At 39.6% G+C, this 72,089-nt stretch overlaps 2 protein-coding genes across 2 annotated transcripts; both read left to right on the forward strand.

Moving 5' to 3' along the window:
* Positions 1 to 3,426: 3,426 nt before the first annotated feature.
* Positions 3,427 to 31,037, forward strand: LOC122111431 (cytochrome P450 2J2). The gene is made up of 9 exons (XM_042684269.1): positions 3,427 to 3,663; positions 11,736 to 11,898; positions 13,589 to 13,738; positions 14,123 to 14,283; positions 16,298 to 16,474; positions 18,414 to 18,555; positions 23,357 to 23,544; positions 26,393 to 26,531; positions 29,965 to 31,037. Exons 1-9 carry the CDS (start codon positions 3,454 to 3,456, stop codon positions 30,141 to 30,143), a joined length of 1,509 nt encoding a protein of 502 aa, XP_042540203.1. The 5' UTR covers positions 3,427 to 3,453; the 3' UTR covers positions 30,144 to 31,037.
* Positions 31,038 to 35,022: 3,985 nt separating this feature from the next.
* Positions 35,023 to 56,496, forward strand: LOC122108987 (cytochrome P450 2J1-like). Its single transcript, XM_042681110.1, is given in 9 exon segments — positions 35,023 to 35,237; positions 38,404 to 38,566; positions 43,013 to 43,162; positions 43,580 to 43,740; positions 46,605 to 46,781; positions 48,364 to 48,505; positions 51,972 to 52,159; positions 53,413 to 53,551; positions 56,290 to 56,496. Coding segments are annotated over 9 exon segments (1,509 nt in total). The 5' UTR covers positions 35,023 to 35,027; the 3' UTR covers positions 56,469 to 56,496.
* Positions 56,497 to 72,089: the final 15,593 nt, after the last annotated feature.

The following is a 72,089-nucleotide window of genomic DNA, read 5'->3' on the forward strand; positions in this document are numbered from 1 at the left end:
AACAATAAATAAAGTATTTTTTTAACTCAGCTTTGCTCTTTCTAACACTCTCATACCACTCTCACAACATGTGTAAAAAGTGCCATCTACTTTAAACAACATAGATGGGGTGAGGTGCATGAGGATTTACTTTTCTAAACTGAAAACCATGCTTTAGTGTCCGGAAGCAGCATCATTTGTTGCTGATGACATTAAGTCTCAGTAAGGGAAGAACCAGAAGTTTTTCCAGTTTTTCTGGGTGTGATTGCAAGGCTGGTATTTTCCCACTGCTGTGGGTGTGTTTGGGCTGATTCTAATTACATCCTCTTTCACTATCAACTTTCTGTTCCCGTCATCTTTCCTTACATTGCACAAGTCACCTCTTATATGAAAGGTTACACAGCATATGGCAACTTTCCCTCATCTTCCTGTTTACAATACTTTCAAGTTTTTGTTGTATCACAGCACAAAGTCTCAGATGTACCTTTCAATTGCTATAGCTACTCTTATTTCTTCTTCTGGCATTGATTCCATAAAAAGCAGAAATGCCAGAAATATGTCCCTCTATGCCTTTTACAAGTAAGTTTCACCTAATGTCTACTGCAACTATGATGAGAGGAATCTTTATAGATAGCTATGCCTCCAAAGGAACAAGTATTTTCTATGCCAAGTGATGTCTGGATGGTTATCTTTCAAAAGCCCCACAGGTTCTAAAACCTTCTCCTATCTCCACTAGCTGTAGAACTAAGAATAGAGCTCATTATTGAGTGAGTGACTCACTGGTGCTTTGTTTTTGAAATTATATTACCCTCTCAATTACAGGCTTCATTTGTAAACATATAGTCTTACGCAATCTGACAGAGAAAAGGCATTGGTGCCTTCTTTCATAGCAAAAGCAAACTTAGAATAAGACAGAGTTGTTTGTTTTTCAAGATCACCTGGGAAAAGAATTGGTGATCCAGGGCCTAGGAGTCAAGTTTTTGTATGCCTAGTAAGTATTATCAATAGTATTACCAGAAAGTAATTTACCTTCTCATATAAAGATCTTTCTACTTTAGGATTTGCTGAGCTCATATTCCACCTATGTCCATTAGATATATTATATTGCTGCATTCCAAGCAGTCTAAAACTCTTGAGTTAATAGGCCTGTGTTTTGCTCACAAGAAATAACCTTGGAAAAGTAGGTACTTCAATGATTTTCAATAGGAAAATTTAAGGGGAATATGAATCTCTGCACTTAGTAGAACTTTTCTTTAGTTATTCCACTGGTGAAGGAATTCTGAGGCGGGGGGTGGGGGGGAATCCTTAAATCCTTAAGTCTCTCTAACTTAAAGAATGTCTTTAACGGGCTGGGAAGGTGGCTCAGTGGTAGAGTGCTTGCCTTGCATGCATGAGGCCCTGGGTTCGATTCCTCAGCTCCACATAAGCAAAAAGAAAAAAGGCCAGAAGTGGCACTGTGGCTCAAGTGGTAGAGCGCCAGCCTTGAGCTGAAGAGCTGAGGGACCGCGCCCAGGCCTAGGGTTCAGGCCCCACGACCGTAACCCCCCCCCCCCCAAAAAAAGAATGTATTTAACCTTCATTTATGCAGTATATGTTCAAGAATCAAGGATGACAATCTCTTGCAATTAACATTTGAATATTTTGTGCTACCTCTTTCTGCCCTTTGTGGTTCCTGATGATATATCAGTATTCATGAATAATGAAATTCTCCTCCCTGCCTGCTTTCCAGACTTTTTTTCTTTCAGTTTTTACATATTTAATTGTGCTAGACTTCAATGCTAATGAGGATTTGTGCTATGAGGATTTTTAAATCTGAAGATTTGTACTGTCTTTCCTTTGGGGACTCTTGTGCTCTGATGGCACAAGTGTGAGATGTCTTGGTGGTGGGCCACAACTCCTGAGGCTCAATCTTTGTTTCCAATGCATCTTCATAAGGAAAAAATTATATTAAGTGGAGTAAGCCAGACCCAAAGACACATTAGCTGCATGGTTTCCCTCATTTGTTGTAACTAGAATGTGCCTACAAGTAAAACACACTGAATGGTAAAACACACAAAAAATACACTTGGACATGATAACTTATAGTGAATTCTAGACATTCACAGTGAGATTAAAGGAGGATATTCTTAGGAGAGGATCACAAAGGTTCAATAGCTATATGCACATGATCATATAAAATGAACTTCAAGAAATGGAAACGAGGGGTTTTTTGTTGTTTTGTTTTTTGCATCTTTCTGCAGTATTATACCAGCCTAGCAAGTGTGAGACCCAGTACCACAAAAAAAAAAAAAGTTGGGCACCAGTGGTTCACACCTGTAATCCTAGCTACTTAGGTGGCTGAGATCTGAGGATTACAGTTCAAAGCTAGCTCAAGCAGGAAAGTCGGTGTGACTTTCCTGTTAGAACAGGGAACCCCAGAACTCTATTCTTGGTGTCCAGTGTTCTCCCCTTGACCTTAAACAAGTTTGAGCTGAGCCAGCATTTGTATTAAGGCCCCCCAAAGGGACATGTGGGAAGTGTTAGAGACAAGAGCTCAGAGATATGAGGCTAGGTCCCCCCTCATCCGCCTCTGCAATTTTCTGAAAGATATTTACACATATAGCTTTCTAGTTCCTTCTTTAAAATGTGAGTATAAGAGCAAGCACCTCATTTGCTTTTAAGACTCAAATGTGAAAATGCGACATCCTGTGTACCATGAATGACATAGGACTCACCTGCAAAAAATGAACCATTTCAAATTACAGCCCCTTTTGGGATATTTCTGCCAACAGAACCACCACACTATTTATGATTGAACTGTTTTTTCCCCATTTCTTTGTTTCTCTTTTCTATTCATATTTTTAAATATGTGGCTGTTTATTGGGGAGGAAAGCATTTTGTAGCTCTGGCTGGTGTAGATCTGTCAATCCTCCTCCTGCTTTAGCCTCTTGAGGGCTGAGGTCGTAGTTACATGCTTGAGGAAGCCCTAACCTCTGTGTTCTTAAGACAAGACTAACAAGATTGTCTTCTGCATAACTGTCTAGGGGGATAATTTATGTAAAGAGCTACTGTCATGTTCACTAGGCCTGTTGCCGTCACTGGGTGAGAGGGTGCTTGGAAAACAGCAACTCAAATAGCTGAGATGCATGGAAATCATACACCCAGGAGTTGCCACGAGAAAGATGGACTCTCCTGTGGATCAAAACAATCTCTCTTAGCTGGCAGCCTCTTCTTCCCCCTTCCCCTCCCCACTCCTCCCTCCTTCCTTCTTCTGCAGGTTCTGTGTTTGTGTATTCTTAGTGTGGGACTCTGCAGGGAGAGGGGCGGGGCGGGGGTGGAGGGGGGCGGAGCTTGGAGGGGTGGAGAGGAGAGGGGCGTGGCAGAAGTGAGGGGCGTGGCTTCGAGAAGGGGCGTGGCGGAGGACGGGCAATCCGAGCCACAGGGACCTGCCGGGACCTTGCAGCCATTCAGACGCAGAGCGTAGACTTCACAGCTATGCTGGCGGGCCTGGGCTCCCTGGTGGCTGCCTTCTGGGCGGCTCTCCATCTGCGGACTCTCCTGCTGGGGGCCGTGGTCTTTCTGTTCCTTGCTGACTTCCTCAAGAACTGGCGACCTAAAAACTACCCGCCAGGACCCCGGCGCCTGCCCTTCCTGGGCAATATGTGTCAGGTGGACATAGAGCAGTCGCACATCCAGGCTCAGAAGGTAGGAGCTGACCAGGGTGCCTGTCCTGGCCTGCAGGGCAAGGGGCATCCGGGATCAGATGTCCTGCTGGCGACCTGGAAACCCCCTGAGCTCTCTCCCCCTACCTGGCACTGCCGTCGGTGGGCCTGCCCTTCCCAGTGCTGGAAATGAGTTCAATATAAATAGGACGTGAGGTCTTCACTCATTTAACTTGTGCTATTTTGCTAAGCAGACGGTATTGAAATGTGATTCCTTTATGTTACGATCCATCTACAGGCTACGCTGCCTGTGCACACGTAGAGACACCGACAACTTCCTCATTCCTTGGCTGCATTATCTCCCCCCCCCCCCTCCCCCATGAGTCCCTGGATCTCCGCTGTCTCCCCTGTCTCACTAAAGGAGTGATTTAAAAGTCAGTCCCGAGCTGAAACGTTCTTAGTCATTCTTACTGCCTACAAGTGGTTTTCACCTTCTTTATCAGTCCCTGGGACCCTCCTTGCTCAGCCTCTGTCCACCTCTATGAGCATCTCCAGGCCAGCACTTCCAGTCTCTCAGGACTTTGCATTCTTGTTCTCACAAACATCTGAATGGTCTCAAGAGTCCTCAGCTGACTCCCTGACACCCAGCATAGGCAGCTTAGAGAGAGAACACCATGGCTGGTGACTAAGGACATTAAATAAAACAGTGGATCATCAAGGGAAAATGGCTTAGACTTCAGGCATGGCTAGTAATTGTTTCCTCCTTCCTACTGATGCCTGGGGTGTTTTAAATACTTGCTTATTGATTCCAGAACAAAGGGACAGCATTTACACTCTAGCACAGAAACACTCAATGGTGGTACAAGTGATAGACTTAGTCATAAACTGTTAAACAAGTTGCAAGCACCAAATCTGTGTTTGTGTTAAAAAGTCAACTTTCCTGTTATCCTTATATTATTTCCAATCTCCAGTATATGATCTCTCTCTCTCTCTCTCTCTCTCTCTCTCTCTCTTTCTCTCTCCCTCCCTTCTTCTTTCTCCCTTCCTCTCTTTTTTTCTCTCTCTCACTATGTGGTCTAGGCTGTCCTCAAACTCACAATCCTTCTGCCTCTGCCTCTTGAATGATATGATTAGAGATGTGTGCTGCCACACTGGAATCCAGTATGCTTTCATTAGGATTTGGAGATATATTGCATATTAGTTCAATTATTTAAAATGCATCAAGGTCAATTTGATGATGTAAGAATTTGTCTTGCTGGATGCTGGTGGCTCATACCTGTAATCCTAGTTATTCAGGAGGCTGAGATCTGAGGATCACAGTTCAAAATCAGCCCAGGCAGGAAAGTCTATAAGACTTTTATCTCTAATTAATCACAGAAAAAGCCAGGAGTAGTGCTGTTCAAGTGGTGAAGTGCTAGCTTTGAGCAAAAGGGCTTAAGGATAGCACCCAGGCCCAGAGTTCAAGGCTCAGGATTGTCAAAAATAAATTAATTAATAAAATAAAAATGTATCTTGGTAAATATTACATATGTCTTTAAAAATGTATATTCTACTCTGCTTGAGTGGAGTATTCTGTAGATGTTAATTCCATCTCACTGGGTAATAGCACTTCTTTGATATACTCGCTGACTTCTTACTCTGTCCGTTACTGAAAAGGATATATTGAGGTTCTCCTTCTGATATGAGATGATCAGTTCTCCATTCAGTTCTTTTTCCTTTCAGTTCAGATAGCTTTTCCTTCACATGTTTGAAAAAGCCCTCTTTTTGTGGATAGTATGCATTCAAGATTAACACTTTCTTTTGACAAACCAACCCTTTAACTATTTAATGTCCCTAATTTTTCCATGGTAATTTTCTCTTTCCAAATGTGACAAATCTAGGCATGCCAAGTTTTTCTGGTTTGTATGTGAATGGCATGTCTTCATTCTTTAATTCTATTTAGCTTATATCATCTGATTTAAAATGAATAATTCTAGACATAATATGCATTGGTCATTTTTAAAATTGTTCTCATCTAAATGGTGAAATAGGTCAAGATACATTTTAGTTGTAAACTGATTTGTCAAATGGTAACTCCTTTGTATAACTTACATTTTAAAATATGTAACTTAAAATATTGCTCTCATCTATGTCTCACCTATTAAGAGATGTGAATAATACAATGAAATGTGCTTATTGATATGTAAGGGTTTTTATTTGTTTGTTTGTTCTTTTTTTGTTTCTGGTCGGTGGTGGGGCTTGAATTCTGGGCCTGGGCACTGTCCCTCAGCATTTCAGCTCAAGGCAAGTGTTCTACCACTCACTCGAGCCACAGCACCACTCTTGATGTTCTGGTGGTTAAATGGAGATTAGAGTCTCACAGACTTTCCTGCCCAGGCTGGTTTTGAACCGCAATCCTCAGATCTCAGCCTCCTGAGTAGCTAGGAATACAGACATCAGTACCTGGCATATGTAAAGATTTAAGTTCATAAACTCTATTGTTCTGTATTTTTTTTCTGTACCATTACCACTTACCATTTTCTCATAGGCTACTTTGTCACTTAAAAAATAATTCTACTTTTATTTGTCCATAGTAATTGGAACACAACTTTTTGTATCAGTTTTTCTGGAACTATGCTAAGTATTACAATGCCATATGAAGCTTACTGAACTTTTGCAAGCTCACTTCAAATGACCTACAGATATATTATAAATATATAGAACTCTTTATTATCCCCTTAATAAATGTATTAAAATATGTATTTCTAATACACTGAGACACATATTAGCAGTATTATAATTTGCTTTTGAATTCAAATGTAACTTTGAAAAACAATGAGGGAAGAATTTTTTATACTTGCTCACTTACTATATTTTCCATCACGCTTTCTACATTTCTAATGCTCCAAGTTTATAAATTCTTTTCTAATTTGAAGAACTTTCTTTAGAGATTCATCTAGTAAAGGAATTCTGAGGAGAAAAAAATATCTTAATTCTCTTTAACCTAAAGATGTCTTAATTTTACCTTCATTTCTGTGGTATAGTTTCACTAGGTTTAAGAATCTAGCTTGACAATCTCTTGTACTCAATATTGACACATTCAACATTGGAACATTTTGTGCTACTCCCTTCTGCCCTTTGTGGTTTCTGATGAAATCTCAGTTGTGATTTATATGTTTAGTTTTCATGAGTGCAGTAAGGAGATTTCGCCCTGCTGCTTTTCAGAAATTTTATTTTTATTTCAACACTGTTGAAAGTTTATGCTGTTAGGAATCTTCAGTCTGAAGAATTATACTTAGCCAGATGGCTGAGTTTCATCCATTCATTCCTCAAATACTTCTCTGTCCTTTTGGAACTCTTGGACTCTGATGGCACAAATGTGAGATGTTCTGGTATTGAGCCACAAGATCTGAGGCTCAATCTTTGTTTCCAATCCATTCACTCTGTGCTACTCAGATCAGATACTTTCTCAGTTCTGTAGATTCTTATGACAAAACTACTGTTACTGCGCTCTTCAGTGGACTTTTTATGTACCTCATTGTTGGTTTCTCTCCTAAACTTCTCCTCTGGTTCATGTGTTCATATTTTCTTTCTTTGCCCCAAATTCCTATTCTCTTATTGATTGTTTGTATAATTATTCATTGGAGCTTTTTTTTTTTTTTTTTGCAGGGGAGGTAAATGGTACTGGGGAGTAAACTCAGGGCCTGACATTGCTGGGCTTTCTTGCACCTATATCCAACTTTTTGCAGTTTAATTGGACAGAGAATCTTGAAGACTTTTCTGTTCTGGCTGCCTTCAAACTACAATCCTTCAGTTTTCAGTCTTCTGAGAACTGTAGCTGCAGTAGAATTACAGGCTTGAACCACTGACTCCAGACACTTCAAAATATCTACTATGCTAGAATTCCAAGACTGGCATTTATTCAAATATAAATTCTCCAGGTTCTTGGTCAGATGAGTAATTATGGACTACATCCGGACATACTGTATATTATATTATAAGTCTTTTACTTTAGATTTAGTGTTCATCATTAACTTGAGTAGGTAGCTTGTTGAAGTTACAAGAGCTCACTTTTGTGCGCTATTGTCCAGATGTAAGTTCATGTATAAAGCTATTCTGGAATCCTATACTTTTTCTAACAACTTCTACAGATTATTACACACTATCATCAGCACAGCTTGGGAAGAAGGAAATGGAGACAGAAAACAGGGACCTTTCAGGGTAAGGTAAACACATATTTACCATAGAAGGATAGAAATCGAAATTCTGCCCACATCTACTGGATGGTGGCAGTACACATTGTTTTTCTGAAGGAGGATGGTAGAAATCAGAATTCTGTCTCCAGACTCCTTGTGGTTTTACTAAAAGTCTGTTCCTTCTAGTTTGGCCCTGGTGGTCCACCATTGCTGTATTCTAGAAGTTCTGATCCATAGAAAGTGAAATGCAAGTAGTGAGTGAGCAGCTCTCATTAGTCTGTGATTCAGAAAGTACATATATAACCAATACCTACTTGCCACTGGCTACACCTAAAGAGGCTGGGAACTGTGCTTTTTGAAATTAGGAAGTCATGTGAACAGCTAATACTTTGGCAACGCCACCACTCAGGATAAAAATGAAACATCCTCATCCTTTCTATAATGGATGATACATTCTGTGTGTTGGAAAGAGCCAGGAGCTGTGTGCTATATCTCTGACACTTCATTTAAAAAATGACAATAATCAATAGATTATTATAAATATAAAACCCATTAATGAATATCAAGTAACTTCCAGGATACCTGGTATACTTATTACTTGTGAATATATTTTTCATCTATGCTCCTTCTTAAAAGACATGCTGCATTACAACCTGCATAACCCAGATGTTGATTTGATGCTAGCCATGATTTATGAAGTAGATTATACCTATAAGCCCACTCTATAGTCTCTGCTCCTCCACAACTTTCATTTTACTATAATCAGAGCTCCCATGCCTTTAATATCAGTAACAATGATGGGTTGAGCATTTATTATATTATCATGGTTACTTACAATAAGATAACTAAAGATGGAAACTAATGACATCTCCATTTTCTATATTTGGAAACTAAGACAAAGAAATGTTCAATAATTTGTCTCCAATTACACAAAGAGATGGAAGCAGAATCAGGTTGTATGACTTCCAAGGATATGCACACAGTCTTGGATAATCCTGTTAATATATGCAAGGTTTCTTAGAGAAGAGATCCATGACATATACTGAATCATCTAAAGATTCTGTCATTCATCAATTGTTAAGGGCCACTATTGTAATAGCTTATATTCATCTCCCTTGGTTGATTTCCTTTTTATTGGATATAACTGGTCTTAAGCATAAATATGTACACAGAAAGACATTTTGAAATGAAGTTTAATAAGAGAGGCAGAATTTTATCCTTCATTGTGCTTTCTGCTATGAATACATACTCATGGGTTCATGTGCACACCCCCCCACACACACACATGAGCAATGGGATCTGCTTACTTTATTTCAATATTTCAGATAATGATCCCTGAAATCATATTTTTAACTTTCAATTAGACTTTCATCTATCAGTATCTAGAGTAGCTTATCAATAGGGAAAAGAGTATCCTATACAAAAAATACTTAACAATGTATCTTTTTTTTTTTGTCAGTCATGGAGCTTGAACTCTGGGCCTGGGCATTGTCCCTCAGCTTTTCAGCTCAAGGCTAACACTCTACCACTTGAGCCACTGCACCCCTTCCAGTTTTCTGGTCGTTAATTGGAGATAAGAGTCTCACAGACTTTCCTGCCCAGGCTGGCTTTGAACCGTGATCCTCACATCTCAGCCTCCTGGGTAGCTAGGATTGTAGGCATGAGCCACCAGCACCTGGCTATATCATAATTTTTTAAGTACAAATAAAATTGAGTATGTATGTGTTCTATACACATACATTGCTCAATGCTAGGGTAAACTCAGAGTAACAGAGCCTTTAATCTACTGCTCGTGGGAGGGTAAATTGCTACAGTCTTTTCATCTCTTTGTCTTTATTCCGTTTTTTTCTTAAGTTTAACCACTTGTACTAAGTGAAATCTCTCTCATGCTTCATCACATGGTTTTTATGGCACAATCTTCATAAGAACTTCATAAGAACTTATTTTTCTAAACCTTCATTTTAATTTTTTTCAACACTTCATGATGTGGAGTTTCACTCGTAACATTAATTCCTCTGTCTCCTGTTGCTTTAGTTTGCCTTTCATAACTCACATTTTAATGCTTTCACTTCCTTTTTCTATTATTATTTATGATTTTAAGCTTGCTTTAGTTTCCTGAACCACCTTGTTTTTAACCCTCTATCTTCCTTACATTTTGCTTTTTTATTTTTACTTGTTTAAATTTTTTTTTTTTTTTTGGCCCATGCTAGGGCTTGAACTCTGAGCCTGGGTGCTATCCCTAAACTCCCCTTGCTCAAGGCTACCACTTGAGCCACAGTGCCACTTACCACTATTTCAGTGGTTACTTGGAGATAAGCATCTCACCATTTGGAGATAAGTGTCTCACATAGCTGGAATTACAGGTGTGAACCACCAACACCCAGCTACACTTTGCCTATTAGAAAATTGAAACAAATTTTTTAATCTCATACATCAAAAACTGTGCTCTGCCTTCGTAGATCTTCTCAGATATCTCCAGGGTCACGATCCATGTAAAGTAATTGGCTGGAAGATCCAGTGCATTTTAGGATTGCTAGGGCTCCAGGTGGTCATTTCATTTATCTATGCTGACCAGTTCTGTGAGTCTAGAAATACACTAAACAAATGACAGGTGGTAAACATGGGAGGCTGAAATTCAGTCAGACTACTGAATGCCTTCCAAGTATAATCTGACATTCTAGGTTGTATGCCTTACCTGTTAGGAGTCATTTACCTTAATCTGATATTCTCATCTGTTCTTTAGTGCATAACTAAAAATATCAAGAAATCCTGTAGGCAGAGTCGTAAAAATTCATCCAGCCTTTATGAAATGAATTGAAAATTCTACTTGATCTGAAATTTCTTAGAAGAAAGGATTTTTGCTTCTTGACCTTGCCTTGACTAGCAAGATAGGACAGCATGTGCGAGACATGAAACTAACAGAGGACTCTGAGTCAAAAAGGAAGCAGTGAATTCAGGCTTAGTCTTCTTAATGTGAGTGGAACATGGTGTGTGTGTGGCGGGGACTCATTTCCTCTGCTCTGATGGGCCCTTAGGTTCAGGAATCCAAGTGCAAGTTGGAGGTATGAGTCAATGGGAATGGAGATGAGAAGAGGACCATGGATACCTGGAGGAAGTGAGCTCTCTTGTTTGATACCATGTGTGGTTGAAACTAGATATGATCCAGAAGCATCAAAGCAGAGGAAGGATCTACTCAGGGCCGTCTCTTGGACAGACAGGCTAGAAAGAGCTATGAATACTGATCATACGCTGTCCTTCAATCCATCTTTGCATAAACGTTCATACTTGTGCATATTCTGGGGCATGCTCTTCTATTCTCTATCCTTTTTGTCTTCTCCAATCTCCTCTCACTCTCCTCTGTTCCAACATTTACACGAATTCTGAGGTCCTAGGGCCATCTCAAATTCATACCTTTTTTTCAAATCTAACTTAATACCTGGTAAATTCTGCTCCCAAATGAAAGTTTTGTCTCTTTGGCTACTTTACTTTAGCTTCAACTCATTTTCCTTTCAATTAGTTCACCTAACTCAGCTGCAGAGATTTCTCCACACCTCTTCTCCACCTTTCACTGTATTTTCCACTCCTAGCAAGTATTTCCTTGGCAAAATAGACATTTGATTGGTGCTTCATGTTCGAGACCCTGTTTATTCCACATATTTATATATCCTTATGCCTTATTCTATGAACACATGGTATACACTCCACACATACCCATCAAATATGTAAATGAATCTATTACAATGTAGACACAAATTTAAATGTGTTTTAGTGGCAAGAAGAAAAAAAACATCAGAAATACTCATATCAAACTAAAGTGCACCCTTCCCACACATATGAGCTCATACATCCCAGGATAAGATCTTCCCTTATATGTGTACCTGCCATTCCTGGACACACAGAGATGTACACACTCAATTTTGACTACTGTACTCCTTTTCAGTTGGTGAAGAAATATGGAAACATTTTAAGCCTGGATTTTGGTAACTTGAATTCAGTTCTTATAACTGGAATGCCCTTAATCAAAGAAATATTTATTCACTCGGACCAGAACTTTATAAACCGCTACGTCACAGCAGTCAGAGAACGCGTCTTTGGTGAAAATGGTAAGTTTCTTGACCACTAGAAACAGTGCTTGAAACTTTTATGGTCAAGTAACAGTGTCTCTGTGACTATCATTTCCAAACTTCTTAGAAGCCAGCCCCATTATGAAATGCCATCTGCTGAAGGAAGATGGATGGCTATGTTTCCTATGAAAGCACCCCTCAGCCGATTAGCAGGATTTTCTGCAGAGATTTGGGAGAAATCACATGTTCTTGGTTATGAAGTAACACCATCATCCAACTGTAACTAGGATAGAGTGTGTTCTCTCTCCTTTTTTCCCCTTTCCAGACCTCTTCCCGTAGGGATGCAGATATATTTCCTTCTGCTGCTCTTTTCTCTCTAGTTTCTTATGTTCTCTCTTTAGGGCTTGGAAACAGGCTTTCTCCAACCTTCCAGGTTGACTTACATACTAAAAATGATCATTAAATAAATGTACACATTTAAAAGTTGAAATCAGGGGCTGGGAGGGTGGCTCAGTGCTTGCCTCTCATGCATAAGACCCTGGGTTCAATTCCTCAGCACCACATAATCAGAAAAGGCTGGATGTGGCACTGTGGCTCAAGTGGTAGAGCGCTAGCCTTGAGCTGAAGAGCTGAGGGACGGTGCCTAGGCCCAGAGTTCAGGCCCCATGACCACCACCACCAACAACAAAAAGTTGAAATTAAAATCCCAAATCTTAGGTTGAAAAGTCTCTCTCGATTTGAAAAATAAAAATAAAAAACATTTCATTGGGAAGATAAAGGCCAAGGTAGAAATCAGAAGTGCTCTAAATGTGATGGTGACGTATGCCTGCAATCCTAGCTTCTGTACAGATGGAGGTAAGAGAATTACGAGTTTAAGTCCAGCATGGGAAAAGTTGATGAGATCCTACCTCAAAAACAACGTAAAAGCAAAAAGTAGGGGCATGGGCTACCAAACTCATGTGGTGAGTCCCTAATAGTGCCAAAAATTAAAAAGGAAAAGAGAGAGTAGGAGAATGTGACAGAATGAAAGAAAAGATGTAAGAGAGGGAAGGGGTGAGGAGGAGAGAGAAGGGGACAGGAGGGCAGGGGAGGGGAGGGAAGGGGACCGAAAGGGAGGAGAAGCAATTGAAAGTAACCTAGCACTACTTGTGCTGGGAATCAAACAACGATCTGAGCACAGCAGGATGTTCACCTCTCCCTGTGTGGCATGCTCATATGGAATATTAATCCTTCCTCCTTTCTTGAGTGACTTATGGCTTCTGGGGATAAGACCTCTCCTAAAAATCTTTCTTTGACTTCTTAAGAGTATTGATCTTCCTTGCCTGATATTCAACTTCACATAAATATCATGGGTTTGAAATAAGGGAGATTTGCATTTGAACATCTGGTTAGTTGATAGTAACTGTGTGATCTTCCAAAGGTTACTTTATTTTTTATGCCCTGATCTTTAGTTTTTCTACCACTAATGCACTCAGGGGATGGTAATATGCCTATAGAATTTTGTGTTCTGTTTCATAGGACATGAAAAATGCTTACTATAATTGACTAATATTGAAAGCCACTGACGTCACTCATGTCACCTGCAGAGGTGTTTCTCTGAAATGTTCATATGCTTTAATGTCCCTCCTGCTTTCATACACACGACTATGGAATATGACACATTAGTATCCATTTGCAATATATTTACATAAATCGTCAGAATACTACAATGCTAACTTTCATTTCCCAGGACTGATCATGTCCAATGGCCAGATTTGGAAAGAGCAGAGAAGGTTCACCCTGACAACATTAAGGAACTTTGGTTTAGGAAAGAAGAGCTTGGAACAACGCATTCAGGAGGAGGCCCAGCACCTTGTTGAGGACATAGAAAAGGAGAAAGGTAGGCATTTTTGTAGTACAGATCTACAAGATTGTGGCCCATTTGTTGTTCATTGACCTAATGCTGACAGGCTATCAAAGTCCTTGTCCAGCCATAATACTGTGCTTCAAGATAAAATAATAAACATCCAAACACAAACCTTCTGAAGGAGTGCTAGAATTAAGTACATAAAAAAGCACTAAACATACCATTGAATTTAAAATTGATCATCACTTTGACTTTCCTTGCATTGGATGATCTAGTGGTATGTCAGACACTGTTCAAAGTGTCATGTCCAGAGACTCTTCGGTGGCTCTCTGTAAGTATGTCCTCACTAGACTCTATAGAAAATAGAAACAAAATAGCGACCTACAAAGACTGATCTCTTCTCTCTTCCACAATTAGGACAGCCTTTTAACCCTCAGTTCAAAATCAACAATGCAGTTTCCAACATCATTTGCTCTATTGTGTTTGGGGAGCGTTTTGAGTACCAAGATGGCCAATTTCAGATGATGCTGAAGTTACTGGATGAGATTGTGTATTTGGAGGCCTCCATAATGGGCTTGGTAAGGAGTTTGTCTTTCCAGATGTTGAAGAAGAATATTGGGGCTGACTCTCTGATAGGTTCTTACTTCTTTTTTAGTTTTTCTTCAAGTTAAAATAAATTCACTTAAAGTTGAGATAATTTTATGTGAAACCCACCTATAGCACTTTTTAAATAAGATGAAAATGTTTACTACATACAAAGTCTGATGTTTCACTTAATATGTTTTTATGCCTCTGGGCTGGTCTAAAATGAACAACACTAATGCCATTGCTTTTGAGCCTTTTCTCTCCAAGTTCCCCCCAACATACCCATCTCCACCTCCTTCAGAGGCATCTTCTTAGCTTGAGATCATTTATCACCACATAAAGCTTTGCCATTCTTATACTCTGCTATAATAATTTTCACTAGTTTTCCTGATTAAATTCATTATACTATCATACCCTATTCTCCAATAACTTCCCAGAAGAATCATTCAATAGAGCAACCTCGAGGCTTTGGTCCTTGACTCCCAATTCTCAATGGCTTTCCAGATGTTCAAGTCTGACATTATTCTTCATTCCTGGAAGCCATCAACAGCCCCTGCAGAACCGTCACTGTTACCCTGGGCATTCCAGCCACAATGGCAATACACTGCCAGAAGTCATCTGGGTATCCACAGAATCTTCCTTCCTCTCAACTGCTCTCTTAGGGCAGGAAAAAAGGTGGAATTGTTGAACTGTAGACTAGCATAGCCAGGAGTGAAGAACCAGAAATGCAAAATAACCTTGAGAAGAAAATGTTTTCATTCTTATTTAAAAAATATTTTTATTAGTTATATTAGTTATATCAAGTAAGGGACTTTACTGAGTACTATTGTCTGCATAATTATAATTTAGGTGACTATAATTAGTAGGGCCTGAACATTGATGAAATAAGATTGGCCATATTTGATACATATTGGATCATGGCACACAGTGATTCATGACTAAATGCACTCTACATAGTTGTGCAACTTCCAAAGGTGAAGACCATTGTTTCCTCATGGGAGCAATAAAACAATTCAGTAATTGTAGATTGAGCAATTTGAGACCAAATCTTATATTGAAGATAGCAGGATTTAAAAAAAACACACCCACAAATTAATAAACATATATGTGAATGTAGTGAGAAAGCTTTAGGCACAGAACTAGTAAAAGAAAGAAGCCTAGAAAAATGGCCTAAGCACTTGGGGACAATTTCTCTCTAGAAGTGTCTCCCAAATTCCAGAAAAAGAGACCAAGAAACTGAATAGATATTTCCACAGACTCAACATTTTTAGAATTGTACAATATTGACTTGTATAAAAATTTAATCTCAAAATGCTATAGTTTATGAAATCAGAAGATTGATACTGCCAAGTTCTGATGGACAACCATCAGTTTGAAATCTTCAGATAACTTTTATGTCCATATATAACCAGGACAAGTGAATTCATGTGTCCACTTGAACAATTGGACAAGAAAAATATTTATTTCAGTTTTGCTCAGTTTTATTCATAACATCAAAACCGGAGAAACAGCTCAAATGGATCAACAAGCAGAGGCACATTTTTACAATGTCCTTAGTAGAGCATTGCATTGGAAGAATATGCAATGCACAGAGAAGAATCGGAAAACAAGCTGTAGAGATAGAAAGCTGCTATGGCTGGAATGCTCAAGGTAACAGTGATAGTTCTGCAGAGGTTGTTGATGGCTTATAGGCTAAAGAATCATGTCAGAATGCAACATAATGGAAAGTCAGTGGGGATTGGGAGTCAAGGACCGAAGCCTAGAGGTTGCTCTATTGAATGATTCCTCTGGGAAGTTATTAGAAGATAAGGTATAATGGTGCAATGAATTCAATAAGGAAAACTAATGAAAAGTGTTACAGTAGTGTGTGAGAATTGCCAGGTTTTATATGGTGCTATATGACTTCAAGCTAAGAATTGGAAGGAAGTGGAAGAAAAGACTATCTTTGAAAATAGAAAAAGTGGTGCTATATTACCCCATGATGGTTTTATTTTTTTTTTCAATTAGTTCTATGATATGTTTCCATCAATAATGAAATTCATTCCTGGACAACACCAAAAAATCTTCAGCAACTGGGAGAAACTGAAATTGTTTATTTCTCATGAGGTTGAAAAACACAAGAGAGATTTGAATCCTGATGAACCAAGAGACTTTATTGACGCTTACCTCAATGAAATGGCAAAGGTGGGCACACATATCTTTCATGGGTTCTACTCTTAAAGAAACAAAAGAAGTAGCCAGATGCTGGTGGCTTACACCTGTAATCCTAACTACTTAGGAGGCTGATATCTAAGGATAGATGTCCAAAGCCAGCCTGAGCAGGAAAATCATGAGATTCTTACCTCCAATTAGCCATTTAAAAAGCCAGTGGTCAAATTGTGGCTCAAGTGGTAGGATGCTAACCTTGAGCAAAAACCCCAGGGACAGTGTGCCCAGACCCTGAGTTTAAACTCCAGGACCAGCACAAAAATAAAAGAAGAAGAAGAAGAAGAAATAGTAAGATTTCAGTTTCCAATTGCTGCTGCAACGCTACTACCATCAGGCTGGAATAATATAACACCAATTGGTTCTTAAGTAGTTTTGGATGACTGAAGCTTCAAATGAATTCCCTTGCATTTAAATCTAGGCATTGGCTTCATTTTGGAAGCTCTTTGATGAATTTGTCCATGATTTTCCCAGACTCTACTTTTTCTTTGCCGGTGGCTCTTTTTTAGATCTCTAAGGATAGGAGTACAGTATTTTCTCTCCTCTAATCTCTATTTTTCTTTTTGCATCTTTCCTAACTGGGTTTGACCCCCTTGTTGCTGCCTTAGAAGGATGAGATTCTCATCTCACAATCCTGAAACTCATCATACATGCATAGTCCCTTTTTTGACTAAAGTAATATGCACATAAAGTAATATGCACAAATTCCAGGGATTGAAATGTAGACATTTTGGTGATCATGATTTATCCTACCACGTTGAGTAAACCTATCTGTACTATTTCAGAAGTGCAAGATAGCATAAACTCTGGGATATGAAGACAAATCAAAATAAGAGATTTTTTTTACACTTTGCAAAAGGCCCTGAGAATAAAAATTCTACCTTTTCATCCCCCATGTTTTAGCCCTTACATCTAAAGGAGCTGTTCATAAGAAAAATTAGCAATTGAGCCTCAGTGCTCATTTTTTATTGTCACTTCAGCCTGAGGCCATCTATTAGCTATCTATGCCTTCTCTCATCCCACACTTAAGACTATGAGTAAAGTTGAGCTAGATACCAGAGTTTCACATAAAGGTCTCAGTGGGACTTCAGTGTGCTCGATAGCTCCTATAGCACACACTTTTCAACGTCATCAGCAATAAACCAGAAAACAGCCAAACTGAGTTGTCTTTGAGCACAGAAGTCCCCTGGCCAATGAACATACTAAATTTGTGTCACAGTTATTGATTGTTCTGATGATGAGTTCCTCCTTCAGGAAACAAGCTGGTGAATTTCTTTCATTCTTTCTCTTTATGTGACTGACATACTAATAGAAGCATTGTTTCCTTCTGGAGGAGGAAACTTCACTTCTCATATAGTGTAGGGTGAGGGATCATTCACATTAAGAACAATGTTGACAAAAATGAGCTGTCTAGAAGAAGGTGGGTAAGATGATGGAAAATCCAAAACAATGAATCGTGGAGACAGAGAAGTTGCAACTGGGCAAGATGAATGAGGAGATAGAAAGGTTATATTGCTTCTTACTCACTATGGATATCAATACATATATATATTCATTATTTTCCAAGTGTTCTTTTTTCCATCTCACATAATGTAGCCTAATAACAGACATGCTTGATATTGGATGCCATGTTTGTCTCATTCACATCCTATTTTCCTGCCTCTCTAATGAAATTTTTCTCTCAAACTACAAGCTTAAGAATTGGTTTAGTTTTCATCCACTCGAGTGCTTGGAGCTGGCTGTGGGCCCCTAGCAGTGGGGCAGGACACAGCTCCAGTATATTGCTCCTTCTTGAGGAATACAAACTGGTTTCTCCTGCACACCTTTTCTTCCAAATTCTTGCCATAGGGTAAAAGCCCTTGTATGTTGTAGAAAATACCAATGCTCTGAATAAACCAATGCATACTGTACTTTGTAGCACCCAGACAAGAATACTACAAGTTTCCATGAGGAAAATCTCATCTGCTGTACACTGGATCTTTTCTTGGCTGGAACTGAAACAACTTCTACAACATTGCGATGGGGTCTGCTGTACATGGCCCTAAACCCAGAAATCCAAGGTGAGCAGGTAACCAGTGTACCTAGACCAGCAAAGAATGGAGCTCATGAAACACATGGCTCAGATGGGGGCCAGAGGCTAGCATGATAGCAAGGAAATGTAGGTAAAATAGCCATGAGGTGGTATACACTTGATAATGGGCACGTTCTTCAGATGATCTGTGAAGATGGTGATCAGTTCTGCAGCTACGAATTTGAGATTCCCTACCTGCAAGAACCCCAAGGTCAAAGAAGGGAAGAGTGAAATGAATTAACTTTGTAAACAGATCCCCATGAAGAGTTACACATTCATATGAAAAGCTAGTGTTGCTTTTCCTTTCATTTTAGTAGTATCTTCCCATTTCCCCCTAGATGTTGTTCAGTCCTCTTAGTCTGGTACATGATACACTCTGATATGTCTGTAAGGCTCAGAGAAAGAAGACTTCCATGGGGATCAGGCAGAAGAGCGTTCCTTAGGAGAACCAAATCACTGGCCTGTACCATTATCTCTCATGCAGAGAGAGAACTTACAGTGGGGAGAGATTATATAGGGGAAGATGAGAAGGAGTTGTAACTGGAGTGGATGAGGAAGTGACCTCAGAGCCTGGGGGACCTCCACTGCCCCCAGGTACCCCAGGTACCTGGGTTACAGGTGCTGGGCAGGGACTTCTAGGGGGGAGCACTTGTAGTCTTGCATGGAGAACAAAGTGGGAGAAGTCTTCTTGCGGTTTCACATGGAGTGAAAACAGGAGAAGGAGCCATTTTTCTGGGGTGGACCTAACAATGTCCTTTCTACCTTTGTAATGAACATCAACATCCCTTTCCCTACAGAGTGACTTTGATAAAATTATATTTCAAATTACTCCATATTGTAAACCCGTTATCTATTTTAAGAGAATCTGCTCAAATATTACCCCTCTAAGACACTTTAACACTCCTCCAGCAAATTGCTAGCTAGGAATTCATTTGCATTTTCTTCTCCAGAGATTCCCTAATGTACCCCAAGCCATGTAAATTGCATTTTATTTTTATATCTTCCCCCATAGACTATCATCCCTTCAAAGAGAACAGCCATTCCCAACATATGTCTGCTTCTGGATTCTGGATCCTTTTGAGCAAGTAGAGCTAGGGAGGGGAAAGGTCATTGTAGTGTTTTTCAAAATGTGTCAAGCAGTTTATTAATGAGGCATACAGTAGTTTAGTTTATCAAGACCAACTATTTTTCCCTAGGCTAAAAATAGAATAGAAAAGATCAGAGTGCTTCTTGGGTACTAAAGATAAATTTTTCCCATGATACCTTCTTTCATATATTGAATCATAACATAAATGTTTTTATGTATATATATTTATGTATATTCATCTTGGGTTGTTGTTTTTTTGGGGGGTCCGGTTGTGGGGCTTGAACTCTGGGCCTGGGCGCTGTCCCTCAGCTCTTCAGCTCAAAGCTAGCACTTTACCACTTGAGCCACAGCGCCACTTCCAGCTTTTTTCTTTTTGCTTATGTGGTGCTGAGGAATTGAACCCAGGGCCTCATGCATTCAAGGCAAGCTCTACCACTGAGCCATCTTCCCAGACCCTCATCTTGGGTTGTTTTTAAAATGCATTTCTACCTAAGATTTTTTTTTAACTTTAGAAGATAATGAGTTCAATACAGATTGGCTTCTGGAGCTAAGGCTCTCTATTGTGAATGGATTAAAGTATTAGGAGTTCACACTCCTGTTAACAGTAACCAACACAGTCCATGTATTAATTTACTATAAATTCATAAACAAAATATGCAATACACATGAAATGGAATTCTGACATTAAGCCCTAAATAATCAAACCCCCATTCATGGCTATAGCATGGATCAATTTTGAAGATATATACTAGTTAAATACACCAATCACATAAGAAGTATTCTTGTAATAGTCCACTGAAATGAATAATCTAGAACAGTCAGATTTACTTAGACAGAAGGTAAAATGTTAGTGGCTACATGCTAGGGAAGGAAAAAGCAAAGAATTATTTAATGGGGTTTCAGCTTTATATGACCAAAAAGTTCTGGTGATTTGTTTTGCTGAACTGTACACTAAAAATGATTAATATAAGCTAGGAATAGTAGAAGACACCTATATACCCAACATTTGGGAAGAGGACTTAATAATCAAGTATGAGCTCCTAATGACTTAATATGCCTATTTTCTACCACGAGACCCATTCACTATGAAACAAATGTGACTCATAATCTGCTTACTGAATATTTGTTTGCCTATATCCAGTATAATAACCATTTTACAGCCAAGTGATTTTTATTCTTTTCACAATTATTTTACTATCTTTATATTCATTAGAAAATAGTCTACAGCTTAATTAAAAATAGAAGAACAGCTCTTGCAGGCAGGAGCGCAGCCTGGTTGAGTAAAAGGCAAGGAAGCCTTGGAAAACACACACTGAAGTTTCCATTGTCTATAGTCTTATTTAAAAAGAAATCAGAACCCAGAGTTGAATGGACAGAATGGAAAAAGAACAACAAAATCCTGTAAGTGTTCTGGCCCAAGTGTTGTCCAGACAGAGGGAGTAGAAAGAAAGACTAAAAAGAGAACGCTGTGTTAAATACTGAGCAGGAGCCAGGCAGGGTTTTAGAGACCACTTAGTCTATATACATGGTGAAGATTCTCTCATCCTCACCCTATTTGATCACAGGATAGAGTTGGGAAATTACTTTGAGTCAGAATAATAGCAGCACAGATCATAAAACATCAACATTCTGTGGTCACCTGTCTCTGGGAATATCCTGCAAGGTTGCCTAGTGCTTGTTCACCAAGAGCTTGTTTCACCAGGAAAACTTGGCGAGCTGCAGAGAAAAGTCTGACTCAGAGACTTGGTAATTCCATTTGGAGAAAAGTGACTCTAGTTTGTTGAGAGGAGTGGAAGTATATTCATGCAAAGCTCTGAGAGAGAAGGACCAGAAGGAGAGAATCACAAAGCATTCCACTGCAGCTGTGTGTCCTTGTCCCAGAACCAGACACTCAAGAGTCTCTGGAGATTAGTCTAGCAGTCTGTTTACAATCTGCCCTAACCAGTCCAGTTCCGAAAAGTAATGACCACCAGCTCACCCCTAAAACTCACTCTCTGACTGGAGGCAAACAGCACAAAGGGAAGCAGAAGGAGCCAAACTAACTGGGGAACTGCTCCCACTGGATGCCAGCTTGCCAAATAGGTCAAGGAAAGGCAACTCTGAGCTCACATTAATGGCATGCATAGAGGATTAGAAATTCATCCCCTTTTATTATTTAAACCATTTTATCTGTTATTTCCCTTCATGTCTTTTCTTCTATCTGTCGATAGACTACTTTCGAATAGAGACTTCTTTTTTCCTATTTTTCTTTCTTTCAAACTAGCTTTCTTTCTTTCATTTGTTGTTTGTTTGTATGGGCTATGAACTCAGGGCCTCACTCTTGCTCAGCTCTTTTTCCACACAACTCGTGCTCTACCACCTGAGCCACATATTCAGCAAGATGTGTGTGTATGTGTTCCAATAAAGTTTTATTTAAAAAAACATGATAACATTAGGATTGTTGTGACACCTTTTTGTTGTTGTTAGCCGTAATGGGGGTAGAAGTTAGGGTTTGGTAACTTTCTAAGTGGGTGCCCTACCACTTGAACCATACGACCAGCCTGGATGATTTTTTTCTGTTAGTACAGAGGGGCTTGAACTCAGGGCCTGGGAGCTGTCCCCGAGCTGTCCAAAGCTAGCACTCTAGTACTTGAACTACAGCTTCACTTCTGGACTTTTGGTGGTTAATTAAAGATAAGAGTCTTGAGTTAGCTTTGAATAGTGATTCTTAGTTGTTTCTTTTTTCTTTTCTTATTGAGATTAAGTGATTACATAAATTTCACAAATTTCACAGTATTGTGGGATAGTGATATTAGTTGAAGTCACAAACACATTTTAACTTCAGCAAGACTTTTTTGCTAGTAAAATGGAGATGGAATTTCATGCACTAGTCTTCCCAGGTTGACTATGAACCACAATCCTCCAAGTCTCAGCCTTCTATGTCGCTAGGATTACAAGAGGGCATTCGGAGGTGATGTCTTTGGGATATGATTAATCCTCATAAGAGAGGATCGGTGATCTTACTGAGGTGGTATCAGATTGCTGCTTTGTTCCTTGCACATGTAAGGACACAGCAGGAGGGGTCATCTGTGAGGCAGACTGTGGGTCCTCACCAGACACCACATCTGCTGGTGCATTGAGACAGGACTTCACAAGCTCCAGAATTACACGTTTGTGCTATTTACAAGCCACTGGGTGCAAGGCATTTTGATATAGCAGCTCAAACAAGATAAGCTATTACTGTGAGCTTAGCCATGCTTATCCTTGTTACTTCATTCCTTAGCCTTCATTCCTTGTTACTTCATTTGCTTAGGAAAGTGAAAGATGTGACACTTTTTTTTAATAAGCCAATGAGTGGGTTAGGGATCATTTTGTTTATTTTCAATCTGGTCACCTTGTTTTTGAAGTACCATTAGTGAGATCTAGAAGACCACTCTAGAAAGAAAGAATAAAATTGTAAAAGAAGCCAGGTGCTGGTGGCTCACTCCTGTAATCCTAGTTACTCAGGAGGCTGAGATCTGTGGATCACAGTTCAAAGCCAGACTAGGCAGGAAAGTCTTATTTCCAATAAACCTTTGGAAAACCAGAAGTGGCATTGTGGCTCAAGTGGTAGAGCACTAGCCTTGAGCTGAAGAGCTGAGGAACAGTGCCCAGGCCCAGAGTTCAAGACCAAATGACCAAAATAAAAATTGTAAAAGTAACAGAACTTCCTATTCTCTTCCAGAGAAAGTACAGGCAGAGATTGACAGAATGGTTAGCCGGGGGAAGCAGCCAAGCTTGGCAGACCGAGAATCCCTGCCCTACACTTACGCTGTCATCCACGAGATACAGAGAATGGGGAACATAATCCCCTTGAATGTGCCCAGGGCAGTGACAACTGATACCACATTGGCCGGGTACCACCTGCCGAAGGTAACCAGGCACTACCAGGGTCAGATCCTAATTCTGTGTGAGTTCATCAAAATGAACCTGAAACTGAAAAGTGACAGGTATTTTGTGTTCCAAGAAATCACTTAAATGAGGGGTGTGATTGTTTTATCTGCTCTTGTATGCCACATGTTTAACTATTATGTGAAAAGGACAAGGGAATATTCCTGGGCCAAATATGCTTAGAGGAAGCCTGGATTTGTTTCTTTTTTCCTTTTTTTTCCATTTTCTTTCTTTAGTTTTTTTTTCTATGTGACTTCTTAGCATTGTTACTATGCTAATGTGCACTGTGACTCTCCTTTAGCAGACAGCAGTCAACCATTCATTCCATCACATTTTGCCATGTAAAACACTTTTCTTTGACAGCTAGAGCATCTCTCAGAACCAGAGAGTACTGCCAATTTCTGTGTAGGATCTTCTGCATTGGAGACCTGCTGGGTCTAATGACACACTGATGACAGTGGTTCTACTATAAAGTTGCCACGGGGAGTTTTCCAGCTCTTAAAGCAGTGCCCATGGTGGGCACTTTCTTCTCACAAAGGAAACTGGTTTAAGCTCTGTGTTATTAATTATTGGAAATGGTGAGAAAGGAGCATATACTCCTTAAGTAATCATTTTGCACTGTAGACTACTAGCCTCATATAAATTGCCTTACTTAGTTGCTTATTTGTTTGTTTTTACAAAGATTATGATTCCTATCTTATTGACCAGGAATTTGTGGCTCAGGTAAGTTAAGCTTGCATGAGAGCTCTCCACCTCAAATTCAGGGGATTAAAGATACAGAACCAGACCTGTCTATCCTTCACAAGCTAAGAACTGGGGAATGTCTACTCCAGTGGCCCACAAAAATCATTGATCTGACTCTGCCAAAGCAACCTCGGATGAGACTTGAACTAAACTAAATATAGGAGCATTGTTTCATAACAACATGAGCATCAGTGCTATCAAACATAAACATGGAAAATGGCTCTTGGCAAATAAAAGAGTTCCTGGTCCTTTCGCAAAAAACAAAACAAAACCTGTCTTACTTTAAGTTTAAAATGAATTTCCTTTCCATTTTTCTGCATTGTTCCCTATCAAATTTCCTGAAGAAGCTGTGCGTGTGTTTGTGTGTGTGTGTGTGTGTGTGTGTGTGTGTGTGTGTGTGTGTGTGTGGTTGTTGTTGTTTTGTATTTTCCCTCCTTACAATACTGCGGGAGTCCAGGACCTTGTACTTGCTAGGTAAATACTCAGTCAGTTGAGCTGCACCAAATCCTGAGCAAGATAAGATGCTAGTATGATCAAGGCCATAATGACCTTCTTATTCCACTCTTTAGCCTAACCACACTTAAGGGAAGCTAAAGACTTTACATTCCTTTAAATAACCCCACGAATGGGAATATTTCCACACTTCACAGATCCCTGACAGACACGACTCTTAAGATTTCCATAGAGAGCTCTCACAGGTGCCCTAGTGTCCTCTAGATCTCTGTAGAGAGCACGGGTTGTCTAGTATCTTTATCCAAAGTGTAAAATTGCATTATCTTCCCTTGTTTCTGATCTTCTTGGTCAGCCTGTATGGGTCTAGTTGTTTAACACCCTCTGGATGGCATTCTTTGGGACAGTCTCCAGAGCTAAAAGCAGAAGAGCAAACCCAGCAGACTGCTTGGTGACAACTTCAGCGCTAGGGAAGCCTCTGCTGCACTTCCTGTTGCCTTACTCACTGAGCCTCTTGGGCTGGAAGCTGGGGGCGGGGGTGAGTGTGTGGGGGGGAAGCAATTCTTCAGCTGCTTTTGCTTTCTTTAGTTTGTGTTTACCATTCATTTAATTCCAGTGATCCACCTCTCCTTTACAAAACTCCTACTGAAAAAATTTTGCTTCTATTTTAATAACCATTCAGGGCACTGAGAAATCTAGTTGACTATATGAAATGCAGGCTAGGAGCCATGGCTTTGACTCAACATGTTTTTCCAGTGATGGTTCAACCTGACAGTTTAATCACACTGTGATTCTGAGGACATTACTCAACCTTTAACAGCCTGAACTTCATCTCCAAAAGGCATTTAAATCCACCTCACTGGATCTATGGAGGGGTGAAATGACATTAAACATGTGGAGCTTCATATTCATAATGATGGTTATTATTTTTTGTTAATCCAACCATAGCAGGAGCTTGGACAGTAGGAAGAATGGCACAGGTGTCTCAGGTAAAGAGACATTTTTCCATTCAGAGTGGAGGGAAGACATTGCAAAATGGAAGGGAAGGCAACATAATTAAATACCATTCATAGAACTTTGTCCTCAGCATGTGAAGTAGAGGATGAGGACATAAGCGGAAGTTCTAGGAGAGCAAGGTGCCTGAACTAAGGTAGCAATGGGAAGAATCTAGGTGATGAAATCCAGAGAGATAAAAAGGAGGACCAGCCTTATGTAAAGAACGACTGCTTTACGAGGCAGTGGCAGGAAAAGCTTGACTCTGCTCACCCCAGGCAATTTGCATTCATCAATGTTTGTTTCCCTGGGCATCTGTTTCTTTCGGGAAGCTTGTGATGGTATTAGGTAAAGCATCCTCAACTCTTGGAGAAGGGATGGAGAAGCAGCCATTGTCTAACTGCAATGGGTCTCATATCACAAGCAGCATAACTGATTTTGATCACATATGGACTGACCACCTGTCACATTCTTTCTACATGGTCCTGTACAAAACAGAGAGTTTGTGGTATTGGGATCAGCTGATAGCAGATACATGTGAGGAATTCAGGATATGAGCAATCCTGGACAACAAAGCCTGAGGACCACTGCCCCTCTACTTGTATGAGTTCCAAGGTATCCAATGTTGTGCTTCCTTTTCCAGGGGACCATGATCCTAACCAATTTGACTGCACTACACAAGGACCCCAAAGAGTGGGCCACCCCAGACACCTTCAATCCAGAGCATTTTCTGGAGAACGGACAGTTTAAGAAGAAGGAATCTTTTCTCCCTTTTGGAATAGGTGAGTTGTGATGAACAGGAGTGAGGCAGTAGAGTTCTACCCACATCCTCCCCTCTTCTTCTTGCAGTCCTCTGCTTTACTTGCATATCATCCCATGACCCTGCCCAGGGAAATTTCATCTTGCTGTAGTTGGAGTCCAGCATGGCTTCCGACCAGGCTCATTTTCAAAGCTTCCTTCTTTCCTCTCATGGAGACTTTCCCCCTCTTGGGTCTGTTCTCCACCACACTTCAAACAGAAATCCAAACCCTGAATGTTGCTCACAAAGAATCTTACAGCTTTTAAGATTATATATTAAAAATAAATTTAGGTCCGAGTCCAGGACTTGAACTTGGTCCCTGATGGTTTTGCCATTGGCTGATACTACGGAGTGATGCTTCCAACCCCTAAATTTATCAACTTTAAATATTTTTAATGTTTTTTTTTAATGAGGCATTGGGGAGACTTCAAAGATAGGGGCACACTATGTGCCATTAGGACAATAGGCAGTATGTCTAATGCTGCCTCTAAATGAACCTGAACTAGATTTGGTTCAAACCTGTACTTATTTCCTGAAAGATATAACTCCTCCCCCTTCTCTTTCTTTGGTCATGGGCCTTGAACTCAGGGACTGGGCGCTGTCCCTGAGCTCTTTTTGCTCAAGGTTAGTGTTCTACCACTTTCAGCTACAGCTCCATTTCCAGTGTTTGAATAATTAATTGGAGATGGCTTCTCTGATTGGACTAGCTTCAAATCATGATCCTCAGATCTCAAAAGTAGCTAGGATTATAAGCATGAGCCACTGGCACCCAACATTCTATTACCTACATGTGTATACATATGTATACATACATATACATGCATATTGTAGAGTGAAAACAGTGAACTCTCTATTATGCTTTTGAGCCATCTAGTTTGTGAAAGAGTATCATAAGCCATAACATCATGAAATAAATAACAAAATGCATTTGCCTACTCCTGAAACTATGCTAGACATATTGCATAGATTATTTTCAGTAATTTCCACAGTCATTACTGCCATAGCTATTTACTAAGCAACTATTATATGATAAGAAGTCATCTTTGAAGAATATTAGTCAATGAAACAGAAATCAAATCAAAGTTGGACTATGTAGAGCCATGTAACGCTACAAGGTTCAAACTACAAAAACCACTTTAGAGATAAGGAAACTAAGGTAAGCAAAAAAGGAAAGTAAACTAATAAATTTATGTAACATTGCTAAGACTCCATAGTAACCAAATGTATCAAAAGCTACAGCTTATCGTCTACCTGGCACTGTCTCTGTGATAAATAAAACTTATCTGGAACCCTCACAGTGGGACTGATGATGATGTACTTATCTAGAATTTAAATTATACCTTACTTTTATGAAGCAGTCTCATTTGCTGCAAATGAATGTTAGGCTCAGGCCGGGGAGGAACTGCAATTTGACTGTATGGAGTTTGACCCTGTGCTTGGCTGTCCTGGTTATTTATATGTTCTTTTTCTTTCCTCATCTTTTTCTAAGTTATCTCTGGGTTCCTGTTGCACAACTCATTCTAATCAGAAGGCTGATAGAAGTTGAAGGAACTTGCGCCAGTTTTGCACTGACAACAATTTCAAGTTTTGTATTTACAGCCTAAAGTTTCAGATATATTTCAATATACTTCAATTACTACTCCTCCTCTTGATTCTTGCATTAGGTTGTGAAATACTGAAACCCTAGAAATGCTTTTACCTTCTGTCTCTTGCATTTTTGGTGAGGGGAATCTTCACAAAATCAAATTCAGATTCAATTGCCTCAGATAATCTCACACTTTTCTCTGGGCACCCTGTGGTTAATAATGACAGAGAAAAAGGTTTGTATTCTTCTTTCTTCATGTAAGCTGACTCAATAAGACAAAGTTGTTTCTATCGAATGTCATGGATTGGTAGACCAGGGTGTGTACATCTCGAATTTTTATACTCCTAGTTTAATTCTCTCTCCCCATGACAATTCCAGACCTGCCTACCTCTTTAAGGCCCCCTTTAAAGTCACAGAGTGCATACTATATATGTTGATACTACATTGCTGCATTACACATAGTCCCAAACAGTATTATTTAAGAAGCATGCATTATTTCACACAAGCATGAATGTCAGATATGCAGCTTTACTGATCCTACCTGTCTTCTATAGAGGGCCAGTTCACTGGAAGCTATTCGAGGATGACCTAAGCTGAACAAGTGATACTCTTTTCACATTTACTCTCATCCTCTAGCAAGCCAGCCTGGCTGTTTCCATGGTCTCTTGATGTCCAAACTTGGAACTGGCACATCATGACTTCCACTGTCTTCTTGTGGCCAGTTCAAGTCATAAGTCCAGCCCCAGTTCAAGGGAAGGAGAAAATCCTACATCTGATGGGGTTTGGGGGTTAGCTCTGAAATCATACCACAAATAACATTACCTGGGGCAAGGTGGAAATTGGAGCCCTTTTGCTGTCATCTCTCTTTCTGATGGAAAAGAATTAAATGCAGAGATGGAAAGCAATTACCTTGGAAATCCTAAAGAAGTCGAGGAAGAATAGAACCAATTTTATTGAACAGTAAAACTGAACCTAAAAAAAAAAATTCACTGCATCAAGAAATGGTCAACACTGCTGTCTGGGTTTTCTACCACATTCTTATTTTTAACATTCAACTACTTTGCAACATGCTTTCTTGAACTTTCTAAGGGTAGCTTTCTGCCACTATCTCCCAAAACCTTAAATTCATTTCAGAGTGAAATATGCATTTGTCTGAGCTGCAGGAATAACCAACATATATCTTGTTCTAGAAAAGTCTAACTCTGAAGCCTGCATTAAGTCTCAAGGCAAACAGTTCACTGCGAGCCCTGGTAAAAATGAAAGTATAATAAGTACATACTCCAAGGTGCAGTGAAAGTGGGTAGGCATTCAAGCATTCCAGTGAAGTGACTGAAGTTCCAACTGTAAGATCAGCATAAAACCAAGAGAAATGACAGAGCTAGACATATATCCCAAGCAGTATAAAAAATAACTTGTATTTTAAACAGGGACACATGGTAGGGAAATTGACCAAGCTAAGCAGTATCTCTTTCCTTCTGTCCACATATCTGCATATGTAACAAAGCGGGATGTGATGAAGGCAGTTCTGGGTATGAGCTGAGAGGAGGAGGCTCCATATTCAAGACTGTGTTGGGATCACAGGCAATTTGCCACAGGCAATTTCACCTGTGACCCTGAGACCTTGCAAAATGAAAGATAATGAATAACCAGATTTCTAAATCAGAGACCTGAGTCTAGGAGCTTTCAAGATGGATATATGGTCACTCATACCACACACTGAACAGCAAAGAAAATGGTAAAAGGCAGAAAAAGAATTTTTGCTAAGTCCCTGAAGGCTCCAATAGTAGCTGTAAAAATGACTCATCTTTCTTTGTTTTGTTTTTTTTTTCAGGAAAGCGAGTTTGCCTTGGAGAACAATTAGCTAGGTCTGAGCTCTTTATCTTCTTCACTTCCCTTGTGCAAAAATTTACATTCAGACCTCCAAAGAATGAGAAACTAAGCCTGAAGTTCAGACCTGGCCTCACCCTTTCCCCAGTGAGCCACCGCATCTGTGCCATCCCTAGACCATGAGATTGTAGGAGAAGGAAATTGAAAGGAGACCAAGAAAAAATGGTGTGTGCCCAATCAGATATAAAGGGAGAAAATGAAGCTTGGTTAGAAGAAAGATAAGAGGAATTGGGTCAAAGTATACAGAGTCTCATTTTCCACACTACTATTGTTTCCCTATCAGCTTTGTGCAAATCATTTATGTGGTCTGTGTTTTATCTTTAAATCTCTGAGGTGACAGGAGAATCGTGATTTCTTGACGAAACAAAGTTTTGGTTTTTTTTACAAGAATCAGGGGATATATTAGATTTAAAGTGGTTTATAAGCCATAATCACATCATAAAACTAAGCTATGCTTTCTTGCATAGACATGTATTTGTGTGTAGGTGTTCAGACAGCTCGAGTGAACATGCTGAAAAGGAATCAGTGAGTCAGACATGGCACTTTGAGAAAATCCAGAGTTTGCCAAAAGGCCTCTCCTATGTCTCAGAGCTGTGCGCACATGATCTGGATGTTGACTGGGATGCCCAGTGAAGCTTCCAAACTCCAACATATTTTTAAGAATCTGGAAGGCCATACACATGCATGGACTGGAAAAGATCTAAAATGCCTTCGTCTCTCACTTGTAGATGACCTTGAAGGTTTAAGTAGGAATTGTAGGATAAGATAGAGCAATGAGCTTTCTGTTGCAGATTAAATGGTATAAGCCAACCTACACCTTGTATTTTGGGAGAGAATGCATGATAAAAGAGTTCAATGCATGTGATAAAAATGGACTCAAACCCATGGAACAGTATGCCAGCAGAGCAGAGAATCCAGTGATTGATTGTGATGAAAAATGGGACTTTTTTTTTTTTTTTACAAACTTAGTCTAAAGTCTCTAAACATGAAGCAATAAAATAATAGCTCTTAAGTTAATGTACGCTGTGTCTCATTTCTAGAGTTTGACATATCATTTAAAATTCCAGAATTCTCAACAAAACTTATGAACCATGCAATGAAAGGAAAACCATAATTCATTCATAAGGTTAAGAAAAAGCAGTTATTACAAACTGCTCCTGGAGAACCCCAGTCATTGGATAGAAGCTTTTAATATATATGCTTAAAGAACTGTAAGAAACCTTGCCTATAGGATAGAAAGTGTCAGGATGATTTCTCACTGAATGGAAAATCATAATGAGAGAGTAGAAACTATTGTCAAAAGCAAATAACTAGAAGTTTTAGAGTTGAAAATGTGATAACAGAAATTTCTATCTTACTTGAAGGACTTAGCAATGTGTTTGAACCGGCAGAAGGAAGAATGTAAACTTCAAGATTGATTGATGAATTCATGTAGTCTATGGAACAAAAGGAAATAAAAATGAAAATAAAATGTGCTGAGCTTTTTTTTTGGGGGGGGGGAGGGGTCCGGTCGTGGGGCCTGAACTCTGGGCCTGGGCGTTGTCCCTCAGCTCTTCAGCTCAAGGCTAGTGCTCTACCACTTGAGCCACAGCGCCACTTCTGGTCTTTTGCTTTTTGCTTATGTGGTGCTGAGAAATCGCATCCAGGGCCTCAGGCATGAAAGGCAAGTGCTCTACCACTAAGCCACCTTTCCAGCTCCATGCTGAGCTTTTTGAGACTGTGGGAAGTCATTAAATGTGTTAGAAATGCATGAGAGGAAACAATAAGAAGGCTGGATAAACTCACGCCTGTAATCCTAACTACACAGGAGTCTGAGCTCTGAGGATCTCAGTTAAAGCCAGCCTGGACAGGAAACTCCATGAGACTCTTATCTCCAATAAACCACTCAGAAAACTGGAAGTGATGCTGTGGCTCAAGTGGTAGAGTGCTTGCTTTGAGCTGAAGAGCTGAGAGACAGCACCCAGGCCCAGATTTCAAGCCCCATGACCAACAGGAAAAAAAGAAAGAAAGAAAGCTGGATAGAAAGCTGAAAGATTTTATTTCAGGAAACAATGGGTCCCAAATAGCCACATTTAATGCAAAGTATTAATCAGCAGATGCAATGTCCACAAATTACATCTAGGATAAATTTAAAGAGATCTTCCCTTAGATACACCAGCATCAATGTCAAAATCCAAAGACAATTAGAAGATATTGAAAACATGAAGAAAGAAATGTGTTAGGATTGTCAGCTGGATGCTCACTTGAAACTATTACACAGTGGGATGACATATTGTAAGTGTTCAAACAATGTAGGCATCTAACAGTCCTATACCCAGAAAATCTATTCTATAAGAACACAAGGGACATGTGTTTTTGTTGGTTGGTTGGTTGGTTGGTTGGTTGGTTGGTTGGTTGGTCATGGGGCTTGAACTCTGGGCCTAGGCACTGTCCCTGAGCTCTTCAGCTCAAGGCTAGGGCTCATAACACTTGAATGGTTTTTCTTTCTTGCGATTGTTTCGAACATATTTATAAGATGATTTTTTTGTTGTCCCTTCCCCACGGTATAACCCCTGCTTTCACTGTATTTGATGTTAGTATAACTATCTGTGGAGGGGAAGGGCAAAAACAAATCGTTTAAATAGGGGTACAGGTGGACCCATTGCAACAATGAGATGTACAAGTTGTTATGTCGAAAAACAAACTTTACAACGTTGGCTGGGAGGAGGGGGTATGTGTGTGTGGGGGGGGGGGAGATGGGAAGGGATGGGAAGGGGAAACAAAGGAGAAGGCAACAATGCTTGATAAGAAATGTACTCATTACCTTGTCCATGTAAGTGTAACCCCTCTGTACAGTATTTTCATAATAAAAACAAAAGGAAGAGAAAAAAAAAAAGAACACTAAGGAAATGAAGACACTCACAGAAAAACAAAAACAAAATTTATTGGTATACTGCCTATCTATAAAACACACAAATGGGTGTCTTTCATCCCTTGTTAACTACTAAACAATGAAAAGATCCTAAATAATAATTTAGAAGTAAATAAGAAATATCAAGGGCTGGGCACCAGTGGCTCATGCCTATAATCCTAGCTACTCAGGAGGCTGAGATCTAAGGATAGAGGTTCAAAGCCAGCCTGGGCAGGAAAGTACGTGAGACTCTTATCTCCAATAAACCACCAGAAAACTGGAAATGGCGCTGTAGCTCAAGTGGTAGAGTGCTAGCTGAAGAGCTGAGGGACAGTGCCCAGGCCCAGAGTTCAAGCCCCATGACTGACAAAAAGAAAAAGGCCAAAACTACCAGTGAGTCAGAGAAAAATCATTAAGTATGCTAGAAAACACACTGAGATGATTAAAATAAAAGCACAATATATTAAAACTTGTGGAAATCAACTAACATTATTTAAACATATTATCTTAAGCATATACATTTAAAAAGATTGTCTATCATTTTACATTTAAGAAGTTCATGAAAGAAAGGAAATTATACAAATGAATAAAAATAAGTAATTCAATAAGAAATAAATGAAATGGAGAAATGAAAAAAATACACATGGAATCCCAAAAGTTAATTCTTTGAAAAAAATATTAAATTTGGAAAACTTTAGGTAAACCGAATAGAAACTCAAAGTACAAGAGAGTTCAAAGATAAGGAATATAGGGGTGACAGCACTAATGACCTTCTTTAGAGAAAAAGAATTACAATGAATTAATATATTTTTAAAACAACATAACAGAGGAAATGATACAGGTCTTTAAAAAAAGAAAATCATTCACACTGAAAATCACCAACACTGACTTAAGTATAGCTAATCTGCATAGATATAGAATACTTATAGACAAATTAGCAGCATTTCCCAAACAAAAAATCATAAGCCCAAATGAATGAACTAATCATGTGTAAAGAACAGATACTACTCATAAGTAACCCCAGCCTTATTAAGAGTCCAATCCAACCACAGCTTCATCCTCTGTGTTATATTGTGTGCCACTTAAGTGTCGCAAAGTTTCCCACACTGCATTGAGACTTATTCACAGCTCCGGTCTGTGTAACTACGCAATGTGATGCTGATATTCTCTGAGGAGCTGCTTCCTTAGTAAAGACCCTGAAGCCTGGTGGAGACTTTAATGCAATGCTCTGTAATCTTGAAAAAAAACTTCGAATCACAGCCCCTCTTGGGATGTTTCTGCCCACAAATTCACTACCATATACTACTTAATATTGAACCTGTTTCCCAATTTTTTCTTTTCTTTAAAAAAATAATGTTTCTTTGTTTGTAAGAATATTGTTAAGAGCTCTGGATGGTGTAGAACTTGAAATCCTCCTACCTTCATCTCCTAAGTATTGGGCTTGTAGCTGTATGCTGCCCTCCAGATTTAACCTCTGTTTTCCTGAGATGTGTAATTGGGTGGGGGGGGCAGCAGGGGAGGTTGATTGATGTAAAAATCTGTTGTCACCAGGCAGACTGCAATCTCTGAGCAAGATGATGATTGGAAAAAAGCAACTGAAATATCTGAGATGTCTGGAAATCTTATGTCCTATGTCATACACCACAATGTTGGGGAGAAAGATGGACGGTCAATTCGATCAAAACAATCTCTTAGTTGGCGTTTTGGGGCTCAGTGTGGGTTCTTCCTGGGGATACAAAATACAGGGCTGAGCTGGTAAGCAGAGAGGTAGACAGGATGCTGTTGGGAGAGGAGGACCTTGGAGGAGAAAGAAAAAGAGAAGGTTCAGAGAGTCCTGGGGCGCTAGGGAAAGGCCAGAGCAGGCCCATGCAGTGCATGGTGGAGTGGAGACTCCTGCTTGAGGACAAATGGGAGGAGGCTGCCCTGCAGACAGCACCAACTGGAGTGGCAGGAGGACATGGACCCTGCAAGGCCAGAGGAGCTTGGCTGTGAGAGGTGGGGTGGGGTGGAGAGAAGCTAAGTATAGAGAGGGCGTGGCCAGGAGTGGAAGAGGAAAAGTTAGGAGCTCCTGGGTGGTGACCAGTCAGACACCAGAGGAGCCTGTGGACTTCACAGCCATGTTTGCGGGCCTGGGCTCCCTGGTGGCTGCCTTCTGGGCAACTCTCCATCTGCGGACTCTCCTGCTGGGGGCCGTGGTCTTTCTGTTCCTTGCTGACTTCCTCAAGAGCCGGCGACCAAAACACTACCCACCAGGGCCCAGGCGCCTGCCCTTTGTGGGCCACTTACTTCACTTAGACTTGAAGAAAGTGGAATTGCAACTTCAGCAGGTAGGAAGGCGACTGGCCACCTGCGAACCTGCTTGGAGTCCCCGCTTCCTGGCCTGTCAATGGATCTACCTGCTTTTTCTAGTGCTGCTCTAGAATTCTGTGCTTACTATTTAAGTCTGCCAGATATGTTCTTTCCTTTAAGGCCCTTAATTGTGTGCTATCTTGCTAAACCGTGTTGACTCATCTTACAATGTGATTACCTCCTCCTAGGTTTTTATCCTTAAGTACACTTTGTTCTGCGGGGCTCCACCCTCTATGAATGAGAGACATCTAAATCCTCTCATTGCTCAGCTGAATTATTTCCCTCCAGTGACTGAGCCCCTAGACCTCTGGCCTCTCTCCAGACCCCTCTGCAGTGATTCCTAAGGAAAGAAGTGATTTGTAGCCAGGCCCTGGTGGCTCACACCTATAATCCTAGCTACTCAGGAGGCTGAGATCTGAGGATTACAGTTCAAAGCCAGCCTGGGCAGGAAAGTCTGTGAGACTCTTATCTCCAGTTAACCACCAGAAAACCGGAAGTGACTCTGTAGCTCAAGTGGTAGAGAGCTCACCTTGAGCTGAAGAGCTGAGGGACAGTGTCCAGGGCCAGAGTTCAAGTCCCATGACCAACAAAAAAAAGAAAAAAAAAAAAAAGAAAAGAAAAGAAAAAGAAAGAAATCACTTGAAAATTAGTCCTGACCTACAACTTTCTCAGTGCCATACACACTGCCTACAAGTGGGTTTCACCTTTTTTACCAGTGCCGGGACCCTTCTTACCTAGCCTCTATCCCCCTACATAAACATCTCCAGCCCAGCACTTCCTATCTCTCAGGACTCCTACCTACTCTTCGATGCTCTCTCAAACATCTAAATGTACTCAAGATTCCTCACCTGACCTTTCTGCCTCTCAGCACCAACATCTTGGAGAGACATTAGCTGATGTTTAGGAAGATTTAATAGGAAATATTCAACAGGGTAGAGTCCGTGCAAGACCAACTAACGGTTCCCTATCCCTAGTGAGGCACAGGGTGTTTTGAACATTGCCAATGTCTTTGCATACGCAGGGACAGTATTCTATCCCACGAGGGCAGAAACAGTCAGTTGAAGAATTATTCACAGAATGATAAAGTTAAACTCCTAAAACTCTGCCTTGCTCATGAAAATGTTATTGGATATTTTCCTATTATTGTTCTGTTAATGCTTTCTAGTATAATTCATTATGGTCAGAAAATATACTGCATATGATTTCAATTGTTTTAAATATATCAAGGCCCATTTAATGATGCATGATAATAATTTTCTACCAGGCACTAGTTGCTTTTACCTGTAATCCCAGCTACTCAAGAAGCTGAGATCTAAGGATTATGGTTCAAAGCCAGCCCTGACAGAAAAGTCTGTGAGACTCGTATCTCCAATAAAAATTTTTTTTAAAAAAATTAAAAAGCCAGAAATGGAGCTGTGGCTCAAGTAATAGAGAGCTATCCTTGAGCTAAAGAAACTCAGGTATAGTACACAGGATCTGAGTTCAAGCCTAGGACCAACACACACACACACACACACACACACACACACACACACGCGCGCACACACACACACACACACACACACACACAATGTATATTCTTATATTCTTCATGGACCTTTTGTACTCTGAGCACAACTGTGAGATTTCTTAATATTGGGACAGATGCCCCTCAGGCTTAGACCCTGTTGTTTCCAATTAATTTTCTCTGTGTTGTTCAGATCAGATATTTTCTATTAATCTCTCTTCACTTTCACTCATATTTGGCATTACTACTTTTTATTGAGCTATTTTGTAGTGCTTAGTTTATTGTATTTTTCTGCTCTAAATTTCCTTTTGTCTCATCTGTGTATCTTGTTTCTTCTTGAGAAGAAACATTTTGTCTCAGCAATTATAATTAAAACATTTTAAAAACAGCTACTTTAATTATTCATTATTAAAGTATTTATTATCAGACAAAACTGTGTTTTGTCTGATTAAGATAGATGCTCCAATACTATTACACAGTAAGGAGAGTTATTTTGGATTACAGTATCTACTGGATATTTTGTATATCATGTTATGGAACTGTCTCTAGGTACTGTGTATATTTTTTCCTTGATCAGGTAGCCTGGTGAGTTTCTGATTGTCTGCTCTAGGTTATTAGCCTTCTATAGAGCTATCCTGGGAGTCTATACTTTGTGTAAGCCACTCTCACAGGAGTAATGAAAATATAAAACAGAAGCCTTCAGAATAAGGTGCTGTTGGTACTACAGGGGAGTAGAATTAAAAAGGTCTACCCTCATCTGCTGCATTTTTATAATTTTTACTGTAAAGCAAATTGAGTTAAATGATTAATTTAATTACAATTAAATTCATATTCTTTCACTTAGGACATATTAGTACTAAAAACTTGATAGGCCTTCCATCAGATTTATGTTCACACACACACACACACACACACACACACATACAGGCACACACAGTCATGTGTGCCAGTCCTGGGAATAGAACTCAGAACCTGGGTGCTGTCCCTGAGCTTTTGTGCTCTAGGTTAGTGCTCTACCACTTGAGCTACTGCTCTGCTTGTGGCTTTTTGGTGGTTAGTCAGAGATAAGAGTCTCATGAACTTTCCTTCCCAGGCTGGTTTTGAACCATAATCCTCAGATTTCAGCCTTCTGAGTAACTAAGGTTACTGGCATGAGCCAATGTTGCCTGACTTTTAATTGTTGTGATACATGTAAATGCTAGGTTCCAGCTGTTGTACCAGATGTTGGTTGTGTGTCAGGCATGCTTTATCAGACCTATCACCCACTCTGGTCTCTGGCTCTGGTAGAATTTCTTTAATTCTACCATTTCTGGGAGCTCATTGATAAATTACCCTCCCTTAAAATTTTAAATTCTACCACACCATCACTATAGTAATTGTCATTGTCTGCTAGGCCATTTTTCTGCACAGTTAGCCTCTCTAAAGAGAATATTTATAAAGCCATTATTGTGAGCAGAAGCACACACATGTGCACATGATCATACATAATTGTGTTCAAACAGCCTTGAATGAGACTAAGGTGCACCCTTCCACACACACATGAACACAACATGAGCTCCTTTAGCTACACATCTGACAACTATCCCTGAACATAAGATATAAACACATTCAGTTTTTACTATTTTACTATTTTTCAGTACATGAAAAAATATGGGAACCTTTTAAGCCTGGATTTGGGTCTTATACCTTCCGTGGTTATAACGGGACTGCCCTTAATCAAAGAAGTATGTGGTCACATGGAACAAAACTTTGTGAACCGTCCTATCTCTGCTCACAGAGAACGTACCTTTCATAAGTACGGTAAGCTTCTTTGTCACAGTAAAGTGTGTACTGGAAGTTCTATGATCTGTTAAGAGCACGTCTGTGTTTATAGTTCTCGACCATCCTCAGCTCCCAGCTACCAGCTGAGGACATCTATGTCCTGCCCCAAATCCTTCTGGATACTTTGATGAGGAAATAACCGTATCACCCAATTCTATTGGGAGGAATGTTCTCTCTTGTTCTTTCCCTTTCCAAGCTTCTTCCCTCCGAAGATGAATCTATGACTGCTTCCTTCTGTTGTCTCTAGTTACTTATTCTCTGTTTGTATGGCCTTGTCACCCAGGGAATTCCAGCCTTGCAGTCCATGCAAGAACAGACTGGCATGACTACTTAAAACTACATGAAATAGGGGCTGGGAAGGTGGCTCAGTGGTAGAGTGCTTGCCTTGCACGCATGAGGCCCTGGGTTCGATTCCTCAGCACCACATAAGCAAAAAGGAAAAAGCCGGAAGTGGCGCTGTGGCTCAAGTGATAGAGCACTAGCCTTGAGCTGAAGAGCTGAGGGACAGCGCCCAGGCCCAGAGTTCAGGCCCCATGACTGGACCCAAAAAAAAAAAAAAAAACTACATGAAATAACGTAACACATTTAAAAGCTGGAACCAAGAGTCTGATCATCTACCTAAGCATTATTTTTATTTATTTCTTTTTCTTTTGTGTGTGGGTGTGTGTGTGTGTGGTAGAGGGATTTTGATTTAGAACCTCTACCACTGAAGTCATTTTTGCTTATTAATTATTCTTCAGAGAGAGTTTTTAGCCTTAGGTACTCCATGTCCCATTTTTGACACAGAGTATTGTGCATTTATGATGGTGGTAGAGCTGAGTGGGCCTGAGGGTCAGTGTGGGGAGGAAGAGCACGACTAGGGGCAATTGGATCAGATGCTAGCAGCTGAAGGCTCGCTGTGCTCATGGCTGTAGCAGTGGTGGCAGTGGTGACAAAATGTGGTGGTAGTGGCTCCAGAATGTTGTGTCTGGTGGCACACCATTCCAGCTGTGTATGCCACTAGAACCATCTTTTGTCGCACTGATTCTTAGTACAGTTATTTTTAGACTCCATTTCATTAACTTCTGTCTTGGTTTCTAAAATTTTCTTTCTGTATGCTAATTTTGGGTTTGCCTATTTTTGCTTTTTAGAGAGTGTTTTGGGATGAGGGCACTAACCCACCCAACCATCAACATAGGGAACCAGAGTATCTCTAATGAATCTAATTTCTCCTGTGTTACCAATCTTTTCTCATTCTCAGAATAGAAATGGTAGACATTTCTCTTCCATCACCTTGCCCCATTGCCTGGACATAATATAAAAGATCTCCATCATTTCAAGATTTCATGTAAGAAAACTAACTAGCAGAAATAAGAAAGGTTGGTGGTAGAGGATTAGGGAGAAAATCTGGAAATATGTGATCCCGAGCTCTACCAGAATTGAGTGTTTCTAGAAAGAGATTCCAAAAGATTGCTGAAGGAACACATGATGTGAGTTAGAAAGGCCTTTCTAGGTTTAATAAGAAAGGCCATTTTCCAAAGGCAATCTACAAATTCAATATGATACCTATCAATATTCCAACATCATTCTTCAATGACATAGAAGAAGCAATTCAAAAATTCATATGGAACAACCAAAGATGTCGAATAGCAAAAACAATTCTTAACAGAAAGAACAGTGCTGGAGGAATATCAACACCAAATTTCAAACTCTACTACAAAGCTGTAATAATCAAAACAGCTTGGTACTGGCACAAGAACAGACCTGAGGACCAATGGAATAAAACTGAAGACCCAGAAATAAACCCACAGACCTATAGCCATCTAATCTTCAATACGGGCGCTAAAAAAAAAATAGAATGGAAGAAAGACAGCCTCTTCAGTAAATGGTGCTGGCAAAATAGGTTAATCAGCTGCAGAAAACTAAAGCTAGACCCTTATATATCACCCTGCACCAGAACCAACTCCAAATTGATCAAAGACATTGAAGTCAAAGCAGACACCCTGAAAACATTACAGGAAAGAATAGGAGAAACTCTAGGGCTCATTGACACAGGCCGAAATTTTCTTAATAGAGACCTAGAAACACAACAAATCAAAGAAAGTTTGGACAAATAGGATTGCATGAAACTGCAAAGCTTCTGCATGGCAAAGGACATAGCTAGCAAGAACAATATTTCTATTGAGATCTTCACTAGCCATACAACGGACAAGAGTTTTATATCTAAAATATACCTGGAACTCAAAAAATTAAATCTCCCCAAAAAAATCCTCAAAGGAACAACTGCCAATAAATAAGTGGGCTAAGGACTTAGAAACTTCTCTGAAGAGGAAATAAGAATGGCCAATAGACACATAAAGAAATGCTCAACTTCTCTAGCCGTAAAAGAAATGTAAATCAAAACAACATTGAGATTCCACCTCACCCCAGTTAGAATGGCTATAATCAAGAAATCTAATAACAACAGATGCTGGAGGGGATGTGGCCAAAAGGGAACCCTACTGCATTGTTGGTGGGAGTGTAAACCTGTTCAACCACTTTGGAAAGCAGTATGGAGGTTTCTCAAAAGATTCCACATAGAGCTCCCCTATGACTCAGCAATCCCACTTTTGGGCATTTACCCAAATGATCACAAACAAGACCATACTAAAGCTACCAGCATAACTATGTTTATTGCAGCCTTATTTACCATAGCTAAGATATGGAACCAACCCAGATGCCCCTCAGTAGATGAATGGATCAAGAATATGTGTGTGTATGTGTGTGTGTGTGTGTGTGTGTGTGTGTGCATGCAATGGAATTCTGTGCCTCCATCAGAAAGAATGACATTGCCCCATTTGTTAGGAAATGGAAAGACTTGGAAAAAATTATATTAGGTGAAGTAAGCCAGGCCCAAAGAAACATAGGTCCCATGGCTTCCCTTATTTGCAATAACTAGTTTATGTCTAGGACAAGCAGAAAAGGTCAAAAGCTATTTACATATGACCGTATAAGATGATGTTAAGTGAAATGAACCCCAAGACAGGAACATAAGTGGGATTTTTTTCTTGCTATTGTTTTTAAAATACTTATAATGGACTATGTGAGTTTTTGTTTCTTTTGTATGTTCTTCTCCTATGATATAACCCCTGTTTTCACGGTATTTGATTCTGGTGTCATGCATCTTGTATGTACACTTTTCTAATTTGGGGAGGGGAAGGGAAAAAACAAAATGCTTAAATAGGGCTACAGGTCGACCCATTGTAACAATGAGATGTACAAGATACTATGTTGAAAATGAATTTTACAACTTGTGGGGAGGGAGGGAGGAGTTAGGGAGGTGGGGCGGGAAAGGATGGTAGGGGAAAATCAAAGGAGGAGGTAACAATGATTGATAGGAAATGTACTTATTACCTTACTCATGTAACTGTAACCCCTCTGGACACTATTTTTACAATAAAAAAAGTATTTAATAAAAATCCCATATTATTGGAATCATAAAGGCCCAGGAAGATGTTTAAAGGTATCAAGGAGTGCTCTCAAAATAAAGAAATGGGAAGCAGCTTCATATTATCTGGGCCATGGAACAAATGATGATTGGCTGAGCTTCTCAGGATGTTCCTTCACATTTTCTCAGCTGTTCTATTTGAAATCTTCTTGTTTTCTTGAGTTATATCTTCAGTGTATAAGGTCTTCCTTAGATAGGATCTCTCCTAGAAAGCCTTGCCATACCTCCTTAATGGTAATGACTTGAAAGGTAATGCTGCATGAGTGCCTTCATCCCTTGTGTTTGAATCAACATAAACAATAAACTATACTTATGTGACCACTAATCAAAACTCTCAGAGACTTGGATTTGAACTCTTGCTTAGCTAGCTGCTAAGTATATGCACTAGTGAAGTTTATATTACTCTACAATCACTTTCCTCAATTTTATCATTAGGGAAAATGTGCCCTTGGGGTGGTAATTAACCTGTAGAATTTTATGGACTTAAGTAAGAAATGAAAATACTAAAATCCCCTAGGTTGCAAGCTGCCAGTAAATGTTAGCCATTATGTGCATAGTCATTATTTCTCTGAATTGTTTTAGGTCCCTTTTAGCCCCTCTTTTTCCATTTGGCATATGTTTATATTCAATTTGCCAAGGGTTTTTTTTTTTTTTGGTAGGGGGAGTAGGGGTTGTTGTTGCTGTTGTGCTGATATTGCGGCTTGGACTCAGGGCATGGTTGCCGTCATTGAGCTTTTTCTCTCAAGTATGGCACTTTACCACATCTCCAATTCTGACTTTTTGTTGGTTAAATGGAGAGAAGAGTGGCATGGTCTTTTCTGTCTAGGCTAGCACTGAAACATAATCTTCAGATTTCAACACCCTGAGTAGCCAGAATTACAGGCACATGCTACTGGCACCTGGCTTTGCCAATGATACACCAGATTGATATGCTATAATGTTGGTGTTCTTTATCCCAGGATTGATCATGTCCAATGGCCAGATATGGAAGGAACAAAGAAGATTCACCTTGGCAACACTAAGGAACTTTGGTTTAGGAAAGAAAAGCTTGGAGCAACACATTCAGGAGGAAGCCCAGAACCTTGGTGAAGCCATAGAAAATGAGAAAGGTGAGTATACCACAAAACAGGTGCAGGCCTTTGCTGGCCATCCATTCATTGAACCGTTACATATTTACTGCCTTGGTTAGTAAACTTACTAACTGCCCAGGTTCTAGTATCTGACAGTGAGCTAGATACTGAAGACAGAAACATGAACATCTAAATCAGTGATCTTGTCCTGAGATTGTTAATATTAAACACATTAAAAGAATATTAAATGCACTGCTGAATGCACTTGTAAAAACAAGCATCAATTTGACTTGACTGGCATTGACTAAGTTCTTACAAGATGCCAGATACTGTTAACGTGTTGCAGCCAGAACCTCTTACGTGGTTCTCTGATAGGTATCCCTTATATAGATTAGATTCTTATAAAGAATGGAAACAAAAATCCAATGTAATGGATCTCTTCCTTATTCTGTGTAGGACAGCCTTTTGACCCCCACTTCATGGTCAACAATGCAGTTTCCAACATAATTTGTTCCATCACTTTTGGGGAGCGATATGACTATCAGGATGATCAGTTTCAGGAGCTGCTGAAGACTTTGGATGAGATCATGTGTTTGGAGGCATCACTGCACTGCCAGGTAAGTAGTTTGTCTTCCTACTTCTTGGTGAAGTATATTGTTGCTGATTCAGACATAGGTTTTTCCTGGGTTTTGTTTGCTGGGGCTGGGGCTGGGGGTATTGGGGAAATGGGGAGTTTTCCAACCTAAATTAAACATCTTAAAATTGAACACAGAGTTTTGTAAAAATCCATCTGTTTATAATTTCATTGAATAATTATGACATACCAAAAGCATTCCTAATATTCATGAGAAATGCTATTTTTTTTTTTTACAGGATCTACCTATCTTCACCTAGACTGGTGTTTTAAAAAGAACAATATGGTTATTGGTTGCGATTCTCTCTCTAAGACCCTTGGAACATTTGTTTCCCCCTTCTCCACATGAACCTTCTGAGTGAACTCTTAGTTCAGCAACTCATTTTACAATTGATCTCTGCTAGTTTTATGGGGATTTTTAGTGTAGACTGGAGGTACATTGTAGAATATGCCACTCTACTTGGACCACACTTATTGATGAGTCCTATACCTTAATTTATATGCCTCAAAATTGTTTATTCTATCAAAAACTCTACTCAACTAAGCAGTAGTGGTTCATGCCAGTGATTCAGGAGGCAGAAATCATAAGGAACATGGTTTGTAGGGCATCCTTGGCAAGAAAAAAAATGTTATGACTCCATCTTAACAGAAAAAGCTAGAAGCAATTGCATATACCTGACATTGAAGCTAGCATAAATGGGAGGATCAAGGCCCAGATTTGAATACAAAGCATGACCCTATGTCAAAAATAACCAGAACAAAAATAAATAAATAAATAATTATATAACCAGAGCAAAACCAGCTAGAGGAATGGCTCAAACAGTAATTATCTAGTAATCACAAAACTGTGAGTTCAAATCTCATTATTTAAAAATAAAATAAATAAAACTCTACTCAGTTTCTTTTTCTCTCAGTTAGATTCCTCAATTTGGAAAACACTGTTATAAGAAAAGTGAAGTCAAGTACTGAGTTTAGCCCTCTGGACTTTTTCTTTCACTAGGTTGGTGACTGAAGCTACCTCAGTACTTCCATATGGACATGTGTAAATGGGTGCATGCACACATGTGAATTTTTTTCTGTCTGTCATGGGGCTTGAATTCTGGGCCTGGGCGCTGTCCCTCAGCTCTTCAGCTCAAGGCAAGCACTCTACCACTTGAGCCACAGCGCCACTTCCAGTTTTCTGGTGGTTACTTGGAGATAAGAGTTTCATAGACTTTCCTGCCTGGGCTGTCTTTGAACCACCATCCTCAGATCTCAGTCTCCTGAGTAGCTAGGATTATAGGCGTGAACCACCGTGCCCAGCACATGTGAATATTGGAGGTTCAGTTTTGAATCACTGTCTGTACATTATTAAAAACATTGTTTCAGTTAGGAGAAGATCCACTAGTTTTCAAAGTTGTAAACATATATAAAAGTAGCAAAAACCCAGTCCTGAATCACTCACAATATATTCCCATACTGTGAGTATAGCACACAGCTAACCCTACCTCATTTGTTTCTCTGTGGTGCTACTGCTTTTCATTTCCATTTTTGCAGCAAATTTAAGACATCTAAATTGTAATTGTTCTGGCAAGATTTTTCAGGTTTGATATTTCCTGCTAAGATGGGAGATAGATGCTGCTTCTTACGTTTCTCTCAATTTTTACCTTGACATATTTACATTTCTACTTGAATACCCACTTACATTGATGTTTTTCTAATGAAAAGGAATATCTATAACAACTTAGTCTTTTTGTCCAGTAGTATTTCCTTTTCTGAAGTCTAATGGTATTTTCTTTCCTGAAGTGTACTTTGACTGAAACAAATGCCACTAATTATTTTTCCCAGTTTTCATCTGCTCGGTTATTTTCTGTAACGTTACTTTAAAAAAATCCCATACCTCTTCTATTCTCTCTCTCTCCTTCTCTCTCTGTCTCTGTCTGTCTCTGTCTGTCTCTGTCTCTGTCTCTGTCTCTCTCTGTCTCTCTCTCTCTGTCTCTCTCTCTCTGTCTCTCTCTCTCTCTCTGTCTCTCTCTGTCTCTCTCTCTGTCTCTGTCTCTCTCTGTCTCTCTGTCTCTCTCTCTCTCTCTCTCTCTCTCTCTCTCTCTCTCTCTCTCTCCCTCCCACCCCTGCCATGGGGTGATTTCTTCTAATTTACTTTTGAGGCATCTCTCTATGTGACTGTCTATAAACCCAAATACCCAGGAAGACCAGAAGAACCAGATCAGGAGGAAGAAAACGTAGATGTAGGTGCATAAATAAGTCAGGTGAGATGCAATATAACAAACACACACAATAAATGAAGTATTCTGTTTACTGACAGACCCATGTTGTCATACTGATTTCAGAGGTAACTAATAGCAACCACAAAGTCCTAAAGCGGTCAGCAGTGTGATCTACAACCATGGTGGTTCAACTATTCAGCATAAAAATGACAGAAAGGAGGTGACAGGTCCTCAGAGACATGCTATAAAGGGCTTATGAGCATGAAGAATGATATGACAAGTATGATAGAATGTCATTGAGGATTATGAGTCAAGAACTGAAGCGGTTATATTATTCTTCTTCTGAAAAACCCAATAGAAAATAAGCTGTGATAACATCACAAATCCAATCAAGAATCCAATGAACACTAGACAGCATCCAGATCAGAGATGAGGGGAGCCACTGGGGTGTGGAGAAGTAGTTTGAAGCACAGTATATTTGGCATGAGGGAACTCAAATGTTTAACAGAGAAGGAAGTGAGAAAGAGAAATCAAGTATTACTCTAAAGCTTAGAAAGTTTAGTAAAGCAGGCAGAATTCTGTCTTTAAAAGTAGAAAATGGTACCATAGTGCATTATTTTGTTTCATTTTCTTCCCCAATTAGCTCTATGATATCTTCCCATGGATAATGAAATTCCTTCCTGGATAACACCAGACTCTCTTCTCCAACTGGGAAAAACTGAAATTGTTTGTTTCTCGTGTGATTGAAAAACACAAAGAAGACTGGAATCCTGCTGAACCGAGAGACCTCATTGATGCTTACCTCAATGAAATGGCAAAAGTGGGTGAAAAACAAATGTTTCCAAAATTTTATTCATAAAGAACAAATAGTGCTATGTGAGTTTCCACTTGCAATTGCAACAAGTTAGTATTAGCTTAGTTGCTTAAAATAGCACAGATTTGTTTTCTTATCAAACCAGGTAACCAAATCCAAAGTCCGTTTCACTAGGTTAAAGTTAAGGCATTGGTCAAGTAGCTTATTTTGGAAGCTCTATGGTGAATCTATTCCATTAATTTTCTTGCTTCAAAGATGATTTTCCTTGGCTTAGCTCACATTCTTTCTTCAGTAGTAGTATAGTGCCTTCTCTCTTCCCTAATCTCTGATTTCATCTGTGTCTTCTCTCTCTGGCTCTGATTAACTTGCCTCACGCCTATAAGAATAATTCCTATTGTAGGACATTTAAATTAGTCATATCTGCAAAGTCCTGTTTGGTATATCAGGTAACATGCACAGGGTGTGAACATTTTTGTGGATGATTAAAATAAAAGTAGTCTGAATTTCAAATTAAAAGGTCAGAATTTCAGAAATTCAGAATACCATTACCTAAAAATTGCTGAAGCTATTCCAAATAATGATAAAGACTGATAGGCATTTTGTTTGTGGCGCTACCTTTTTTTAAAAAAGAAATCATCCACACCTCTCCTCTTTGCTCTTATATGACACAGAAAAATCACACGAGTCATAGAGCTTTGTTTTATTATTATTGGGTAGGAAGCCAAGTACCCACTTTATCTCTCAATTCCCACTGAGGAAAACAAATAGATCTAAGAGACTAATGGTTTTTTGGCTAATTAATGTGCAACACGGAATCAATGTCATCTTTGGCTCATGAGTTTATGGGTTCCTCCTGTTGGGCAGGATCGAGAATTTCTCTCATCTCTTTTCTTACCCTACTGGCATATTAATTGAAGTTTTATCTTCAAAGGAGGAAATTTAACCAGCATAAGGTATATAGATGTCGACCAATGAACATAGATAAATGTTAACAAATGAAGCTTTCCCAGGAAAACAATAGGAAATGATAGAGACATGATTGATGGAATGATGCCGGTTTTAAGCAAAAATGATTAATGGGGAAACAGAATGGTTTTACATCAAAGAATTCACTTTATCCTTGCTGGTATCAGCACAAACATTTGTTGATTATTTGTTATATGTCTTTAGCATCTCCTATAGTGAAGAATACCATTGTTAGAGATGACTGTCTGTGTTATTTTATAAACTGATGCAGAGCAATGTGGAATGACTTATCCTAGGTCTAAGAACTAGTAAATAATGTTGCTAAAATTGGAAGCCATGTCCTTCTCATATACATCCCATTCTCATTCATCTATACTAATAGATTATTCCAAACTGTGAATTTAAAAAACATAGTAGCTATGCTTTGCATCCACCCGCATGGAAGTTTTTTTTTGTCAGACTTTAGACCCCCAAACTATGCATTATATTGTTGTTTCCTAAGGTGGTCAATTATTTCTTCATTAGCTCTTTTCTTCCAAATTCTCTCCAAATGGCAAAGCCCCTATGTGTTGAAGCAATGAGAAAGGCACTGCACCAATCAACACTTAACTGTATTATCTAGCACACAGACAAGAGCACCTCAAGCTTCCATGAAGAAAACCTCATCTGTTGCACACTGGATCTTTTTACTGCTGGAACTGAGACAACATCCATGATATTGCGCTGGGGTCTTCTCTTTGTCACCTTCTACCAAGAAGTCCAAGGTATGTGTGCAGTAACTGTACCTAGGTCAGGACAGAATGGCGCTCTTGGATCACACCGCTCAGACATATGACAAAGAATAGCATAGTAGAAGGGAAATATAATACTTATGGGGTGATGTGAATTTTGGAATTTCCAAATTCCTCACATTTTCCATGAGGATTTTGATAAGGACATATATTGGAGAGTCCCTGCTCAAAAGAAGCCCAGACTTGAGAGGGAAAGAAGCCATGAAAGAAATAATGTCACCATTGGTATTGTGAAGGTTTCCAAGGAAGAGTTACATTCTCACATAAGTAATTAGTCAGACTTTTCCCCTCCCTTTAACAATAGCTTTTCATTATCCTCTACATTCTGTTCAAACTCTTAAGTCTGTTCTATCATGTTCTTTGATATGCCTTAGACTAGTGCTGTCTAGCCTTACCCTTAGCCACTCTACATGACAGCTCCAAATTACATGTCATTCTCTTATATTGTCCCTATTTCTGCCTCTATGTTTTGGTATCCCTACCTTTTACCAATAATTTACTTTCCCATTTTCTCCATATAGTAGATTTATCCCTCTTCTACAGAAATCTGTTCAAGTTATACCCCCTTAAGATTTTTCTCCACTCTTACAGGAAGTTAAGAGCTTAACAGTGATGAGCATTTTCTTCCTCTAGTCCTTCCCTAATGCATTTCCATTGCTGTGTGTATCACACATTATATACACCTCTTTCCTCCAAAGAGAATAGCCATTCCTCAACATTTTTCTTTCTTCAGGGTCTAGAACAGTTTGACCAGACAGTAGATTGGAACTGTAACTGCACAACTGTTCAAGCTGTTCAATTTACTAACAAGTCATAATTCACTGAGTAGATCAATGCCAATTATTTTGCCCTAAAATAGAGTAAAAAATAGAATCAAGAAGATTAGAGTACTTCTCACTCAGTAAGGATAAATTTGTTCATAATGCTTCAATTCTTTTTCATGTAAAGCATAAACAGCCAGGTGCTGGTAGCTCATGTCTGTAATCCTAGCTACTCAAGAAGCTGAACTCTGAGGATTGAGATGTAACACCAGCCCAAACAATAGAGTCTGTAAGATTCTTATCTCTTATTAACCAGGAAAAAGCTGAAGTGGAGGTATGCCTCAAGTAGTATAGCACCAGTCTTGAGCATAAAATCTGAGAGCATGAGGCCCTGAATGCAAACTCCACTACCTGTATGCATGCATGCATACCTGTGTGTATGTGTGTGTGCGCACACACACACACATAAATGTACCCTTTATAATTTGTATTTGTATATTTACTTGTTTGGTTATGATATCAAATGCATTTTTGTCTAAAGATTTATTTTTAAGAGTTTAAAACATTAGGATACATACCAAGCTTCTGGAATAAAGTCTCTACATTCTGAATGATGGAAATTTACACCCATATTCACAGAGCAATATTCATTGTAGAGAACAGTTAAAAGCTAATTGTGAATCAACCATAAGAACCTTATGCTAAAGTAAATAAGTTGATCGAAGAAGCATAATACTGCAATATTCCACTAGAATGTGTTATCTAGGGCTAAGGGCTGTGGCTCAAATGATAGAGTGCCTGACTAACAAGCACATGGCCCTGAGGACCAAACCCAGTTCTATAAAAAATTATATAGAATAGTTAAGTTTATACAGATGGAAAATAGAAGGGTGACAAGTTAGTGGAGGGGAAAATGAATTGTTTCATGTCTATAAGGTTTCACTCTTACAAGATAAGGAAGTTCTGGTGTTTACTGTACAACTCTGTGAACATATTTGACATTACTGAACTCTAGACTAAAAATAGTTCAAATGAACAGTGTTCTGATTCTTAATATTCAGGAGACTGAGTTGGACTGAGTTTGAGCCTAACCTGAGCTACATGTCCAGATGTTTTTCTTTTAATCAAAACAACAGAAAAGGGTTAAGACAAGGTACATATGTTGGTCTCTGCCTCTGGGGCAGGGGTCCCTAATACTTAGGAGACTGTTTCAGGAGGACTGTGGGTTTGGAGATAGCCAGAGGTACATTGGGAGAACCTGCAGCAAAAATAAAAGTTTTTTAACAAGAAAAATTATGAGACATGCAATTTCAATGGTAGAGCAAATGACAGACACAGATTTCTCTCTCAGGAAGAAGCATCTGAATTGTTTCTTTACAGCCCTCAATCTTGATTTAATGTGGCACTCTGTGGAGTCTAGAACAATGCCCTTTGGCACTAAAATGACTCATCAGGACAACTACATTTCCACATGCAGTAGGGGAAAAAAGAAGGAAATCAGCATCCTACTTTTCAAGTCTTGCTTCACGAATGAAACTTTAGGGACTGGGAAAGTGGCTCAGTGGTAGAATGCTTGCCTCGTACTGCATTTGATTCCTCAGCACCACATAAACAGAAAAAGCCAGAAGTGGTGCTGTGGCTCAAGTGGTAGAGTGCTAGCCTTGAGCTGAAGAGCTGAGAGACAGCACCCAGACCCAGAGTTCAGGCCCCACGACCAAAAAAAAAGAATGAAACTTCACTTCTTACATCCTATTGACTAGAACTTAGTTATATTTTCATGCATATCACAAAGCCATCTGGAAAATACAGGTCTCAGCAGTGTTACCAAATTCCCCCCAAAAAGAAGAAAACATAGGAGAAGAGCTAACAAATTTTGTCATTTGTTATTTTCATCATCCCAATTTCCTCACATCTCACAACATCCTTGAGCTGAAGTAAATGCATTCTCTCTATTCGGATGAGGAAAATGAAATTAAATAATGTACAGAAATAATTTAGAGCAAAATAATGTAGAGTGAATAACATAGTGTAAAAATTTGCTGCCCACTTTACATTCTTATATATCCCCTTGAGAACTGATATATCCCCTTGAGAACTGAGTCTCTAGGTCTGCCATGGTGTGAATTTTTAAGACCTTGCCACCAGACTCAAACATTTAAATCTAATTATCAGAGTAATGATGGAGATTTGGTGGTATGTCTGGCCCATACGAAGAAGAATAATACCCTTATTAAAGATCAATCAGAGACCTACATTGCTCCTTCAGTTTGGGGGGATATGGCAAGAAGAGGACTTTTATGAGTAAAAATGAGGGTTCTTACCAGGCAACATATCATATCTACTAGGCAATTATTCTTAAACTCCCCATGCATAAGAATGATGACCACTAAACTTGTACTAGTTACAAGTCACCCAATTTACAATACGATGCTATAGAAGCATGAAATAGTAAGTTCCTAATATGAGCTTCCCATGCTGATCCTGGTTATTCTACTCTTCTGTAACCAAGCTCAGGGAAAATTGTAATAAGCAGTTTTTTTAAAGGGTTGAGGTCTAGTTTATTTCTTGGCAGTCTGGACACAAGCTGCAATACAATTGAGATCTTACAATATGTTCTTGCAAAACTATAATAAAGCACACAAGTGGAAAGGGTTAAAGGACTTTCCCTTTCCTTCCAGAAAAAATACAAGCTGAGATTGATGAAGTGGTTGGCCCATGGAAGCAGCCTACCTTGAAAGACAGAGAGTCCATGCCCTACACCAATGCTGTCATCCATGAGGTGCTAAGAATGGGCAATATCTTCCCCTTGGGCGCTCCCAGGGAAGTCACAGTGGATACTACTTTGACTGGATACCAACTGCCAAGGGTAACTCCCATTCTCATTGTGGATTTTGAGTTCATCAAAGACCACGAATTGAAACATTTTATGTAATCCTGTGTGAAGAAATAACTTAGATGGGAAAAGTGATAGACTTTTACTCACACTATTCAAGTTTTCTTCCATGTGTTTAGTTGGATATTAACACTGTGGAGGAAGGAAGATTCTCAGGTCAAATACATTCAGCAAAGATGAGATATTTTTGCTGTCTTCCTTCTGGGCATTCTTACTATGCTATTGTGCATTGTGAATCTCTGAGGGTACTGAGCAGATAGCCATTCTCTGTCAGATTTTGCCATCGACCCTTTTTAGTTTGCCTAGTAGAGCATCTCTGAAAACTAGTGAGATCTGGCAAGCTCTGTTTAGGAAGTTCTGCTTGACATTCTTGTCAAGATACTAAAATGTGAAATCTTTAATGTCTTTATCTAAGATGCATTTAAACCCAACTCATAGATTCCATGTTGAGGTAGCAGCTCTATATGTTTTAATTAACCTGCCACAATTCCCCCTATACAGTGGGGAAAACTGTCCCTAGCAGATTAGCTGATGAGACTTTGCAGTCAAACTGATGGGAATCCTTTACAGTGTTCCAAATTTGAAGTGTGAATAGGTGGCTGCGGTGACTTGATTGAGTTACCTACTTTCACTGTGTAGAGCAGGTTGTGTGGCATGAGGTTCTTGCAGGACTCTGTCATGGTGCGTGCACAAGGTAACAAGGGGAAACAGGAATTGAGGAGATGGAATTAAGAGAGGTGTGAAGCAATGAGACCACCTTGCTGATGGGATTGGATGAGGCAGTGGGAGGGAATGGCTTACTCTGGTGACTCTGTGAATCTTTTCATGTTCCTGAATGAAGAGCAGGACCTTTTGACAGATATGTGCATGCACTATTAAACTTGTCATGGCAACTGGGAATGGTGTCCTTGGCCCCAGAGGGGAAGGAATGAAGAAGAGGAATGAAGTAAACATACTTTTTCTACTCTATTACCTATAGAGAAGACTCACTCTGGAATCAATCATCTAATTACCCTGGTATGATTCTAAGCAAGCATTTCCAATCCATCCGTCTAAGTTGGCCTGCAAAAGAATTGGGTCCTAGTAGGCCAATCATTTAAGCAGAAAATGAGGATGGGGAGAATTCAGGGTATAACTAGGTCTTGACTTTAGAGCCAGAGCGCCACCAACCCTTTGCATGAGTGAGCTCCATGCATCAAGCATTAATTCTCCTCTTCCTCTTCTAGGGCACTGTGATATTCCCTAATATGATTGCACTACACAGGGACCCCAAGGAGTGGGCCACCCCAGACACCTTCACTCCAGAGCATTTTCTGGAGAATGGACAGTTTAAGAAGAGGGAAGCTTTTCTGCCTTTTGGAATGGGTGAGTTGTGATGGGCATGAGGAAAACTGCAGGGCTCTTTCTTTACCCTCTCCTTTTCTCTCAGTAGTCTACATTGGGATGTCCCCAGATGGCCATGTCCAGTGCATCCGTTTGGCTGTTGGTCACAGACCATCATTGCCTGCACTGGACATTGTTTTGGATCATGCCAGCCTCACTTCTTAGTCAGTTTACATACCTGTCACACTTCATTATTCATGGTGACGCCCTCCTTGTTCTCTTTCCAGCAAACAATTGCTGAACCTGATCAATTCTCACAAAGGAAGTTGAACACCTGCCATTCTTATAGTTTTTAGTTTATTTTTGCTTTAAATCTTTGAAATAGGTTATTCCTATGCTTCCCAGGCTGCCCTTGAATTTACAATGTATGCCAAGCTGAGCTTTAACTTTGCATCTTCCTGTCTCCATCTCCCAAACAATGGGATTACAGGCTCACTCCATCCTGCCTCGATTTTTATCGAGGTTTTCCATTTCCTCTGTTCATTCTTTCTTTCTTTCTCTTTCTCTCTTTCTTTCTTTCCTTCCTTCCTTTCTTTCCTCCTCCCTCCCTTCCCCTTCTTCCCTCCCTCCTTCCTCCCTTCCTTCCTTCCTTCCCTTCCTCCCTCCCTCCTACCTTCCTTCCTTCTTTCTTTCCCCTTCCTTCCTTCCTTCCCTCCCTCCCTCCCTCCCTCCCTCCCTCCCTCCCTCCCTCCCTTCCTCCCTCCCTTCCTCCCTCCCTTCCTCCCTTCCTTCCTTCCTTCCTTCCTTCCCTTCTGCCAGTTCTGGTCCCTGAGTCTAAAGTCAAGGCCTGGGCACTGTCCCTAAACTTTCTCATTCAAAGCTAGAGCTCTACCACTTGAGCCAGAATTCCACTTCTGGCTATTTTGGTGGTTAATTGGAGATGAGTCTCATAGACTTTCTTGTCCAGCCTAGCTTTGAAGCACTATTCTCAGATCTCAGCCTCCTGAGTAGCTAGGACTACAGGTATGAGCCACCAGCAACTGGTCCAAGTTCGTTTTAAAGGCTGCTCACTTACACGGAAATAGAGCTGATTTTAATGAGATCAAGATACAGCAAAGGAAAGAGACTACCTGCTTAGCATTTGGGTATGCAACAATGATTAAATACCAGTAACTTAACTAGATCCAGTTTTGACCTATAAGCACTTCCTAAAGAGATCCTTCCATCCTTTCTAATGTTAATTATTTTTAAAATACCTAGTTAGTCCATGTCCATGATGTGCAACTAAAAAATTGAGTAGATACAAGTGCAGCCTTTCTTGTGATTTGTAAATGGCAACATCAATAACAAAATGTCTTTGCTTGTCAGTGTCTATGAGAGTTGTATGTCACCTTCTTGATCACAGACTTCCATTGCAAATAAACTATTTCATACTATCCCATAGCAATCCAATCATTTATAATTATAGCGAGAAATGACTACTATCTTCTTCCTTTAATACCAAGTAACTCAAAGTAACTTGTTTCTTAAAAGATCATATGCCCAAAGACCTGGTACAACTGGACCAAACTCAAGTTTGTGTACTTCTAGTCTGTGTCTTGTGTCTTCTAGGACAACCACAGCTTCTCATACACCACCCTTCTGCTTTGAGTTTCATTGGTTTATTCCATATGTAAGAGGCACTACGTTGCTGTATCACAAACAAGTAAAAGCTTCTTATGTACTAGTAAGACCATGTGATTCTTCACAAGCATAGAGGTCAGACACATGGCTCTGCTGCTTTTGGTTGGTCTGTCTTAGATGTTAGAGGATCAGCTGGTTGATGATTGTTCTAGGCTAATATGAGATAGAACAATAAGTTCTTTTCGCATTTCTGCTCATCCTCTATCAAGAGGCAATCTTCATTTGCTCTTGAACCTGTGACCCTAGAAGGGTTTCATTTGTTTCCCATGAAGAGGCTCCTGCCTCATGAAATCTGCCCACAAGACTGCCCTGTTCTTGGAAGCTATCAGGAAATAATTAAAGAGTTCTTGGTGCCACTTCAGGGACAGGCCGGAGGACATTGTAAAAGATAGCATTTGTCAATTTGTTGAAAATATCTTAGTTACAAATACGTTGGTGTCTTCACATGAATGAGGAGGACTATCCGTTTTAGACTCTTTAAATGACTGACAGGTCTATGTGCAGAGTTGAACTGGAATATAACCCAAAATTCAATAAAAGAGGAGAGATATGAAATAAAGGCAGAGACATCAAGCTTTATTTAGTTTTCGGGTGTCCATTAGACCTATCTGAGAAACCGGTAATTAAAAAAAAGTCATCTCTATGTCTCTGTTAGAAATAGGCACAGAAAAATGGTAACTTATACTTTAGGAACCTGACATTCCATTGCTTATACATTGGAGTTCCCTCTTAAGGAACCCATGCAGTCTTATTTCTGCTTTACTCTCTGTTCATTTCATTTTTGTCCATGGAATGATGTTTGAACAACTGTAGATGAGTTGCCCCCACTCAACTCAAGCTTCTCATATCCATGCCCTACATATTCTCATGCCCTACATACCCATTGCCCTTCACCCCAGCACGGCCTCTCCCCTAAAGGAATTTGACACCTGGTGATCAACAATCTGTGCTGTGGTGAAGCCAGGTGGATGTCAGACTAAGATCAAGTGGCAGGCTGTGAAGCCCAGGGTCTGCTTAGGTTTTGAAGGAGGTAGTGAAGAACACCAATGCCTAGAAACCGCTATGAATCTAATTCATGTTTTGAATTTTTTCTGCAGGAAAACGAGCTTGCCTTGGAGAACAATTGGCAAGATCTGAACTGTTTATTTTCTTCACTTCTCTTCTGCAAAAGTTTACATTCAAACCCCCTCAGAATGAGAAGCTGAGCCTGAAAGCTAGAATGAGCATCCCCCATTCTCCTCCCAGCTACCTCATTTGCGCAGTCCTGAGGGCATGATGCTGCTGGAGAAGGAATTTGAAAGGCGAGGAGAAAAGGCATGGGTTCTGAAACCACTGGGGCCTGTCCCTTTGTCAGAGGAGGGAATAAAAGCTAATGTTTCTGAGCACCTATCAGAGTACTTTGACTAGTAAGAAACAGAATGCGAATCCCAGCTTTGTTACTTCCTCCAAACTGGTCCTGGACAAATTATTTATGTGACAATGATTTATCTTCTCACACAAGTTGTGAAAAAAGAAAGACAATTCCTTCCTTAAGCAAAGTTCTCTTACTGGGTTCTCCCCACAACCAACTAAAAAAGAAAAAAAAAGAAAATTCTCTCAAAGGCCAAAAGAAATAATACATTTGACATAGCTTGTGAATCCTAAAGTGTTGCATAAAGTTTAAGCCTCCTTCTTAAAGTATATGCCTCCTTCTCTTCTGCCTTTCATAGCAATGTATTTCCTTCTGACTTGTTGAAAGAGATCAGGTCAAAGTTGTGAAAAGATATAACATAGTTAAAATAAGATTTGCGGAATCCCCAGCATTCTGCCTTGTAAGCTCTCCCCTTGTTAGAACTGTACAACATTACTTCTTTACTGTCTTACATGCTTCTTAGGTTGATCCCTACTCATTAGCATATGTTAAGGCAGTTTCTAAGGAAGCACTACTATGGCCTTGGACTCAGGGTCTAGTAGAATGTGACTCCAGTTACCAGATGTAATGAATATATTTGGAGAAGCAAATGTGGAAAACCTTTCTTCCCTTTCTTGGGCATTATATGGTACATAGTAAAGCGTTTCATCATGTCATTTCCATACACACATATAATGCGTTTTGCTTATATTCACTCCCTCTATTATTCTCTTATACCATCTAGCTCTGTCCCACTTTCCCTTCCTCCTCCCCTCCCAAATAGTCCCAATTTTTCTTTCATGGCCTTGGCCCTTTCTCTTGTTTTGTTCATCCATTCTTCCATTGATGGGTACCTAAGGAGATCCTGCAAAATCAGTATTATGAATAGTGCCACAGTAAACAGGAGTACACGTATTTCTACAGTAAACTTATTTGATTATTTTAGATATATAATAGGAACTGGCATGGCGGGGTCATATGACAGTTCAACTTCTATCTTTTATTTTTGTTGGTCTTGGAGCCTGAACTCTGGGCCTGGGCACTGTCCCTCAGCTCTTCAGCTCAAGGCTAGTGTTGTACCACTTGAGCCACAGAACCACTTCCAGCCTTTTCTGCTTATGTGGTACTGAGGAATCGAACCCAGGGCCTTATACATGTAAGACAAACACTCTACCACTGAGCCACCTTCCCAGCCCCTCCAATTTTTTTTTGAGAAACCTCGAAACTGATTTCTATAGTAGCTACACTAAGCTAAATTCCAACTACAATTGAGTAAGAGCTTGCTTTTCAACCAGTACTTTACTGCTATTTGTTTTATTGGTGATAGCCATTCTAACTGGGGAAAGGTAGAATCACAATGTAATTTTGATTTTTCTGTTATGAATGAGGATATTGAACATTTTCCCCAAGTTTACTGGTCATTTGTACCTTTGCATTTAATGAAAAGTGTCCACTTAATTCATTTTATTGTATACTAATTATGTTTTAATTTTTTGAGTTATTTATGTATTATGGAAATTAAGCCTTCAGTCCATAAATATATTCCCATGATTCAGCCACCACACTTCACAGTGATAAATAAGATCACCATTCACAGAGTCAAGATTATTCAATAACTCCTTAAGATGGCAGCTGTTAAACCCTCTGCTTTTGACAAAATTAGTACATGATACTACTGTTGAGATCACATTGTTGAGGAGCAACAACTGAGCACAGAAACTTGCTTGGTGTGTGATGCTGTCACACACAATTAAACCAGCTGGAACACCACTGGACCTCTGTCCGTAGTAAGGGCACTTATATTTTCAAATGTTAGCTCAAGTTTCCTCATTGATCAAGCCAGTCTTGCAAACACATCCTCATCTATTACTATGTCATCCATGGCGTCCAGAAACAGCAGTTCTTCCTGAGTGTCAAATTCTGTGGCTAACCCATGAATGAAAATGGACAGTGACACTGTTGTTGTGCTTTGATCACTGTCATGCTATCTATATATCTTGGATTTTAAACTTATCCAATGTTCGTATCATCAACTCTTGAAGTCCTTTCTCTGCATATAATTTCCCTAATCATTGACATGTATTTTTGAGGGCTATTGATAAGAAACATATAAATAATTGATAGATTGTAGTTATCATGTCCACCAATAAGTAAGTCAACAACATCCTCAACCATCAGAGGCAAAGTAATCTGTGTCTTAAGAAACCATCTCATCACATCTCATCTCATCTCATTGTCATTGGATAGCTGTAGTTTGGCAAAACAGTATGCTAATACTTTCACAAGCTCTACACTCTCAGCCAACCTGGCAATGACTGTTCCCTGGGTCTCCGCCACAATGCAGGTAGATGGGCCACAAGCAACTAATAAGACGCAGTCATGTCTGTACCATCATGTATCCATATGACTGTCTGATTAGTGAAATCAGAAAGGATTCATGTAGAAAAAGTTAATGGGGAGATGGTACATAGACAAATTTATTCTGTTCTTTCTGGTATTGGTGCAAACATTTATTTAGCATTTATGTGGATTTTTCATCTCACATGTGGATAAAGTCATCATAAGATATATGTAACCTTCTTATTTTATAAAACTAAAGCAGAGAAAAGTAAAGTGACTTGCCCTGGGTCAAAGAGCTAGTAAGTGATATGATTGGGGCAAGTTGGCCTCGCACACCATCTCTTCTCTTTTCACTGTACTGATAGCTTCTTCCAAGTTATAGGCATAACAAAACAGTTGTTTTGAACAGGGTAAGATGGGAGATGGGTAACATCAGAAGAAAGGAAGGCCAATGGACCAGGTAAATGAGGGTGAATATGGTCTAAGTACTTAATATGCATGAATATGCATGCAGTGAAACCTGTTGAAATTATTTGATGAAAGAGCAAGATGAATAAAGGAAAGAGATGGAAGAGGTGTGTTTGACAGGATATATTGTCACCATGAAGCTCCTCTCCCAAGTACAATTAAAATATGCTAATAAAATCATTAAAAAGAGAAAAAGAAAATCATTAACTTGATTTTTATCTTCCCAAGTAATTGAAACTTTTTGTCAACCTTCAGAATTCTGAGCAGGATGACATCCAAAGTTATTGCTGATTCTAATGAACCCAAGGGAAAACTGGTTTTCATGAAGATCTTTCTTACCAAATTTCCCCTAAGGCAAAATATCTCTGTTTTGGTAACCCAAAATGCTATAAATATATAGGTATATATATATATATATATATATATATATTACATATATATATTTTTAAATACACTGACCTATCCAGTATGGGGACAAGGCTTCTACAACTTTCCTTGAAGAAAATCTCATCTGCAATACACTGGATCTCTTCTTTGCTGCAACTGAAACAATGTCTTCAATGCTACATGGAGTCTGCTGTATATGGCTATTAACGCAGAATTCCAAGGTAAGTGTGTATAGACCAGGACAGTACAGTGCTTCTGAAAAATACAGATCATATGGGGACCAGAGTACAGCATGAGCGAATAGCATGGTATGACAAAAATGTTATAGGTATAGTAGTCATGAAGTGATATGCATTTGGGAATGGGCACATTGTTCACATTTCTGTGAGGAGATCAATGGCACCTGGTGGTACAAATATTCTAGAATTCCTGGTCAAAATCAAGAAAGAAAACAGTGAAATCCATTGAAATTGTGATAGGTTCCAGGAAAGATTTACAGTCTCACATAAAAAATCTAGTTATGCAGGGCTGGGAAGGTGACTCAGTGGTAGAGCGCTTGCCTTGCATGTATGAGGCCCTGGGTTTGATTCCTTAGCACCACATAAGCAAAAAGAAAAAAGCCGGAAGTGGCACTGTGGCTCAAGTGGTAGAGTGCTAGCCTTGAGCTGAAGAGCTGAGGGACAGTGCCCAGGCCCAGAGTTCAGGCCCCATTACCGGACCCAAAAAAAAAATCTAGTCATGCCTCTCTCTCCTCTTTAGTAGGGCATTCTTAGTTTTCATTGCATGCTTTTCCAACATGCTTTCTACCTGGCTAGCTTCTGCCTTACCCACCTTATATGCTGGTTTTGCTGAATTGCACATTGAGAGCTCTCTCTCTCTCTCTCTTTCTCTATCTCTATCTCTCCCCCCCCCCCCCCCACACACACACAATCTCTATCCCTCTCATTGGTCTTGGGGCTTGAACTCTGGGCCTGGGCGCTGTCCCTGAGCTCTTCAGCTCAAGGCAAGCTCTCTACCTTTTCAGCCACAATGTCATTTCTGGTTTTCTGGTGGGTACTTGGAGATAAAAGTCTCATGGACTTTCCTTCCCTGGGCTGGCTTTGAACCATGATCCTCAGATCTCAGCCTTTAGAGTATCCAGGATTACAGACGTGAGCCACTGGTGCCCAACTTACATGGTGCTCTCTTGATATCATTCCTATGCTTCTAGTTCATGACGCTTGTGTTTCCCTGTATTTAGAAGGGCACTATCCCAATTTCTCTACATGGTAAGCCCTTAGTTCTCGTAGGGAAATCCCCTCATGTCTTTCCTATCCACTCCTCCAGGAATACACTAGCTAGAGAACCAGAGATGCCCTAACACACCTTCATTGCTGTGCATGTAATTTATACATATTTATATTTATATGTACATGTTCATATATATTTATATTTAAACACATCCATATTTAGGTTTATTTATGTATATCTATATCTATATCTAATCTATCTATATCTATCTATCTATATCTTCCCTACAGACTGTTGTCCATTTGAGCAGAGTGGCTGTTGGCTTTGTTTCCTCCTACAAATGCTAGAAGAGATTGAATACTATTGTGGTATAAAGATTCAAATGTATGGGCTGGGAAGGTGGCTCAGTGATAGAGTGTTTGCCTTGCATGCATGAGGCCCTGGGTCTGATTCCTCAGTACCACATAAGCAGAAAAAGCCAGAAGTGGCTCTGTGGCTCAAGTGGTAGAGCACTAGCTTTGAGGTGAAGAGCTGAGGGATAGCACCCAGGCTCAGAGTTCAGGCTCCATGACCAAAAAAAAAAAAGTTCACAGCCAACTATTTTTGCCATGAAATAAAAATAAAATTGAGAAGATCAGTGTGTGTCTTATGTATAACAATATATTTATTATACTTCTTTGTTTGTTTCCATTTCCTGGAGTTTATTTCAATAAATTTTATCTTATATGATCCGAGGCGCAAAGGCACGGCACCTTTATGTTCCTCCCCTGAGAGTATCCTCCTTTGGTCTCACTGTGTGTGAGTGCCTAGAACTCTGTATAATTTATCACGTTCTGGATATGCTTTGGTTTTTTGTACAGATACATAAATACATACTTCATGTGACTGTAGAATTTGTGTATATGCACTTTGAGCCATTTCATAAAATGTGCTTTTACCCAAGATTTTAAACTTAAAAGCATATGAGTTGAATATACCTCATGGCTTCTGAAACAAAGACTTCATAGTATGAATGGATTACAGTGGTACAAGTTAAACCCATGTTCTTAGTGGCAATATTCAAATAGCCAAAGGGTCAAATCACCCCAAATGTTTATAAATCATGAACAGAAAATTAACATGTGCAAAATATGTAAAAAGGAATACAGCTTATCCCTTAAAAGAGTGAAATGCTCATTCATTCAATAGATGGTTCAGTTTCTGGGACATTGTGCTAAGTTAAGTCAGTAACAAAAACAAAAATACCGTAGTATTCCATTGAAATGAGTGATTGTCTAGAGTTATCACATTTGTTGAGACAAAAACTGGATTGGTAGGAAGGAAAATGCAGTGTTAGGGGATATAGGGTTACAGTTTTAGAAGGTGAATAAGTTAACATTATTCAATTCTACACTCTAAAATTGGAAAAAAGAAAAAAGAAAAACAGGCATGATGGCAGACATTTAAGTGGTTGAAGGAAGAGGACAAGAGGATGGTGAATTTGAGGCCAGCCATAAAACAATAAGATGAGATTAAAGAAAGATGGCAGACTAATGGCTTCTACCTATGTCTGACATCTCCAATAAGGTACCTGGGAGTAGCCAGCATGCCACTTATCTTTGAGGTTGATGGCGGTGGAATTCATTAAGGCTTCAGTAGTAAACCAATAGAACCATACTTATAAAAAAGAAAAGGACAAAGAAAAAAAGAATGTGGATAGCTTTGGAAAACCAAACAGAAGGAAAGGACTGCTTCAGCAAGCAGAAAGCCCAACCAGGCAAAGGGCAGGCAACCGCAGAGCCTAGGACAGGGACAAAAGAAAGAAGAAAACAGGCATTGACGTTTCAATCATGAACAGTCTTTTTAGAAAAAGGACACAGAGGGCTTTTGCAAGTAGAACAGGGACAGAGAAAACCATCCTCAAGTGATCTAGGAAGAAATGAAGCAGCAGGGGCAGCAACAGAGAGACGGGGGGGGGGGGGGCGGAGAGAGAGAGAGAGAGAGAGAGAGAGTCAGAAAAATAGCCTTAGATTCAAAAGTGAGCAGATTTGCAGTCTAAACAGGAAAGGAAAAATACAACTAATGCTGGCAAAGATGCAGAAGAAGAGGAACCCTTATTCATTGTTGATGAGAATGCAATGAATTCAGCCAATATGGAAATCAGTATGAATGTTCTTCAAAAATTAAAATAAAACTCCCATTTGACCCAGTCATTCCCCTTCTAAGGGAGAGGAAAAGGTGATATGAATAAGAATTACACTAAAAATAATCAAAACCCACTTGCCAGTAAGTTACCTAAACACTCATGCCAAACAAGGACAAGTTCATTTAAACAGAAGGGGTACTATTGGAGAAGTGAACCTTCTTAGCCATAGAGGAAATGCAAATTAAAAAGATAATGAAATTCTCTCTCAGTCCATCAGTATAATAATCAATCATTAAGAAAACTATAAATGCTGGCAATGATGTGGGGAAAAATAAATCATTATACACTGTTAGTGGGAATGTTCATTAGTGTAACCACTATGAATATCAGTACACAGTTTTCTCAATAAAATAAAACTAGTACTACCACAGGATCCAATTATACCACTCTTGGCCATATATCCAAAGGAATATAAGTTGAAATAAAGATGTCTGTACATTCATGTTCACTGTCACACTATTTACAATAGACGAGTAGTTAACCAATTTTGCCAGCAACATTTACCAAAGAGGCTGTTTTTCTTCCATTCTCTTTTTTTAGCTCCTTTATCGAAGATTAGATGGCTATAGGTCTGCAGGTTCATTTCTGGGTTTTCAATTGGTCCTGAGGTATGTTCTTATGCCAGTACCAAGCTGTTTTGATTACTATGGCTTTGTAGTAGTTTGAAATTTGGTATTCCTCCAGCACTGTTCTTTCTGTTTTTGCTATTTGGGGTCTTTTATGGTTCCATATGAATTTTTGGATTGCCTCTTCTATTTCCTTGAAGAATGAGGTAGGAATATTGATAGGTATCGCATTAAATTTGTAGATAGCCTTGGGATGTATTGCCATTTTCACAATGTTGACCTTTCCAATCCAGGAGCATGGGAGTTTTTTGCCACTTTCTAAGTTCTGTTTTGATTTCCATTTTCAGGTTTTTAAAGTTTTCATCATAGAAGTCCTTCACTTCTTTGGTTAATTCCTAGGTATTTTATTTTTTGTGGGGCTATTACAAATGGAGTTGCTTTCTTAATTTCAGCCCCACTTTTCTCATTGTTGGCATACAGAAAAGCCATTGCTTTTTGAGAGTTAATTTTATACCCTACTACTTTGCCAAAGTTTTGAATCAGCTTGAGTAATTTGGGAGTGGAGTCTATGGGATTCTTTAAATACAAGATCATGTCATCTGCAAAGAGGGAGAGTTTTACTCTTCTTTCCCCATTTGGATCCCCTTTATGTCTGCATCTTGTCTTATTGCTGTAGCAAGACATTCTAATACTAGATTGAAGAGAAGTGGAAAGAGTGGACATCCTTGTCTCATTCCTGAGTTAAGAGGAAATGGCTTTAGTTTTTCACCATTAAGTATAATGCTGGCTGTAGGTTTGTCATATACAGCCTTTATTGTATTGAGGAATGTTCCATGGATTCCTAATTTTTCCAGAACTTTCATCATAAAGGGGTGTTGGATCTTGTCAAATGCTTTTTCTGCATCTATTGAGATAACCATGTGGTTCTTATCCTTGCTCCTGTTGATGTGATGAATTATATTAATTGATTTTCGTATATTGAATCAGCTTTACATCCCTGAAATGAATCCTGTTTGATCATGGTGTATGATTTTTTGGATGAATTGTTGAAGTCGATTGGCCAGAATTTTGTTGAGAAGTTTTGCATCAATGTTCAACAAAGAAATGGGTCTATAGTTCTCTTTATTTGATGAGTCCCTGCCTGGTTTGGGGATGAGGGTTATGATGGCTTCATAGAATGAGTTCGGTAATGAACTTTCTCTTTCAATTTCATTGAAGAGTTGGAGGAGTATTGGTGTGAGCTCTGCTTTGAAGGCCTTGTAGAATTCCACTGTAAAGCCATCTGGTCCTGGCCTTTCCTTGATGGGAGATCTCTTATTACTGTTTCTATTTCAATGCCTGTTAAGATGGTTTAACTCATCTTGGTTTAGTTTCGGCGTGTCAATATTTGCTAGGAAAAGGTCCGTTTCTGCCAAGGTCTCAAACTTATTAGCATAAAGTTTTGAGAAGCATTCCCTTATACTGTTCTGAATCTTGGTTGTTTCTGTGGCAATGTTTCCATTCTCATCTCTCTGAGTTTATTTATTTGGGTGTGTTCTCTTCTTTTTCTGATAAGATTTGCTAAAGGTCTGTCAATTTTATTTATTTTTTTTTTGAAGAACCAACTCTTTGTTTTGTTGATTCTTTCTATAGTTTTTTTGGATTCTAATTCATTTAATTCTGATTTAATTTTTTCTTTCCAGCTACTGGATTGGGGATTATCTTGCTCTCTTTTTCAAGGAGGCTCAGATGTCTCATTAAATTGTTGGTTTCAGATCTCTCCAATTTGTTGATGTAGGAACTCAGAGCTATAAACTTGCCCCTGAGTACTGCCCTTGCTGTGTCCCAGAGGAGCTGGTAATTTGTGTGCTCATTTTTGTTTAATATCATGAACATTTGAATTTCCTTTCTAATCTCTTCCATGACCCACTCGTGGTTCAGCAGTGTGTTGTTCAGCCTCCATGTGTTACAGGATTTTCTTTGGTGGCTTTTGGTGTTGAGTTCTAATTTTATTCCCTTGTGAGAATTTTTTTCCCTTGAGAGAATGCAAGGTATAATTTCAATGTTTCTGAATTTGGACAAGTTTGCTTTGTGGTCTAAAATGTGGTCTATTTTGGAAAATGTTCCATGTGCTGCTGAGAAAAACGTGTATTCTCATGCTGCTGGGTGAAATATTTGGTATATGACTGTTAAATCTAGTTGATCTATGCAGTTGTTTAGATCTGTGATTTCTCTGTTGAGTTTTTGTCGAGTTGATCTATCTAGTGGGGAAAGTGGTGTGTCAAAGTCCCCAACAATTAATGTCTTTGGATCTATGTGGGATTTGAGGGAAAGTAGTGTTTCTTGGATAAATTTGGGTGCTCTGTTGTTTGGTGAATAGATATTTAGAATTGTAATATCCTCCTGAAGGAGAGATCCCTTAATTAGTATGTAGCGACCTTCTTTATCTCTTCTCATAATTTTAATTTGAAGTCTATTTTATCTGATATTAGGATTGCAACTCCCACCTGTTTATGGGGGCCATTTGCTTGCTAGATTTTGTTCCAGCTTTTCACATTGAAAATGTGTTTGTTTTTATGGGCAAGATGTGACTCCTGAAAGCAGCAGATAGAAGGATCTTGCTTTTTCATCCAACTAGACAGTCTATGTTGCTTAATTGGAGGGTTAGTCTGTTAATGTTGAGAGATAAGACTGAGAGGTATTTGGGAGTACCTGCCATTTTATCCACCTTCTTGGGGGGTGTAGCAACTGGGTTCTTCCTATGGATCTTGGATTCTCAGTTTGGGTGTGGTTTCTTGGCCTTTGTTTTGGTCTTGTTGGTTTTCTATGTGTAGGATGTCTTTAAGAATCTTTTGTAGGGCTGATTTGGTGGAGATATATTATTTCAATTTTTCCTTGCTATGGAAGGTTTTTATTTGACCTTCAGTTATGAAGGAGAGTTTAGCTGGGTACAGAATTCTTGGTTGATAGTTGTTTGTCTTTAAGGCATGGCATACATCATTCCAGGCTCTTCTTGCTTTGATTGTCTCTGCTGAGAAATCTGAGGTGATTCTAATTGGTTTCCCTTTATAGGTGATTGAACTTTTCTTCTTGACAGCTTTAAGGATCTTTTTCTTGGTCTGAATTGATCCTGTGTGGATTATAATGTGACAGTGGGATGTCCTATTCTTGTCTGGTGAATTTGGAGTTCTAAAAGCTTCCTTTATTTGAATAGGCCTACCTTTTTGCATGTTTAGGAAGTTCTCTGCTAGGATCCTGTTAAACAAATTTCCTAGACCATTAACTTCTGGCTCTAGGTGCTCCTCTACACCCATTATCCTCAGATTATACCTTCTGGTGGTGTCCTCCAAGTGTTGAATAGATCTATCATATTTCTTGGATTTGTCTTGCATGGTTGTATGTTCTTTCTCTATGTCTTCAATCACCGAAATTCGACCTTCTGCATGGTCTAACCTACTATCAAGACTTTCTACTTTGTTTTTTATTTCTTTTCCTTCTAGTTGGTCAGCTTTGATGGCTTCAAATTCTTTTTTGGAGCTTTGTTTTAGATCTTGTATGAACTTCATTACTTCCTTAATTTGGTGTTCAGTGTTTATTCTCAAATCACTTAGTTGATTGGTTATGGTTTCCTTGGACTCCCATTCTTTCTGTTGAGTTCCATTCAGCATTCCCTTTGTGGTCTCCCTGACTTCTTTCAGCTCTCTGTTTATGGATTCCATGAATGCCTTTAGTGATCTTTCTGTATTCTCATCCCGCTCTCTCAATTCCTATATTACTCTTTGATTAGCTTCTTCACGTTCACACAGTTTCTCTAGTTCTCTTTGAGTGTTCTCAGCCTGCTCACACCATTCCTGACTTTCTCTTTGACTGATCTCAGCCTGCTCACACCATTCCTTTACTTCTCTTTGAGTATTCTCAAGCTGCTCACGCAATTCCTGTATCAATCTTTGAGTAGCTTCCTCACGCTCATAATATTCCTGTATTAACCTTTGTTTTGCCTCCTCTCTCTCCCTATCACACTCATACAGAGTCCTTTGTAGGTTTCCAATCTTTTCATTTACCATGTTTACCAGTAGCATTTGTAGAGCTTTTTGAGAAGTCTCCTCTGGATTATTCATTACCTTTTCTGTCCCCTGATTATCATGAGTGGGAGTTAAGATACCTGGACATGCCATTTTTCTTGTGTTTTTCCAGGATGCCCTGCTCATTTTGGATGAAAGTAACACCAGTTTTGTGCTAGCACACTATTTTAAGACAAGCATCAACCAAAGTCTGTAGATGCACAGTCAAAAGTCTGCAGATACAATCTAGTTCAACAGATATGCCTACTCAACATCAAACAACTATGTATTAATGGGCTACAAACTGCAAAGAAGAATTTGGCAAACAGAAATTATTAGGTTTAGGGAGAGATGTGGGTAAATATAGGCATATAGGGATGTGGAAAGGCAGTGGGAGATTTAACTAAATCCTAATCTCAAAGCAGGAAATAGAATGATAGAATGATAGCAGAGAGAGAGAAAAAAAGAAGAAAGAGAAAGTAAAAAAGACAAGAAAAAATGGAAAAACAAAAATAAAAAATTAAGAAGTGCAACACTTAAAATTATGCAAATTTGAAAACATAATATTCAGAGAAGAATGTGGATAGAATAAGAGAAGGGGAGGGCTAGAAAGGAGATGTGAAAAATGTAAAAATAAAAATGCTTTACAACTTTGGTGCGGGGGGGGGTGGGGGAGGAGAAGCAGGGAAGATTGGGTGGGGGGTCAGGGGGAGGATGGGGAGGGATGGGAAGGGAAACAAAGGAGGAGGCTACAATGCTTGATAAGAAATGTACTCATTATCTTGCCCATATAATTATAACCCCTCTGTACAGTATTTTCACAATAAAAAACAGAAATACATTTTTTAAAAAAAGAGGTAGTACTGCTATTAAGGAATTTAAGTCTAAGAGGTTTTAAATTGAGTAATAAATTTCTGGATTAAGTGTGTACACAATGGGGCTAAGGTCTAATAATCCACTACGGGTATATCTGAGGATGAGCAGAACAGCAATTAAGTCACACAAAGAAGAATGAAAGAGAAGAAAAAGTGAAAGGATGAGAAGGAAAGAAAAAAAGGATCAAATGGTCAGTAGAGCTAAACAAAAAAGTTTTTTACAGAAAAAAAGAAAAAAAAGGAAAATAAAGTACACACACATATACTCCTAAAATAAAAATTATGAGGAAGAAAAAAAAGTTAATAGAAAACAAAAAATATTTTAAGTTAAAAATTAAAAATTAAAAAAAAAGTTTTAGAAAAAAAGTTTTTATAAAAGGTACCAAAAAAAGAGTTCTTTGATTTTTTTTTTTGGGGGGGGGGATGGGGTAACCAGTCTCTTGTTGGAGTCTCTGGTCTGCTTGTGGTGTTTTATTTTCCTGTGGCTTGGATGGTTTCTTAAGTCAGATTGTTGGAGCAGGCAGAAAAATGCTCTGCTTTACCCAGGATTTTGTGATCCTTCTCCCAAGCTAGTTCAATGGGAGGGAGATCCACTTTGAGTATCACAAAAGAGGGAGATGGCTGTTTCATCAAGTTTGGACTTGCTGTGATGAGGTTAGGTTCTGGGTAGAGTTGAGGCCTTTCAGCAAACAGCAGCTTTTTCCTGAGGAGCTAGCTTCTGAGAAACTCACAGAGCCCAGCCTGGAGTCATTTTCAGGATTTATGTTTACTGAATTTCAATTGATTGTCAAGGCTGCTGTCAGGAGGGGCAGCCTCTGGCTCTGTTAGCCCAGTGAAGAAAGCCACTCCTGGGACTGGCAGCCCGAGAGCTGGGTGACTTTTCCCTGGGTGGAGCTGAACCTGGCAGGTCAGGTTAGGTTCTTGTGACCTGCTAAATGACTCTTGTTTTCTCCCAAGGCCTGAGTTGGAGCTAGCTGCTCAGCCTGGCCTTTGTCAGTATCAAAGATGGAGATCTCCGGTAGTGTGGGGGGAGGGGTGGCCTTCCCTCCACTGCTCCCAGAGAAGGAGTGAGGATGTCAGGCTTCTATTCACGCGGGAGTCTTGGTTCCTGGGTCGTCTCTGGTCTGCGAACTGCAGGATGATGATGTCTGCTCCTTGCCAGTTCTTGCTGGTGTTGAGTAGAATATGCTCACAGGCCACGTCTGGCGTCTTTGTCCCAGACTCTCTATGTTGCAGGTATGGCGGCTACAGCTGCCGCACCACCGCTGCCGCCGCAGCCGGAGCTGCTGGCAAGTGTTCAGATCTGTCTCCTTGCCTGGATTTTCCCTCTCTGGCCTAACTCTCTGTCCTGTGATGGCACAGTTGGTGTGATTCTCTGGCTTAGGACTGATCACTGGAACACTAAAACTGCTTTCTATGCAAGAGCTTGTTTAGCCTCCAGCTTCTCCTCAGCCATCTTCCTGGAACTCAGTCCTTCCTTTCTTTCTTTCTGTCTTTCTTTCTTTCTGTCTTTCTTTCTCTCTCCCTCTTTTTCTCTTTCTCTCTTTCTTTTTTGTTGGTTGTGGGGCTTAAACTCTAGGCCTAGGTGCTGTCTCTGAGCTCTTCAGCTGGAGGCGAGTGCTCTACCACTTGAGCCAAAGCTCCATATGGTTTTCTGGTGGTTAATTGGAGATAAGAGTCTCATGGGCTTTTCCTACCTGGGCTGGCTTTGAACTGTGATCCTAAGATCTCAGCCTCCTAAGTAGGTAGGATTACAGGTGTGAGCCACCAGCGCCCAGCTAGAAATCTTTTTTAAGCAATCATTTTGTGTTGTAGACTATGAGATTGTGTTTTAGTTTTCAGAGAGATTGTGTTTCCCATCTTATTGATTGCAAAATTGAGGCTTAGGGAAATTAAGGTTGCATGAAATTTCTGAATCTTGAAGTGACAAGAGTTGGGATCTAGAACTAGTGCTGTGTGAACCTCCACAGGACTTGCTTTATTTACTTAGGTCATAAAAGGAATCTCCCTTCAATTTTTCTGCATTTATCTTGGATAAATTCTCTCTTCTCCCAGCTTATGGTACTAGAGATTGAACCTAGAGCTTTGAGCTTGCTTGGTAAGTGCTTTACCCATTGTACTTCTAATGCTAAATTCTTTGATTTCATTAAATTCTGACCAAGACCGCCCACTACTCTAAGATGTTTGCAAGGGCTCTCCATTGCCACTTACTGTCTTCTTTCCAAAATGCACAATTAACATTACTTCCTTTCTATGAATGACCCTTTTTGGTCATCTTTGTCAGCTTGTGTGGATACCGTTTGTCTATTACCCTCTGAATGTGTTATTCTTTGGAATGATATTGAACCAGAACAAACCCAGTGAACATTCTTTAGTGACTGTCACTACAAAACCATAAATGCTGCTTCTGCATGTTTCCTTACTCATTGAACTTCTTGAGAGGTTGACATCTGAATTCTACAGGCTGTTTACATTTTGTATAGCCATCCATTAATTCCAGTGATCCAACCTGTCGCTACCGCCTCGACCAGCAAGGAAGACGCGACACCGAACTCTTCTCTCTGCAGTTTATTCAGGACCTTTGAGTAATCTTCTGACCCCAACTCTGGGGAGAATTCCCCACAACCTTAAGTACCCACTGGGTAGCCAACCCTGATACGCCACGTGGGATCCACCAATAGGCTCAGGTGCGCGGAAGCAAGCCAGATTCTTTGCCTTAGCCATATAAGGAGTTGTTTACCACAGAGAGCACTCGCCATTGGGAAGGCGGAGGGCGGAAACCGGCGCCATCTTCCAGGTGCGGCCTCTCGCAGCTCTCTACACCAACCCACCTGCAGAGACTACTTGTATAATAGATTTTTAGCATCGCCTCTAATAACCATCCCGGACAGAAAGCAGTCTAACTGATTATATGCAACAGAGGCTAGAAGCCATGTTGATATTAAGGTATACCTACTTTCACTTACAACTCTACCTCCTCCTTTAGTATGACTCTGAACTAACAACTTAAATCCCTAGAAGAACAAGGCAGATGTAGCGAAGGACCAGCCTCATTGTTGGGTTGGCTGAAGTAGAGGAGGGATGGAGAGACTCACTCTGGTGGCTCTGGGGATCTAGGCCTGTGCTTTCTGGGGAAGAGGTTCCTTTGCTTGAATATTTCATCTAGAATTAACCCTGAAGCGGTAATTGGTTTGGTGTCTAGAAGAGAATGGAGCAAAAAAAATAAATAATAAAGGAAGAAGAAGTGCATTCCTTTAGTAAAGTTGCCATGGTCCACACTTCATGAGCAGCAGAGCTGACGTTGCTCGTGACCACCCTTTACCTTCTTTCCTCTGAATTCTGGTATGTCTCCTCTCAGCCCTACGGCAAGCTGGGCCTCAATAGAAGATGCATTCAGCCAGCAGGAACTTCCAATC

Source organism: Dipodomys spectabilis, unplaced genomic scaffold (genome assembly GCF_019054845.1).
Source record: "Dipodomys spectabilis isolate Male_0828 unplaced genomic scaffold, ASM1905484v1 ptg000002l, whole genome shotgun sequence".
Classification (NCBI taxonomy): Eukaryota; Metazoa; Chordata; class Mammalia; order Rodentia; family Heteromyidae; genus Dipodomys; species Dipodomys spectabilis.

Excerpts from the sequence above, each read along its gene's own strand:
- LOC122111431 (XM_042684269.1), top strand. The coding sequence starts at position 3,454 with ATGCTGGCGGGCCTGGGCTCCCTGGTGGCTGCCTTCTGGGCGGCTCTC. Across the intron at positions 14,284-16,297 it reads AGGCCTCCATAATGGGCTTG|TTCTATGATATGTTTCCATC; the intron begins GTAAGGAGTTTG and ends TTTTTCAATTAG. Across the intron at positions 26,532-29,964 it reads TTTTCTCCCTTTTGGAATAG|GAAAGCGAGTTTGCCTTGGA; the intron begins GTGAGTTGTGAT and ends TTTTTTTTTCAG.